The following is a 64,729-nucleotide window of genomic DNA, read 5'->3' as shown; positions in this document are numbered from 1 at the left end:
TAAAGTATATGGGCTGATTTAGTTCAAGTGTTTTGTTTTGCTTTCTATTACCAATGTCTCTCCACAGCTGTTGTTCCTTTTTCAATAGCATTTAAAAATTTAAAGTTAATAAAGCATTGTGCGATCTATCTCTAGGGGTCATTATTACCCTTTTCTGTTTATTAAGCATTTCTTGTAAAGTGCAATTAGATCTTTCTATAACTGCTTGTCCTGTAGGGTTGTGTGGTATACCTGTAATATGATTTATGTTGTAATATGCAAAAAACTGCTTTATTTTACTAGAGACATATGCTGGAGCACTGTCAGTCTTAATTTGTACAGGTTTTCCCGTGATGGCCATAACTTCTAATAGATGTGTAATTACAGAATCAGCCTTTTTCAGAACCCAAAGCAGTTGCCCATTGAAATCCTGAATATGTATTTATGGTATGATGTACATATTTTAATTTTCCAAACTCTGCAAAATGAAAACATCCATTTACCAAATTTCATTTCTTTGAGTAACCTTTGGGTTAATCCTTGCAGGTAGTAGAATTTGGTTATACAAAGAACAAGTAGGACATTTCTTAATAATTTCCTTGGCTTGTTGCCAAGTGATAAGAAATTCCTTTTTCAAATCCTTGCTATTAACATGGTGTTTCTTATGAAATTCTGAGGCTTCCAGCACATTTCCTACTAATAACTGATCAATTTCATCATTACCTCGTGCTACAAGGCCTGGTAGAAATGTATGGGACCTGATATGTGTTAGATATATATGTGATTATTCCTGACTATTTCCTGTAATTGCATAAATAATGAAGTTAATTCTGAATCATCTGGAATAAGTTCAGCAGTTTCAATATGTAAAACAACACTGTCTGCATATTGAGTGTCAGTAACTATATTAAGAGGTTCTGAAAAATCTAATAATATAATAATAGCATATAGTTCTGACTTTTGAACAGAGTCATAAGGGCTTTAAGCCACCTTACTTAAATGTTTTGATTTATAACCTGCCTTTCCTGATTTATTTGCCTCAGTATAGAATGTAGGGTCTCCAGATATTGGTGTTCCCCACACAGTGTGAGGAAGGACCCAATTGTTTCTTTTTATGAATTGAAATCTCTTGTTTTAGGGATATTTATTATTAATCTCTCCAAAAAAATTACTGCAAGCTCTTTGCCAGCATTTATTTTCTGTCTATAAAGATGAAATTTCAGCATTAGTAAAAGGTCCTACAATTTCTGTTGGGTCTATTCCTGCTAATCGAAGAAGTCTCAATTTTCCTTTCAGAATCAATTCAGAAACCTTTTCAACACAGGTCTTTAATTTTTTGTTCTGTTTGTGTGGCAAGAATGTCCATTCCAGAATGTTATCTTCTCTCTGCACAAGAATTCCAGCAGGAGAGTGGGTAGAAGGTAGAAGGACTAGGATACGATCGAGCTCTGGATCCAACTGATCCACATGGGCATCCTGCGATTTCCTCTCTACCAGAGCCAATTCTCTTTCAGCTTCAGCTGATAATTTTCTTGGACTATTTTTGTCCTTGTCACCTTGTAAGGTTTGAAATAAATTACTTAGTTCTTGAGTTGTTAATCCAATTGTGGGCCATAACCAGTTAATGTCTACCAGTAATTTTTGAAAGTCATTAAGAGTCCGCAATTGATCTCTCCTGATTTATACCTTTGGGGGTTGAATTGTCTGTAAACCTATTTTGTATCCTAAGTAATTAATAGAATCTCCTCTTTGTATTTTTTCAGGAACAATTTGTAATCTCCAGTAAGGCAATATTTTCTTTACTTCCTCAAACATTTCTTCTAAGGTATTTACATTCAGATCAGCTAGTAAGATATTGTCTATACAATGATAAATTATGGATCAATGAAATTGTTTACAAATTATTTCTAATGGTTGTTGTACAAAATATTGGCACAGGATGGAGCTGTTTAACATCCCTTGTGAGAGAACTTTCCACTGATACTTTTTAATGGGCTGTGAATTAATATAAGTAGGTACTATAAAGGCAAATTTTTCTCTATTCTGTTCTTGTAAAGGTATTGTAAAGAAACGTTCCTTTAAGTCAATCACTATAATATACCATCCTTTAGTTAATAGAGAGGGCAGGGGAATTCCAGGTTAGAAAGCCCATTAGCTGAATTACTTTATTTATGACTCTCAAATCTGTTAACATTCTCCATTTTCCAGATTTCTTTCTTTTTTTTTTTTTTTTTTTTTTTTTTTTTTTTTTTTTTTTTTTTTTTTTTTGGTTTTTCAAGACAGGGTTTCTCTGTGTAGCTTTGCGCCTTTCCTGGAACTCACTTGGTAGTCCAGGCTGGCCTCGAACTCACAGAGATCCGCCTGCCTCTGCCTCCCGAGTGCTGGGATTAAAGGCGTGCGCCACCACCGCCCGGCTCAGATTTCTTTTTAATAACAAATATAGGAGAATTCCAAGGACTGATCAATTCTTCAATATGTTGAGCATTTAGCTGCTCCTTTACCAGCTGATCTAAGGCCTGTTATTTTTCTGATGTCAAAAGCCATTGTTCCACCCAGACAGGTTTATCAGTTAGCCATTTTAAAGTTAGGGCAGTTGGTACCTTATAGGAGTCACCAGCCATTGGCTCCTGTTTATGTAACAACTTGAACAGTCTGTGTTCACTCTAGAGAATACCTTTTAACATTTCTCCCTGAAGCATTCTGTATTTTATAGCTTGTTTCTGAGATTAGAGGAATATTAATCTGAATATTACTGCTGTAATAAATCACATCCCCATAAGTTCATTGCTATTTGGCCACATATGGTTTTAACTTTCCTCTGTGTCCTTCAGGCCCTATGCATTTGACCCATCTTGTGCTTTGTTTCACCTGAGATAAAGTTCCAGTCCCTAGAAGCTGAATGTTTACCTCCTGAAGTGGCCAATTTTGATGCCAAGATTTTAGAACAATAGCTATATATGCCACTATGTCTACAAGACCCTCAACTTTGATGGCATTTATCTGTATTGTTAACCTTGGTCTTTGATCATTTATTGAACTTTGCCAAAATATTTGTTTTATGGTTTCTCCTGAAAATTTTGTTTTATCTTCTAAAGCTGCCCTGTCATCCAGAGCAGTATGGTTTTTTACAATAGGCATTAGGTCCTTTAATTGCTTTGTGGAGGAGTTCCCCCATGGTGACAGGGAATGACTGAACCAAATTTGACATGGTGTTTCCTGATGGTAGAGGGTTGCCTTGCCTATCCCTTGTTGATCTGCATTCATTGGTCCAATGTCAACCTTTGCCGCATCTTCTACATACTCCAGAAGGTTGAGGATTTCTGTTCGGGTTATCTCTATAAAAAACATTGCTTATGGGAATGCCTTGTCTATGATTCCTTTTTATATGACTTTGTTTACCACATTTAAAACATTTGACATTTTGATTTTTTTCCTTAAGCTTTTGGAAATCACCTCTCCTATCCAAGTATTGTCATGGTTATGAGATTCAATATTGACAATATTGACTGTGTGTTGGATCCATTCCTCTATGGGTGCTGATCTTATCTATAAATGCACAATTATCCTTTTGCATTGTGAATTAGCATTTTGTTTGTTTGTTTGTTTCTCAAGACAGGGTTTATCTGTGTACCTACAGTGGCTATCCTGGAACTCACTTTGTAGATCGGGCTGGCCTCGAACTCACAGAGATCCACCTGCCTTTGCCTCCCGAGGAGCTGGGATTATAGGTGTGCACCACCACCACCCAGTGTGAATTAGCATTTTCAAAAGCCAAAGATTCAATTAACATTAGTCTAACTTCTGGATCTTATATCATTCTGTTTATAGCTGAAGTCAATCCTTCTAAAAATTCAGTGAAGGCTTCTTTTGGGCTATAACTTTAGTAAATGGCTCAGGCCTCTTTCCTGATTCTTGAATCTTTCCCCAAGCATTTAAGGCTGCTGTATGGCATAGGGATAAGGTGTGTTCATCAAATGTAGCTTGACTATCCACATCAGTATAACAGCCCTCACCCAAGGATTTGATCTTGGGAAATCTGATAACCTCTAACTCCACGTTGCTGATAGAGGGCCTCAGCTTCTCTCCACCAACTGTACCACTGTAACTGAGGACCATATTCCAATACTGCTGTAACTAAATCTTTCCAGTCTTGTGAAGTAAGTTTGTTCTGAGCGGACCATGTATTCATCATCTGCCTCACATTAGATGAATGCATACCATAGGAAACTATTGCTTCCTTAAATCTCCTTAAATCTAACATTTCTCTAGGATCCCATTTAACTTCTGCATGGCCTTGGGGATTCCTATTGTCTGGTGGTTTTTCTTGAATGGCAATAGGATAAATTAAGGGTGGTTTTTTTTTAATAACCTTGGGCTTCTCCTCTCTAATTTCATAATGTAATGGTGAGGTTGGTTCTCCTCTGAATTCTTCTGTCTGTGTCTGAATGCTTTTATTATCTGTTTCAGTAAATTTTTCTAAGGCTTGTGATTATCAGTAGTGGCATTTTCTAAGGCTTGCATTTTGAATAGTAGGCTTTTCTAAGGTTTGCATATTACCAGTCACCCTTTTACTCTCTTCAGTAAATATTTCTAAATCCTTTATCTTGACAGTCAAAACTGTATTATTCTCTTTAGTAACTATTTGTGAGGCTTGCATATTATCAGTAGTAGACTTCTCTAAGGCTTGTATCCTTTGAATAGTAAGTTTTTCTAAGTTTTGGATATTATCATTAGTACCATTTTCTAAGGCTTTTGTCAGTCAATTTCTCATATTTGGCACAGTTATCAAACCATTTTTAAGGGTAAAATATAAATTACCAGATTGATAATAATTATGGCCAACATTGTATTGATCCCAGCTAAGTTTATCTCCTCAGTTAGTTTCTCTAGCATCTTGTCCACAGTAGCAGTTAGTAGGGTCCTAATTCCTTCATTGTGATATTTCCAAGCATTGACCTGGGAAAGGTTTTAAGATTGTCCTTTCCCCTTATTCTTTTACCTTTTTTAAAATCCTAGTTTACCGTTTAAAATTTTCCAATAACTTAACACAGTTCAGTCCTTTTGTAGATGTAGCAATGATGTTGGACCAGCAGGTGGAGCAGGTGAGGCACCAAGGCAGCTCAAGCTCAGCATGCTTGAACCATACCAGACTCTACTCCAGCACTTGTTCCCACTTAGTAAAATTGGTTCTAGAGAGCAGCTATATACCACACTAGATTCTGCTCTAGTGCTTGCCTGCCCTGGGCTTGGGAGGGTAGCAGCACACAGTGTAATGCACAAGGTGATGGAACCAAAACTCGTACCAGCTCTTGTGTGCACGTGGAGCAGAATGGATCTGGGAGGGCAGCAGTGGGCCGAGTCTGAGCCCCGGAAGGCAGGAATGCAGCAAAGCAGGGGTGTCCATCCTTGAGAAGGCAGCAGCCTCCACTGGACCACAGAGTGGCCATCACATGGTCTAGCAAGGCCCCACGTTGGGCGCCAGATGAAAATGGAAGTCAAAAGATTACTTAACCATTTATTATCAGTAAAATTTGTGTACAAATATCACAAGACAGAATGGAGAATCTGAACCAAGTCGCTAACTGCTGCTGCCTCACCGCTGGTTCCTTGTTCCAAAAGACCATGTATCTCTCAGTCCTGCCTTTTCTTTCAGTCATGTCCATTCCCAATGAAAACCCTGCCTCTTGGACCAAAACACTCCTTTCACTTGGCTGGTGGGCCAGTGACAGAATTCCTGTAACAATGCTCCACACACGAAAATGGGGAAAATATATAACAGAGATAAACAGAGTAGAGAACTGGGTTCTTTGCAAAGATGAGTAAATTTGATAAACCTTTAGTTAGATCAGCAAAGAAAAATAAAGGACCCAAGTCACTCAAACTTGAAAGTGAGTGCATTGCTACCAATTTTGCAACAATCAAAAGGAGTACTCGACATACTCGAACGCCGGCAGCAGGTGGGGGTGGGGTGGGGTTGCTCAGCTGGGAGCGGGCCTGGAGAATATGGACAGGCCTCCATAGTGCATTGTCTGTCCTACTTAGAAGAAGCATTTGGAACAGGCAGATGCTCAAATGACAGGTCACAGGGGCTAGGGAAGGAGAGTAGAGAGCCAGTGTTCAGTGGATCCAGAGTTTCTGTCTGGGGGGCATGAAAAAGTTCTAAAAAGAGGTAGCAGTAATGGTGGTACAACAGTGTAATTCTCCTGCAGATAGCTCAATTAGCCTAAGACATGTTTTGTTTTGTTTTGGTTTGTTTTTTTGAGACAGGGTTTCTCTGTGTAGTTTTAGTGCCTTTCCTGGAACTCATTCTGTAGACCAGGCTGGCCTTGAACTCACAAAGATCTGCCTGGCTCTGCCTCCTGAGTGCTGGGATTAAAGGCATGCGCCACCACCGCCCGGCCAAAGACATGTATTTTTTTAAAAATAATTTTTTATTTTATGTACATTGGTGTGTTACCTGCATGTGTGTCTCTGTGAGGATGCTATATCCTCTGGATATATATGCTTGTAGTTATAGACAGTTGTGAGCTGCCATGTGTTTGCTGGGAATTGAACCCAGGTCCTCTGGAAGAGCAGCCAGTGTTCTTAACACCTGAGTTATCTCTCCAGCCCCTAAGACATATATTTTACCACAAGAAGCATGTTTCATTGTGTGGGAGATGAGCACACTGGAGGTGAGGACAACTTGATGGAGTCAGTCTCTCTCCCTCCGCCTTCATGTGGAGTCAGCCTCTCACAGCAAGTACTCTCACCTGCTTAGCCCTTTTGCTGACTTGTTTATCACAATTTTAAGAATTTTAGGGGCTGGAGAAATGGCTCAGGAGTTAAGAGCACTGACGGCTCTTCTAGAGGACCCAGGTTCAATTCCTAGCACCCACATGGCAGCTTACAACTGTCTGTAACTCCAGTACCAGGGGCTCCAACACCCTCAGATACACATGTAGGCAAAACACCAATGTACATAAAATATAATTTTTTTTTTTTTTTCAAGACAGGGTTTCTCTGTGTAGCTTTGCGCCTTTCCTGGAACTCACTTGGTAGCCCAGGCTGGCCTTGAACTCACAGAGATCCGCCTGGCTCTGTATAAATAATTTTTAAAAAAGAATTTTATGCTTGCAGGCTAAACACAATGTTTCACCCCTATGATTCCAGCACTTGGGAGGCTGAGGCAGGAAGATGATGAGTTGGAGGCCAACCTGAGATAGCAAAACTCTGACTCAAAATATAATTACTTCATTTAATATAAATAGTTGTTATAAGCTCTAGCTCATAATTCTTGGAATGCTGATGCAGGAGGAGCATTTGAGCCCAGCTTCAAGACCAGCCTGGGTAATACAGTAAGACCTAGATTCCAAACAAAAGCCTCTTGCAAGGATGGTTTCCTAACCAAAAGAAAGCCTTCCCACAGCTGCGGAGAAAGGGGAACACTGGAAACTTGTCTGCATGTTTCTTTGACCACGGTTTAGGGACATGTGGACTTCAAAGTCATTTGTAAGTCAGAGGAGGAGAGGAAGAAGGAGGGGTGAAGGAGGAGGATTACCCACAGACAGGCAGGATCCTGGCCAACCCCTTTCCTATGGAGACACTCCTGACACCCTTGGCCCAGCCTCAGGGTTCCATCCCCTGGTGGCACCATGCCTGGGAAAGTCAGGGTGCAGTGCTTACGGCTGTAGTGTGTGTCTGCCCATTAGTATTCCTGCAGCCTGGGAGCCAGGTTCCAGCTCCCTATACTGCCTGTGCCCCGATGGCCCTGCCTCCCTGCCACACATGCTGGCCGGGGCTGGAGGATGACCCTGACGAGTGATCTTCCAGGATCCCAGGGTGCTGCTTCCTGCCTGCAAGAGACCCCCCCATCCCCACCCCCACCCCATGTTCAACATCTCTGGTGCTGTGTGTTTGCTCTTAAGCTAAAGCTAGTCCTTTGACTTCCGCAGCTTGAGGATTGGCAGGGACAGACCAAGTGCCTGTCACCATTGACTGAGGGTCCTTCCTTCCTCCAGGCTGTTTTAGGAACAAAGACCAATACCAGGTGGGCAAAGCTGAGGCTTTATTAAGAAAGAGCTAAGAAGAGGACCCTGAGGCCAAGGCTTACAAGACATTAGAAGCCAATGGCGACAGGCACCTGAGCCTCCACAGAGTCATCTGTGGGTGGAACAGGAGCAGCCTGGGAATTATCTACAGGGGGCACAGGGGTAGCTTCTGAGTCATCCACAGGGGGCACAGGGACAGCCTCTGAGTCATTTTCAGAGGGAGGGAGGGTGTCCTCGCCATCAGTCACTGTGGGCAGCACCTCGTATGTCACAGCCCAGTATTTCAGGAAGTTGGCCCTTAGGTGCTCCTTCATGGAAGTGCTAGTTATCTCATTAGTGATGTCCAGGTACTTGCCATTCTCCGTGGTATAAGGGTACCAGTGTGTGGGCACGGGTGAGTTGCCCATGTTGGGATCCCTGCAGAGTGAGAAGAGACTGAATAAGTATCGAAGACTACAAAGAGACTGAATGTTGTGGAATATTACTTTGACTATGTAAAGATGTGTTATATTTGTTTATTTTGTTGCATATTTAGCTATGTAAAAGTGTGTTGCATTTGTTTGTACGGTATTTGTTTAACTGTGGAAAGATGTGTTACTTTTGTTTGTTTAACTATGTAAGGATGTGTTGCCATTTCACCTTGCCTGCCTAAGGCACCTGATTGGTCTAATAAAAGCTGAGCAGCCAATAGCTAGGCAGTAGAGGGATAGGAAGGGCTGGCGGGCAGAGAGAATAAGTAGGAGGAGAAATCTAGGCTTGAGAGAAATTGAAGTAGACAAAGAAGGAGATGCCTGGGGCCAGCCATCTGCCAGACAGACAGACACAGAGGAAGCAGGAAAGGTAGGACATACAGAATGAAAGAAAGGTAAAAGCCCTGAGGCATGAAGAGAAACAGGTTAAATTAAGTTAAAAGAGCTAGTGGGACAAGCATAAGATAAGGGCAAGCATTCATAATTAACTCTCCGTGTCATGATTTGGAGGCTGGCGGTCCAAAAAAGCCTGCTACAGCTGGAGACCTGTGCTCCCAGACAGCTCTGCACATAGACAGGTTGGCCATCCCAGCCATTTTGATACTTAGTCATGATGAGCATGTGCTTGGCCTTGGGGCTGGGTCAGCAGCTCTTCTGCCCATGTGCAAACTGGCTACCAATACTTAAGGATAAGAAGTTTGTCTAAGTGAGGAGACAGGGCTAGAACCCAGGCCCACAAGGCCACAGTGACAAAGGAGTCCTCAAGTCTGCTGCCCTTGATCCTGGCCCAACCCCACATCTTACCCACTCCTGGCAAAGTTGGTCCAGTAGGCAATCATAGCCTTGGAGAGAGTCCTGTCTCGGGCCCGGTAGCCCAATGGGGTGGCGAAGGGTTTTCCGAAGACGTACTGGAGGTCATCGGCATGGTCAGCCCCCATCCATTTAGGGTAGACAGGCATCCGTGAAGGGTAGGAAAACAGGTAAGAATAGGTATTGCCACTCCTGAGGGAACAGAAACAGCTGGGTTGGAAGGGGGCTCCACTGGGAGGTAAGGCCTGGTAGAGAGGCCAGGAAGAGCAGGGTAGGGAACCCCAAGACTCACAAAGAAACTCTTTTGTAGCCTTGACTGGCCTGGAACTTACTATGTAGATCAACTGGCCTTGAACTCCCAGAGATTGCCTCCTGAGTACTGGGATTAAAAGTGTGTACTACCACGCCCAGCTCTGAACTGGAGTTCTTGATACCCAGGGAAAGAAAGGCTGCCGCCCACAGCCATGGGTCTTCAATGTTCATGTCTCCACTCTACAAAATATTCGGAGGCCTCCTCTTCCCATAGTGCAGGGTCAAGGATTCATTTCTCTCCATCTGAATTCATATTTCTCACATGATTGGACAAGGTATATGTGCCTCTATTACTCTTTTAACCTTGACTGACGGGAAGCCCAGAGCTAAATTCATGGTTTAGTTAGCCAAGAGGCCTTGGTCAAAAGCTGCAGCAGTCCCCTCAGGAGCCTCACACACACACACACACACACACACACACACACACACACACACACACACACACACCCCTTCCCAGAACCTCACTTGGCATGGGCTCTGTGCTGGGCCAGAGCCATCTCTGTGGGTATCAGGAAGAGGATGTCAGTCTCAAAGGCCACCACTGTCTTCTTCTTGTTCTCCTGGGACGGGTCCTGGGCCCAGGACTCAGTGTAGAGGTCGTAAGTGGTTTGGGCACCCTTAAGGCCCTTGTTGAGAGTGTTTCCACTGACGAGCCTGTAGAAATCCTCCCTACATGGGGATGGGTGAGACAGACACCAGACCTGCCGTTGGTGTTGACAGGAGCATGTCTGCACTCACCCCAACACGGCACCTACCTCCTCACTCTCGCCCTGCACCCCACCCCCTGCCTCTGAGTCAGCCCCCCAAGCAAGGCCTATTCTTTCCCAGTCCATGCTGCCCTGGGCCCTGGGCCCCCTGCTCACTCTGTGACATCCTGGTTGGTCTTGTCGATGGCTGGTACATCAACAGTAGCAAAAAGGTGGCCATCCATGTTGTTAATGCCAGCTAAGTAGTCAATGTCGGCGGCATTGGCGTACAGATTGATGGGGTCATCAGGGATGAAGTCTCCATCAACAACAGGGGTGAAGCCCAGGTAGTGCCATATGGGGTCTGAGTGGGAGAGCCAACAGGTTCTCGTACCTTCAGATGCCTGCCTGGTCCTCCCCTTGACCTTATGTATTAGACTTAACCTCTTTCTTCCCTTTTCTGACCAGACCAGGGTTCCTCGACCCTAGCCCCAGGGACTCTGGGGCCACAATCAGCTTGTGATGGGGATGACTGTCCATGTGTGCACTGCCGAACTTGTCCCTAGCCTAACCTGCTAGATGTCAGTGGTCCCCTTCTCTGGTTGTGACGGGCAAGAGCATTCCCAGACTTTGTCTCATGACCATGTGGAGGGTCCACTGCTCCACAGGCCAGGGCAGGGCTGCCTGTTCTCCCGCTTCAGTGCCCCGTTCCCTCCCTCTTTCCTTGTTGAACCTACACCAGGGATGAGGTTTCAATCGGCTGTCCACCGTGCATGAGGTCGGCCTGCCCTCCAGGCTTGCCAATTGGCCTATGCACGGCTCAGCTGGTGGAGACCCCTGGGCCCAGTATAGCCAGGCCTTCTGAAGTGGTACCCCAAACAAAATAGTTGGTTTGAATAGCAGAGGTGCTTAGAGGTAGAGCATTTGCCTGTCATGCATAAGCTCTGGGTTTGATCTATAATATAAAAAGACAGAAGAGATGCAGGGCACCAACGCTGACTGCTAGACTTTGCTTTAGAGGAGTAAGCAAAGAAAAAATTCCATTTCCTAAGCTGGCAGGCTGTTTTTTCATGTCTGCTGGAAGCAGCTCCAGCCAGAAGGTCCAAACACCACAGGAGGTATTTGGAAATTTGCAAATGATTGCCACATTAACAAGGGAGGTAAAGAGTAGCCATCTGGCATAGAGGCCCTGGGTCTGGGTCCACATATCTTCCTGAAACTATGTATGGATTTCTGCTATTTGGGACTCATGTTTTGCCTGCCTTCCTTCCTTCCTTCCTTCCTTCTTCTTTTTTTTTTTTTTTTTTTTTAGTGCCCAGCATCCACATGGTGGCTCACAACCATCAATAATGAGATCTGGTGCCCTCTTCTGGCCTACACGCATACACGCAGGCAGAACATTGTATACATAATAAATAAATAAATCTTAAAAAAAAAAAAAGACAGGAGATCTCACTATGTGGCTCTGGCTGGCCTCTCACTGTGTAGATCAGGCTGGATTTGAACCCACAGAGATCTGCTTGCTTCTGTCTCCAGAGTGCTGGGATTAAAGGTGTGTGCCACTACACCTGGCCATGTTTGGCTTCTTAAAAGTCTCTCTGGAGGAAGGGAAGAAAGATCAGTATACACCCCCCTTTACCACTGCAGCTTGCTAGGGGGTAGTGGCAGGAAGTTAGGGGCAGGCCCAGTCGGCCATCTTTCTATCCTAGAGCTCAGCTTTGCCCCACAAGGGCCCCCTTTTTACTTCTAACCTACATGTCTCCCACCCAGCAGCAGCCACTCACACTCCTGGCTTTTCAAGGGCAGCTTGTAGGCCAATGTCAAGGCCCGGGGGTCTGTGATCTTCAGACACCTAGCCATCTTGCCAGTGTCGTCTGTGGGGCATCCCACTTTCTCAGCAATCTAGGGCAAGGCAGAGGCAGGAGGTTAGAGGAGGCAGTGGTCAGGCTCGGAATGGCTGGGGCAAACAGAAGATCCAGGACAGCATGGGAATGAGAAAGGTCCCCACCTGGCTACCCCTGCCCTGTTGCCCGTCCCCACCCTGGCTACTCCTGCCCTGTTGCCCTTACCTTTTTGGCCCAGAAAAGTGGGTTCTTCTGGATGGCCCAGGGGCTCAGTGCCACACCACTCTGACTGATGGCTCGCCGGATGAGGCCCTTGTTGTATGGGGAGAGGGTCTGCAACATCCAGAAGTCCTGTCAACAGGCTGCACCCTGCTCTGACCATTATCCTAGGCCCCACTGGCCCCCTCCCTTAATCTTGGGGTCAGACTCCACAGCAGAGGGCCCCAGACCTGCAGAGAGACACTGGCACCTCCGGCAGACTCCCCAAAGATGGTGATGTTATCAGGGTCCCCCCCAAAGGCTGCAATGTTCCTCTTCACCCAGGCGATAGCCATGTGCTGATCTCGAAGGCCAAAGTTACCTGAGGGTAAGAGGAGTAGCCTTCATCAGGAGGGGCCCTCAACTAGAGTTGGAGGAGGCTAGAGATGAGTGACCTCGGGCTTACACAGAGGGTGGCAAGTCATGTGGGCAGGAGGGAACCAGTCCTGACTGCATCGACACCCTGGGAGAGCCCAGGATGGCAAACTGGATCTCCAGGAGGCTGAGCGGAAGAGGAGTTGCAGGGCTGGGCGGCACAGTAAAGCCGGCTGGTGGCTCTGCTTAACTCCTACATGTGTTGCCTCCTACCGTCCGTCTGTCCTTTGGCTTCCATGTCCACTCGACTCTCCCTCTTGCTCTCCAGGACTCAACTTGTGAGTCTGTCATTCTTTTGTTTGTTTGTTTGTTTTTCGAGACAGGGTTTCTCTGTGTAGCTTTGGAGCCTGTCCTGGAACTCGCTCTGTAGACCAGGCTGGCCTTGGACTCACAGAGATCCGCCTGGCTCTGCCTCCCGAGTGTTGGGACTAAAGGCGTGCACCACCACCGCCCGGCTGTGTCTCTGTCATTCTATCGGTCCCTTGGTCTCTCTAATTTCCTGATGGCTGCCTAGAGCTCCCAGGTCTCATAATTCAGCTCCAGTCCTCCCCGACTCTGAAGAAGGTTCTGGGTCTTCCCGTAGCTGTCAGGGTAGAGGGTTCTGGAGTGCATATATCTGCTGGGTTCAGAGTTCACAGGGTTCAGCATGTTCACTGTTCCAATATACCTGGAAGGTTGGCATCCCCGGTGCTAAGGAAACCCAAGGGTCCAACACGGTAGTTAAAGGTGACCACGATGACATTGCCCCGAGTGGCGATCTCTTCCCCGTCATACAGGTAGTTTTTGAGGACATTGGCCCCCTGGCCAGACCCCATAAGGAAGGCACCTCCATAGATCCAGATCATTACAGGCAGGTTCTGGGACACTGAAAGGGGGAGACAGGGACTTCAGACACTAGCAGGCCCTCTCCCTAGCCAGCTCATTAACCGTGTTAGAGCAGGTGCTCAGCCCAGGCTGTAAGGATCAGCAGTGGGCACCCCCTCCTCGCCTCAGCCCTGATTTCAGGTATATTTGGCTTTGCAGCACCAAATGCACCCCAGGGCAGGCTTTGAAGCTCTGGGGTGGGGTTGGGATCCTCTGGGAAACTGTGATCCAGACCTTGTTTCCTGCCCTGGGGGACCCAGATATTGAGGTAGAGGCAGTCTTCTTGCCCATAGGTGTTGTCCTGGGTGATGGTGGCCTGTAGGCATCGTTTCTTGAAGTTGTTGGCCTTCAGGGTTCCTACAGTGAGAGAAGGGGCAGATGTGAAGAGTACCAGCTAGGACCAGCCTAGTTAGGGCCAGCCAGCACCCAGTACCCACCTTGCCAGCCAGGGTGACGCTGGGGATTCTCCAGGGTCTTGGCGGTGGCAAAGGGGATGCCCTTGAAGATGTCAACCGAGTCACCACCCAAGAGACTGAGCTTCTTGTTGTCGCCCTCCACGAAACCTCCTTCTGTGTACACAGCACCCAGCTGCAGGTGACACATAGCAAGGTCAGATGGGCTTGGGCATGGTTAGCCTGAATCCAGAGTGGCTGGCTGAGCCGTTTCCAGGGTGCTAGCAGGTCCCCTGCCAAGTGCCAGAGAGGCTGGTTCACCCCCACCCAGTGCTGGCACATCCTCCTACAGCTGTCCGAAGCTCCTCCAGCCCATATTCTGCTCAGCTGGAGTGACGTCTTGATCTTGGCTGAGACCTGGTATGTAAGATGGGTCACAGTAATTTCCCCCCAAGGCTGGCTATCAGAGGGAAGGCCTGTCAAATGCCGACCGTGGTGGATGCTCAGTGCTGCCAGAATGTTTCTGAAACCTGACTCTCCTTCCCTCACCTTTCCCACTGCCTAGCTAGCTGGGCATGGATCTGGTGGCCCCATGTCCAAGCCCTCACAAGGCCAATCAATACTGCCACTTGGTGTCTAGTCTTTGTTTTTTTGTTTGTTTTTCGAGACAGGGTTTCTCTGTAACAGCCCTGACTATCCTGGAACTCGCTTTGCAGACCAGGCTGGCCTCGAACTCAGAGATCCACCTGCCTTTGCCTCCTGAGTGCTGAGATTAAAGGTGTGCTCCATCACTGCTCTGCTGGTGTGTAGTCTTACCCAGTGGCCTAGAGGCAGGTGCTCATCTGCCCACTGTCCCTGCAAACTGAGGTGCGGGGCTTTCCCACTCAAAGTCATTCTGCTGAGACAAGGCTGTCCAACCTCTGGGCCAGTGCATGTCCCCTCCCATCCTTCTTGCATCCGTCCAGGACACATGCAGGAGCAGCTCTGCTTCCCTGGCAGCAGTGATAGTGTGGCCTCCTGCTTTTCCCCTGTGCAAGGTTTCAGGTAGGGGGAAGTAGGCAGCCTGAGGCTGCAGGCCCAAGCTAGGATCCCAGCAACCCTGGGAATCTGAAGTCCAGGCCCATGAGCTCCCTACTATCCTGGGTGAGGAAACTGGACAGAGGAGTTGGGCAGACTACACAGACAATTGGGGCATCCGAGGTTCCTTGTTTCAGCCTCCAGGCCACTGGGAGGAGTCTAAAAGCCAGTTTAGGGGGGATTAAGTGGGTGGGGGAATGTCACCTCTCAGTGTGTCTGTATGGTAGTGGTTGACCCGAGTGTCTCAGGTGGGGACTCAAGGATGTAGAGATGCTGGCCAGTGTCAGGACGGGTGTGTTGGCTGGCAGCAGAGAAGTGGTGAGAAAGTTCAGGTCCTTCTAACATCCTAAAAGGACTCTCTCAAGAAAGATAATTACTTCTTTCCCATGGTGGGAGCTCAGCACCAGCACCTCAACTTCCAGGCTCCGGGGGAGGGAGGGTGGTCTCCGGGGCCCAAGACAGCACGACAAGGGTTGGAGCATGAGTGGGTTGGAAAGCAGCGTGGTGAGGAGCTGGGGCCTGAGCTGGGGCCATGCAGGGCCCCATGTTGTTCTGTGACTTGTCCACACACCATGGAGAATGATGGTTCAAGGGCAGACTTCAGAGGCGCTCCAGAAGAGCTGGTGCAGCCTCCTCAGGGCCCTTGGAGGGGAGCTTTGCATACAGCAGGTAGGGTTCACCCCTCTCAGGAAGAGCAGGAAATGGAGGTTACTTGGGAGTCAGGCCCCTGATGTGGAACAGACATTTCAGATTCCTGTTCAAGAACAGGATGGGGTTGCTGTGTAATGTCAGGCAAGCTGCTTCTCTCTCTAGCGGGGGTGGGGGTGGAGGGCTTAAGAAGAGGAAAAGCCAGAGGTTGTAGGTAGGCTCGTCAGACTTAGGCCCACCTGAAACCACAGAGCAATAGTGGGCTTTTTTGTATAAATGCTCCAAATAGTGCACAGGATGTCCTTACACGCAGAACTGCTCCTGGTGTGAGATTTCAGTACAATTCTGCATGCTGTGCTAGGCTTCCCATGAACAAGACAAGCTGGGTGTGGCCCAGGCAGGACCAGAGCTTGGAGGGCTGCTGGGCTTGCGGGCCTTTTACTCCCTCCCTTTCTGTGACCTCTCTGTCTTCCATACTCTAGACACTGTCCCCAGTTTCCAGATCTTAATGAAAGAGGGCCACAGTCCCCTCTGGCTTACCTTTGCAGCATAAGCTGCTGCCAAGCAGCAGGTGAGGCCAAGAACCAGAACCTCCAGGCGCCCCATGGTGAGTGTCTGCCTCTAGGCAGTCCTTCTCGCCACTTCCCCAGTATTTATGGAGCTGGAGCCAAGGTCGTGTGCGCGCATACCGTGTACTCACAGACGCACAGGTGTGGGGTGGTCTGTTTTTCCCAGGTCCCGAGTGGTGCCCACAGGGCACCTGTGTGGGTTACTGCCTACCTGGGAGCAGAGGCAGGTGGCATGGCCAGTGAGGGGAGGGCCTCCCAGGGCCAACCCTGGCTGGGTACTGGGTGTCTTGCATTCTGTCGTATTAATTCCGTCAGTTTGGGGTTTAGTGTCACCTTCAGAAAAATGGCGTGCTTCATCTCAAGGTGCTGAATGCCCCCTACCTTAGTGGGAAGTCCATGAGGGACTCCCAAGCCAGAGGTGGCTGTGTGCTACTAGGCACTGGTGTGGCTGACCCTTGGTAACTCCAAGAGCTTGCACTAAGAGATGTGGGACAGTGCAGGCTGAGCTGAGGGCTGGAGGCAGAGTCTCCTGGGAGGGGTGGACAAGAAACTCCAGGCGGACATGGTGGCACAGATGGAGCAGGGCTACCAGAGTGAAACCTAGTGTGGCCCCAGGTCTTGGGGGCACCTCCAGATAAAAGTCTATTTCACCTCTGTGCCTTGCTGGAGGTTGGGGTGGGATTCCCCACAGAACACAAGCAAGGGTTCTGGGGCACACCCAGGCAGAAAGAGACAAAGCCTGGGAGTAGAGGTGCAGAAGGAGGGAGGGAGGGAAGGAGGGAGGGAGGAGGAAAGTACTGGGCTTGGAGGCGAAGGCCAGTATGAGAATGGCCACCATCCTAGGGATGTGTACTTTGGCTACCAGGAAAAGATTATCAGTGACAGACACAACTTTAAGGGGTGCAGTTACCTTGGACACCTGGGAGGCATGGCAGCTGGCCAGGCATAGCCAGAGTCTTCCCAGGCCGGTGGCCCTCACATCCAGGAGCTCAAGCCCCCAGCTCAGAGCACAGGAGAACAGACCCACATGCACCAGTGCATCCATGTGTTGTGCCCAAGCCAACATGCAGATCTCCATGGTGCACAGTAGGTGTGCAGATCTGAGAGGACAGGAAGCTGGGACACAGCAGAGGTGGGGTAGCAGGAAACACACAGGTTGTGTCTTGTGCCAACTACTGATCCTGAGAACCAGTGCTAAAGAAAGCAATTCTGTACTGGGTTGAACAATGCAGGGTAGCTAGGAGAACAGGACGGGGAAGCAGGGGACAGAGGAAAGGGCCTCTTTGTATCTAGCGTTTAGAATACTTTTAGGTTCACAGCAACACTGAGCAGGAAGGAGAGTCCTCATGTCCACTTCCCCAACCCTGGAGTGGCCTGTGTCTACAGTGACAGACCCAAAAGGACACATCTCTGTCACACACAGTCAGTAGTGCCAGCTGCTGCTGACACTGGATGTATTCTTTTATGGCATGTGGAGTTCTTTATGGGGAGATTCTAGGTTCACAACTGGATGCACACCGTCCACAAGCTCCCCGAGGCTGGGCTGAAAGCATCAAGGTCAAGTGATAGGACCACACAGAACATTAACCCCACTGACATAAACTATTCAGGATTTAGGCAGGTGTTTTAAGGATGGTTGATTTTTTTGTGGGGGAGAGAAAATTTTTCCTCAAAAGCAAAATCCACCAACACTGGTCCCACAAAAAGCAGAACTACAACCACAACTCAGGCCAGGGCTGCTGCTGCCACTACCCAGCTGTGTGGCCTGAGCCTGTTTCTCCAGAGAAGCTCTGACAAGGAGCTCTTGGCACAGCAAGTTGCAGGGTCTGCAATTCCCTTTCTTGTTTACAGGTGCCCTGGAAGAGGTGCTTAAACTTTGTTCTTAGGCAGGAGACAGGCATAAGGATGCAGTGAGGCCAGGTGAGTCAGTTAGTGGGTCTAACCTGTGTGAGCGCAGTTCCCTTCAGGCACTGGCCTGCAGGACTCAGCTCAAGCACAAAGAGAAGAGAGGCTTAAATGACCCCAAGCAGCCTTCCAAGTTGATCATGTTACTTTGTCTAATTATTAACTGTTAAACGTACGTACTTCAATGATTTGTTATTTTAAATTATGTGTATGTACCTGTATGGAGTGTGCACACATGTGTGCGGGTGCCCCCAGAGGCCAAAGGGCTGCTGGAAAGAACTAGAAATTACTGGAAATTGTGTTAAGTGCAGTGATCAACATCAGGTATTAACTTGACTAACACAGTACCCAGATATTTGGTCATTGTGGGCATGGTGGTACACACCTTCAATCCTAGCACTCAGGAAGTGGAGGCAGGATTGCTGTGAGTTCAACATTAGCTTGGTCTACACAGTGAGTTCCAGGACAACCAGGGACCAGAAAGAGCTTGTCTCAAAACAAACAAACAAACAAACAAGCCACCCAACAACAAACCTAAAACATCTGGTCAAACATTCTGATGTTTCCGTGAGGCTGTTTTTTGGATGAAAAGCTGTTTAAATCAATGGGTGTTGACACGACAGCTTAGCCTCCATGTGAGTGGGTTTCATGCAGTCTACTGCAGGCCTGAGAAGGGGGCGGGGCAGCCAGCTTGCTGCCTTTGACTGCAGCCTTTCACTGACTCTCCGGACGACACAATGCCCCGAAGACTGTGGACCTGTACCTCAGCTGTGAGCCAACTGCCTACAATTAATCCTACCAGTTCTGCAGAATCTCGGCTAGCAAGTTCCAAACAGCACTGCAGTTCTGTTAGAGACGAGTGTGGTCTTTTCTCAAACACACTCAGCAAAACACAAATAGAGAACAAGACAGGGGTGAAATATGCACCAAGACTCAGCAACCGTGAAGTCAGATGATGGGTCGTCAGCTGCGTGAAACATCAGCGCTTCTGAGGGAGTTTTACATTTGTTATACTAAAAGCACTTTTATTTACATGGAATTCAGGAGAAGAATCACCATACTTTGCAAAATGTAGCTAGACCTCAGGAAGTCCTTCTTGTCTGGCCAACCTAAGGCAAGACTACCTTTGCCCTGGGCCCTGTGTGGGCAAGGCCTTCAGAGGGCATGGGGTTCCTCGCTCAGTGCCTTCCTCAGATCTGCAGTCAAGGCATTCCTGGGTAGATGGGACAGAACCTAGATCTCCTCCCCAAAGACCAGGCTGGGCAGCAGCTCAGAAGTGGGAGTACTCCCAGCTGAGGTGTCTTGGCAGCTGCTGTGACAGAAGTCTTGTGGGGGACAGGCAAGGGTGGCCAGCCTCTAGAGAAGAACTACTTCCTGCCTCTGGGCTGAGCATTCTTCGAAGCAGCAGGAAGCAGGGTCAGCAGGGGACACAGGGCTGTCCAGCTGCTTCCCATTCCCAGGGATGCCCACTTGGGCCAAATGAAACACTGGGTGAGGACAATCTTGTCAGGAGGATGGACTGGCTCGAGGCATTTGGCTTTGGAATTGCTGTGACTTGACCGTGTATGCCAAGCTGTTCAAGGGACAGAAGCCACACAGAGAAACAAGGCAATGGTGCATCTCCGGCTCAGCACCCTTCAGGAAATGGTGCTGCTGCCCTGGGGCTCGGAAGGCCATGCATGGAGGAGCCTTCCAGAGAGGCCAGCTTGGCAGGGACGTGACCGTCTCTGGTTTCACAACAGGAAGCTGTGAGACAACGGGATGTTTCCAGGGAACTGAAGAGCCGGCCCATTTGGTGAAGTCAGGCTGCCAGCCTGAGGCTGCCCAGTGCCCTCATCTCAGCAGCCTGGGTGGGTGGGGCACAGGCCTGCCCCAACTGTCCCATCGTGGTATATCAGCATGTCCTGAATGAATGAAGGAACAAATGAGGTGCTAAAGAGCCTCGGGCAAGAGAAACAGTCCCACCTCTAATCCCCCATGCTGAGACACCCAGACGCCTAGGGAATTCATTAACAGGACAGTTATGGCTGGGCCTGGCTTTTACCAACACTACCCCAGACAGATGGTGTCCAACCAGGGGTAGTCTGTCTGTCTGTGATGACAGACCAGGCTCCTCAGGCCATCTGTCACTACATTCACAAGACTCTGCCAGAATGGGTGCCCCCAGCTTTACCACGCCCACCTCTGGCTTTTGCTGGTCTTTGCCTTGGGTCATCTGCATGGCATTGGGTGGTCTTCAAACACCCAGGGCAGAGGGCAGTACTAAGCAGTGGGTCACAACCAGAGCCAGGGTGCTATGGGATAAGGCTCTTATACACTGTAAAGATTTGAAACTCGAATTGGTTTAGTAAAATGCTGATTGGCTAGTAGCCAAGCAGGAAGTATAGGCAGGGCAAGCAGACTAGGAGAATTCTGGGAAGAGGAAGGGTATTCAGGAGTTGCCAGCCAGAGGCAGAGGAAGCAAGATGAGAATGCTGAACTGAAAAAAGGTATCAAGCTACGTGGCTAAACAGATAAGAATTATGGGTTAATTTAAGCATAAGAGCTAGTTAGTAGTAAGCCTAAGCTACTGGCTGAACAGTTATAATTAATATAAGCTTCTGTGTGGTAATTTGGGAAGTGGCTGCTGGGTATTTGGAAATTGTTGGTGCAACAGAAACGTCTGCCTACACCAAGGCCTGCTTGTTAGGACCCCAGCTTTCTTCAGGTGTGTGCCTCTAGGGCCATACTCACTATCGTGACCTTGCTCTGGCTTCTTTAAGGACAGTCGCTAATCTTACCTGGTTGCCTGGGACCAGCACTATGTCACACATAATCCAGAATCTCTGTCTCCATCTCATTTTCACTCCCATCTGAGGGCTTGAAATCCTCCTCTTCCTCCTCCTCCTCCTCTTCCTCCTCGCCTTCCTCTCCAGACTCGAACATCAGCTGTCCTTTTCCACGATCAGCCTTACCTGGGTCGGAGAAGAGAGCTGTGCAAGAAGGAGAGAAGGCTGTGTCTCCCGATGCTGGCCCCCAGGGTCCTAGTGCACATTCACTGTGACAGGTGGTGGTCCTGAAGAAGCTACTATGGAAAGAATGAGTGGAGACCCAGGAAGGTGAAGCCTCACAAGGCATTTTTGAAGGCATTTTCTGGAGAGAGCCATGAGCAGCCTGGGACCCTATGTAGCTTCAGAGGGCATACACCATTATTCCCAGAAAAGGTTCACAGCCTTTACTGGACGCCCAGAGATTGCACCCATGTCCCCAACAAGCCAGGAAGCCCTGCTCTACTCCAGTGCCCACTGTCTACCCTGGAAGGAGTCCCTTGCAGACCCCCTGCCCAGCGAGTGCCTCACTTTCCACAGCACCAGGGGCTAGCCCTGGTTTGGTTTGAAGAAGGAGCTAGGGGATGCAGTGCGGGGCCATGGGCCCCACAGGAGGAGATGATGGGCAGCATGAGGGCCTCCGCTGTTGTCAGCAATAGGTCTGAGGTTTCCCTGCACATGTGGCTCTCACCAGGCCTCTCAGAGCGGATGGTCTGCAGAATCATGAGTGACATGGTGTCCCTCAGGTGGTCGGTGGTCTTGGGGAGACACCAGCCGTCTCTCTCTGTGCACACACTCTCTGTCCCATCATTGCGGTGAACAATTTTCTGCAACCTATGGGCAGAGGAGGCTGTGTGGGCAGAGTCCGGGGACAAGGCTCTACGGTGAGAAACTTTACAGAGCCCCACAGTGTGGCTCCATGTGTGGTGGCTCATGGGACAGAGTTCCAGCACAGCTCTATGGGCATGGGTTTGTGGGAACAGGATGCCAATGGGGAGGCTCCTACACAGGCTCTGTGTGACAAACAGTGCTTAGAGGGAAGTCTCAGAGGTGGTGGGTAACGAAGAGCTTGCAGGGATGAATGGTTCCAGCTGGGTTCCTTAATATTTTGCTGTCTCTGAATAGCACCATACCCCACCCAAAAAAACCCCAAAGCCAAACCAAGAACTAAAAACTGTAGAGAGCTGGGTGTACCCCAGACCCACTTCTCTGCTGACAGCCATGCTCCCCCTAGACCCCACATGCTGCTGTTCCTTTCCAAGCTGTGCCCACTCTTGTCTTCTAAACAGGTGTCCAGATCAGGAGCCGTGTCAATCAAGGACATGCCCAGGGAAAGACTCTAGCAAAAGCAATTGCTACTAGCAAGCAGGGCTGCTTTCTCCAGGGCACAGTGCAGCCACAGTTGTTGGTTCCTGCCTTCTAGCCCACTTGGCAGGACCAAGGCCAGCACCCAACTCCCGGTGCCATAGTCTCCCTTAGAGCTCACTGCAGGGAGAGCTGCAGAGAACACTGGTCTTGTTCTACTGAGTTCTAGCCCAGAGTTCCACGGGCCATCCGTGGCACAGGACCCCCCATACATACTCCTCCACGTTCAAATCACACAGCTGGTAGAACATCTGTCGATAGGGTGGCAGAGCCCCTTCCCGGAAGATGTAGACTGAATCCTGAGGAAAGGAGGGGAGAGAACAGGATGGCTATGCAGTCCCCTAGGGTCTAACAGTGCTGAGGACAGCCATGCTGTGGCTTTCACGGGAGTCTATGGAGTTGGCTTGTCCTCAGGACCAGGGTGGCCAGCAGATGTGGAGAAAGGAGGCTCTCACTCCCCAGGAGGTTCTGGAGGGTGGAGGCAGTCAGGCCCTCCTCAGACCCCTGGGAAGCCTGCCGGTTTACAGCATGGGGCTGCCACCAGCCTGGACTGGGCTCTGCCTTCTGTACCTTCCAAAAGGATCTGGTCTACTCCTCACCAGCTGTTTCTAATTAGTCACTCTGTGTGCCCCTGCATGCTCCCTGGACTGCTTTTTGAGGAGGAAGGCAGGGTTTAATGAGTATCATTTTCTGTTTTTTCCACTTGGAACATAGCCTTGAAGTCAAGGATTAGGTCCCAAGACGTTGACAGCCAAGGCATGAGGGCACTAGAGGGATCAGCTGTCTCCCTCATGTCGCCTGTCTCTGCTGAACTTAAATTTTCAGTCACAGCCACTCAAGCAGGGACTCCAGGGTAGAGAACACACGAGCTTGGCCTCTCCAGGGACTGTAGAGGGATCAGGAGAAGCGTGGGAGTGTGCTAACCACTGTGGGGTGATACTGATGAAAATGTGAGCCTTGGAGGTCTGGGTCCATCCCATCACACATGTCAACCCACAGCTGAGCCCCAGATGTTCTGGTCTGGCCTGTGCTCATGTCTACGCCCGAGTCCTGTCATCTTGGCAGCAGCTACAGGCCTTAGGGAGCCAGGCTCACCAGGGGCCACCACACATCTGCTGGTGTCAGATGTCCTCTCCAGGACCTGTCACCACCTCTTTGCCCAGACGGCCCAAGTTCCTCATGGCCTTGGGTAGATGGCACTCCAAATTCTCATTTTGTTTCTGGAGGGGTCTGAGGTAGGAGTAATGCAAAGGCACTTGGTAGGCAGAGAGTTGGGTCAAAGATCCTTCCCAGGGTCACAAGTGCCCAACCCTGAAAAGATGCTTTATCCCCACACCTGACGTTCCACTAGAGCCTGAGGGCACTTACCTTGAGCTTGTACTTATTGTAGGTCAGTTTCCGTGGGCCGTCTGTTCCTGATGGGCCCAGGCCCTGCTTCAAGTCATGCATGGTGACAAGCTGGTTGGCTACATGGGAGCAGGGAAGTGCTTTGGTTTGGAGGGAGTGGGGACCACCCTGCCTGGCCTTTTGCACCTGTAAGGAACGGCCAGCAGACCTCTCCCACCTCCCTTGGCCATGTCCTGATGCAGGCAATCCAGTCACTTACATGTCTTCTTGACAGTGATGGGGAGGCTGTAGTTGTACGTGCTGCGCTTTGCTTTGACAGGCATGTCCCTGGAGCCAAAACCTACAGGCAAGGGCCATGTGTCAGAGAGAAGTAGGTGCCAACCCATCAGGGCAACTGTCAGGGGTTTAAAGTGGCCAACTCCATCTGCCACCTACAGAAGGAATGGACACCAGCACATCTAGCAATTCTCACACGCTGATAACCTTATGTGGTTTCCTTGACATCCTAGGCTTAAAATTTTAAGTAGGACCTGTGCATAGGTCCTTGTTTATAAACTAGAAAGCCACAACACAGCCAGCAAAGAGGTGGCACTTTCATATCCAAGATCCTTTATATTGTTCCACAGATTCTCAGAGGGGGAGGGCTTAAGGAGGGAGGGTGGGATACAGAAATGTTTCTAGTCACTCCATAGGAATAGACTCTTTTTTTTTTTTTTTTTTTTTTGAGACAGGATCTCACTGTGTAGCCTTGATTGCCCTAGAATTCACTATACAGACTATACTGGCTTCAAATTCACAGAGATCTACCTGTTTCTGCCTTGTGAATGTTGGGACTAAGGTATGTGCTACCTTTAATCTCACACGCTGAGATTAAAGACACATGTGTCTGCTAGGAATGTGTGTGTAATTTTAAAATTTTAATTTTATAAAATATATATATATATACATATACACACACATATACATACACACACACATTTAATTTTAAAATTATGTGTGTGTGTGTGTTGGTATGTGCATGTAAGTGCAGATGCCTATGGATGCATGGATGCTCTGGCACTGGAGTTGCAGGCAGTTGTGAGTCGTCTGACATGGTAATGGGAATTAAGTAGGATCCTCCGCAAGCATATGTGCTGCTGTAACTGCTGAGCCATGCTATTCGGCCCCAGAATAGAAGAGAGGGCTGGAGACGTGGCTGGAGAGGTGGCTGTGCAGACATGAGGATTCAAGTGGGGACCCAGCGTCTGCACAGCAAGCTGGACGTCCCGCAGGCATCCTGGGACCCAAGTTCCAGGTTTGCCAGTGTGTCTATGTACCAGAGACAAGGTCGCTGAGGCTTGCGGGCTTCCAGCCGGCTGAGAAAATGTGAGTCCCAGGTTCATGAAGAGATTCTGTCTCAAAGAACTAGGTGGAAAGTGACAAAGGACACCTGATCCTCTTTTCTGGCCTCCAAGTGTGTGCATAGGAATGCTCACGTGCACACACACGTGCTTATACTCAAATACACGCATACATAGATTTTTTTTTTTTTTTTTTTTTTTTTAGGAGAGTGCTATAAATGGAGGACACAAAGAGACAAAGACAGAAAATAAACTTATTTTTACCATATTTCATTCCACAACGGATTCGAAAGTCAAGGACTTGATAAATTTTGGCATCTGGGTGTTTTCGAGGGTCATAGCCAAATCGAATCCACAAGCTTCTCCATGGACCTGTTATCTAGAGACCAAAAAGTACTGAGTGTGAAGTAGGGCCAAGGGTCCTCTGGTACCTGGGTGGGGACCAAGCCCCAGTGAGGAGGAGGACCTCCCTGAGCTCTGAGAACATGGCCTTAGAGCCCTACTTCTGACAAGGTCCTATGAGGATAAAGTGACATCAGGAGTTTCCACCACTGCTCGTGGTACTCAAGGTACAACGTGACAACTGTCCTAGCGTGTGGACTCCTGTCCTTGAACAGCTAGAAGTAATGTTCAGGGAGGGAAGGCAGCTTTCCCTGCCCATCATCCACCTTTAAGGGCATGTTTTATGCTGGCTCCCCTCGGCAGGTAGGACGCCTTTCCTTCCAAACTTTTAGGAACCTCTGTACCACAACCCCCATCTCCATCCTCTCCTGGGAGGAATCAAGGGTGGACTTCTTCCACTAAGGCCCACTCTGTATGGGTAGCTGAGGTGAGAGGTGCTGTCACTCAGGGGCTGGACTCTGGGCTGCAGGCAGCTCTGCCACTCCTTGGCTACAGAACCAAACATGGCATGTCAACTCTCTGGGCAGCTTCTCCTCAGAGATAAAAACGGACTCTTACCGTCGCCTCCAGGAGAAATAGAGGCAGTGACATGTAGCCTCACCCAGCACCAGGCCCTTAGGAATTTCTCACTACAAGGTCACTATGTACAGAATGCTTACCTATGACTTAGATAATGCTTCTTCATCTCAAGTCATCAACACACAGCAAGAAACATTATTAGAAGGTTGAGGTGGACCACCGAGCTTTGAAATTTTTCTAGCTGTTTCTTTTTTGTTTGGATACACACACACAGGTTATGCATGTCTGTGAGTATGTATGGGTGTATGTGTGTGTGCACATGTGTAGGTATGCATGTGTGTGTGTGTGTGTGTGTGTGTGTGTGTGTATACCAAACACCAGAGGGTGTTGCTGGTTGTTTTTATCACTCTCCACCCTAATTTTTAAGATGTGGTTCCCCAGGATCTGTCCAACTCTACGACTCAGCGCTGGGGTTACAGGCACATGCCCCCAGGGCCAGGTGCTACCACGCCCAACTTTCATGCGAGTGCCGGGGCTCCTCTAGCCTGTGCAGCAAGTGCTTTGCCCGCTGAGGCACCTCCCCGGGAGGCTCTCCAACTGGTTTTAACAAGTTGTGTCAGGGCGCCAGGTGGCAGGGATGCTAGGAGGGATGTCTACCTTCTGTTGCCATGGCTCTAATATGTCACATCAGGGATCAAGGACCACACTGGTGGGAATCAAGGGGTGTGTAGACTAGCTGCCACTTACCATGTAATAAGCCATGTAGGGAAGTAAGATCTTGAGCTTGTCAGGGTGGACACTGACGTTAGACTTGACAGCATTCCGTGACCAGATGGGACGAATGTCAAAGAGCTAGGGAAAGTCACGAGCACAGTCTGAGAGGAACACCAACGGCTACTGGCCTTCTCACACCAGCCGCCCTGTGTGTCTGGGCCCCAGTGGCGAGGGCAGGGACTCAACAAGCCTCCAGAACCCACCACTTACCAGCCCCTCATAAACCCCTTCCTCCCTACTCCTAATCCCTTCAAGGCACGGATGATACATCCTGCACGTGAAAGTGGGGTCCTGAAGTGAGCAAACGGTCCCCGTCCTTATGTGGTTTACAGTGCAATGGAGCAACGTGGCTGAGCAAGCACATGCTACAACCCTGACCTTCCTAACCTGGAAGCAAAGGCTGGAGATGGGGCTTCAGGAAGGTCAAGGGAGGGCCTGGTCGTGAGGAGGGCTGGACAAGGCCACTGTGACCAGAATGGAGGCCAGAGCAGATGAGCCACAGAGAAAGCCTCGGTGACCACTGAGATTCAGTCAGAGCTGCGGTTTCTGAGGGACCCCGTCCTTGAACAGGGTGTAGCTTCAGTTTCAACAAGGAAAGCCTCCCTGGGAGCCTGCTGTTTAGGCCTGGGGACTCAGCAGAAACCCAGTCTCCTGCACACAGCACCTGAAGCCCCGAAGAGACTACAGAGCCCTATGACATGTCTCCAGTTCACCCCAGGAGGAAGGCACCACCGTCTGCACATGGCCACATTCCATGGGTTTGTTACAAGTAATAATAGCTCTGCACAGGTTGCTAGACATCGGCTCCACATTCAAGTCTCAGCCCAGCAATGACCCGTTCTCTGGCACCCCAAAGAGACCCAGCACAGTGTCTCCCAGCCCTCTTTTTACTTTCTGAAGCAGTCTAGTTGCCAAGGCTAGCCCTGAACTCACTCTGCTGACTAGATGCACTACTCCTACTCCTGGGGTTATAGCCTGTGCCACCAAGCCCAGCTTCTGACACAGCTTTCAGATGTAACAGCTGGAGGTAAAAATACCCCCCCCCACCCCCCACTAACCAGCCAGTGCTAGAAAAGCCTAGCCACCTACGGCGGTGCAGTACGAGTGGCCCAGCAGGCCGGGTGGGGCAGGAGACTCACCTTCCTCAGCTCTTCCTCCACCTTCTGGTCTATGGGGTTGGTGCAGGCCTTCTTCCATGTCTGTACTGCAGCCTCCAAAGGCTGCAGAGGTACCTCAGGGTCCTCAAAGTTGACAAAGATGGCATTATGGGGGCGCCGGGCTCTACTCAATCCAATCAGGTTCTCGCCTGAGATGGAGGGATTGTGGTAGCCTTCCCTGTGGACAGAGAGAGAAGCTTAGATTACCATCCCAGGCACAGGCCTGGCCAGGCAGGCAGGGACTCCAGCAGGCATGGCTCACCAGTAGACCATACCCATGTGATTTTCTCTGGATTCAGGAGGGAGGACCTCAGCACTGCCTGCTGGAGAAGCATGTGCCGGGAGGCTGCCATCAAGGGACAGAAGGGCTGTAACTGCCTGCGGGGGCGCAGGAAACTCTGGGGCCAGTGGCCTTGAAGGAAGGCAAGGCCCCGAAGTCCCAGAGACTGGGGCATGGGAAAGGGCACCGTTGCAAGGCTGGTGGCCTCCCAACTGCAACTGTATCGATCCCCACACAGCAAAATCCAGCCAGTGCAAAGCTGTGTACAAACCAAATGCCCATCAGCCACATATGTGGACAGTGACGTGAACTCTGCCTACTTACTTGACTCACTCAACTCAAAATGATCCTCCAAGGAAGGAGTTTCTGAGGGAAGTAACTGAGGCCACCTAGATTAGGAAATGTGCCCAAACAGCCTCTGCTACAGGAGCTCGGCCTTGGCCCCAAGAGGCCTGGCTGCAGCCATCCCGTAGCCAACCGTCCCTCCACCTAGCAGAGTGTGACTTGGCTCAGAAGCATCTGGACAACATGGGTCAATGAAAAGGATGCAGCCAGGTGGTATTACTAGAGCCCAGAGGTTAAGCCAGGGGTCTACCTGTCCACACCCATAGTGTCCAAGAGCAAGAGGGACCCATGTGAACTGTACCCTGTGGGGTGATGTGGTCTGACCTCTCTGCCCTGGAACAAACAGACCACTTTGTGTGTGTGTGCACACGGGAAGGGGTGAGAAGTGGGTGAGATGTGTTTCTCATACACAGGGGTACATAAATCTCTATACCTTCCTCAGTTTGTTATGAACCTTAAAAAACTGTTTGTTTGTTTATTCTGGTTTTTCGAGACAGGGTTTCTCCGTGTAGTTTTGGTGCCTGTCCTGGATTTTGCTCTGTAGACCAGGCTGGCCTAGAACTCACTGAGATCCACCTGGCTCTGCCTCCTGAGTGCTGGGATTAAAGGCATGTGCCATTACGACCCGGCAAAAAATAGTTTTAAAACACACGCACACACATACTCTGCACATGTATCAGCACAGAACATGCCTAGGAGGGTGGTTCCTGAAGCCAGCAGTCACCAGAAAGAGCAGACACAGAGACATTAGTATCTGAACCCCATGTGTACATCCTCAGCTTCAACAATTACTGCCAAACAAGGGCCCCTGCTTCCTCCACACTCACCCACCCCACAGCACTTCACAGTGCATTTTACTCTATGTCCTGGATGTCACAAGCCCATCACAGCCATCACCTTTTCATTTGTTCCCATACCCTTAAAATACATTTCTTTTCATTTATGTGTATGTGTCTGTATGTTTATGCAACGTGGGTGACGGTTTTGTGGAGGCCAGAAGTTGTGAGCCACGTAATGTGGGTGCTGGGAACGAAACTCTGGTCCTCTGGGAGAGCAGCAAGTGCTCCTAACCACTGAGCCACCTCTCCAGCCCCTTCTTTTAAAAAACAATCTCCAGCTATGTAACCCAGGCTGGTCTAGAATTCCTAGGCTCAAGCAATCCTCCTCAACCTCACTCAGTTTACACTTTATCCTACTTTTCTACATGAGTACATACCATCTGCAAACTTAAAAAAAAACAAAAAAACACAAGTGGTTTTCACATTGGCAAACAAAATATGAAGTGCGGGGTCAAGTCTGTGCTTTTTTTCAAACGTGCCTGTCAGGAACCATCCCGGGTAGGTACAACACTATCCTGCTTTAAAGTCCTTCTCCCCGAGCCCCCAACACCCTCAAGAAGGAAAGTAAGTGGCTGGCCTTCACGTCAGAGAGGAGTATAATGGGGTGTGTGTGTGTGTGTGTGTGTGTGTGTGTGTGTGTGTGTGTGTGTGTGTGTGTGTGTGTGTGTGTGTGTGTGTCTGCCTCTGCTGCCCATCCACTGCCTCTGGCTAGCTCTATTGACTACAATGACTCTAAGTCTGTGCAGAAGTGCTGGTAGGAGCAGAAGGGGCTCAACACCCTGCCAGCCTCCCCTCTGCAAACCCAGGCTGTAGGACACTCAACCCCGAGGTAGACAGCCAGGCCTTCCTCCCCAAGGAAGGTCAGCCACGCACAAAAATCAACAGTGCCTGGGAAGAAAGGCAGGTTCTTTCCATGTGCGGAAACCTGCTCAATCACAAGAGGACGAAAAGGGGTCATGCCCAAGGGCCCCAGGTCAGCTGGCTGACCCACGACCCACTTCAGAGGCTTGGACCAGCTGCCTACCAGCCTCTGTGTGCGGAGTGTGGCCCAGGTGTCCTACTTCTGTGTACTGCTCTTCCTACTCCAGGTGTACACTGCTTTGTGAGGGGATGAAAACACATCAGAAACATGCAACTTTGAAAAAGCAATGAAGCAGCTGCCCACAATGGCATGCGCCTTTAATCTCAGAACTGGGGAGGCCGAGGCAGGCGGATCTGTGTTGAGTTCGAGGCCAGCCTGGTCTACAGAGCAAATTCTAAGACAGCCAAGGTTACACAGAGAAACCCTGTCTCGAAAAAACAAACAACCCCCCCAACACACACACATACACACACACACACACACACACACACACACACACACACACACGAAAAGGAAAGGAAAGAAAAGAAAAGAAAGAAAAGAAAAAGCGAAGCAAGGTAGCTCAGTGGATAAAGGTGTTAGCTGTCAAGCCTGATGACCTGAGTTCAAACCCCAGGACACACACACAGTGGAAGGAGAGAACTGACTCCTACAAGCTGTCCTCTGACTTCCAAACATGCACTGTGGCACAGGCATGCCCACAAGCATGTGAACACACTCTTGAGTACATGCTAGCATGCACATGCACGCACACACACACATACCCCGGACTCATTAAATAGGTAAATAAATGTAATAGAAAAAGAAGGAAACAGTAAGCCCACTCAGTACTGGTTTACACTCTCATGCCAGGCACGCTGCACACTCGCAAGGGGCTTTGGCAGGGAGGCAATGGCACTTGTTCTTTTTGGTTGTATCTTTTCATAGTATTTTTTCCTTTTTTTTTTTTTTTTTTTTTTTTTGCTTTTTCAAGACAGGGTTTCTCTGTGTAGCCCTGGCTGTCCTGGAACTCACTCTGTAGCCCAGGCTGGCCTTGAACTCAGAGATCTGCCTGACTCTGTCTCCCGAGTGCTGGGATTAAAGGCGTGCGCCAACACACCTGGCACTTGTTTTTTCTTAACAAGCACAACTCACTCTCGGAATCAAAAAAACAGTAGGAGAGGGGACAGGAAAGTGACAGACTGAATGAACAGCTCTGGAAGCACCTAAGCCTCTTTCTTTTTTTATTTTATTTGTATTTGTTTATTCGTTTGTTCATTCATCCATTCATTCATTCATTCATCCATTCATTCATTCATTCATCCATTCATTCATTCATTTTTTAAGACAGGGTTTCTCTGTGTATCCCTGACTGTCCTGGAAATCACTCTGTAGATCATGCTGGCCTCATCACCTGGATTTTTTTTTTTAAATGTCAGCTCAGGGTGACCTTAAACTTGTGACCCTCAACTTTGTGAGTGCCGGAATTATCAGTATGTAAACTATAATCCCAGAAGCTTTATCTATTTATTTATTATTTGTTTGTTTATTTAATTGAGACAAACTCTTTTTTTTTTTTTTGGTCCAGGCTGGCCTCTGCTTTAGCTTCCTGGGTAATTGGAGTATGGATATACACTACTGCACCTCCCATTCACAGAAGTTGTTTGAGTTATCTGAGACAGGTTTCTTCTCTGTGTAAGTCTTGGCTGTCCTGGAACTCAGAGATCCGCCTGCCTCTACCTCCTAGTGCTGGGATTAAAGATGTGTGTCACCACTGCCCGGCCCTACAGTAGTTTTTAAAGCAGAGAACAATACACTTTTTGTGATGGGACCTAAGCCTGCTGGCATAGCCTAGAGATCTTTTTTTTTTTTTCTTTTTCCCGAGACAGGGTTTCTCTGTGTAGCTTTGTGCCTTTCCTGGAACTCACTCTGTAGACCAGGCTGGCCTCAAACTCCTAGAGATCTACCAGGCTCTGCCTCCAAAGTGCTGGGATTAAAGGTGTGCACCACCACTGCCCGGCTCAGCCTCGAGATCTTAACCCTAACCCTGGCTCTGGGGTGGGGGCTGCCCATGCTTCTTCTGTACGGGCCTCAGCTTTGCTCTAGAATGCTTTCTCTGAACCCTTTCTTGTCACTCATTTTTACAGCCAGCTCCCAATGGCGTCTCGAGTCCCTCAGCCTACCCATACAATGTCTTCAATGCACCCATCCATTTGCTCACATTCTGTCCCGCTTCACAGGCTCCAGCCCAGAGCGGAGCCTCCCTGCCATGTGGTCTGCTGACACAGAGCTCCAAGCCTGGGCCACCAGAGGATTCTATCAGGACTTGACAAGAGTTTCTGCCCTACCTCCTGCCAAAATGGCCACCCTGGGCACATCTTCTGGAACGTCCCAGGCTTCTGCTCTCCCTCACACTACCGTTTGGTTTTGTGCTACAGTAGCTGTTCTGGCACCTGCCCTTTTCACAGGGCACAGAAGCCACCATGCGCCACGTCAGCACTCAGAGCTCAATTTTCTGAAGGCTGCACACAGCCAGGCAGCGTCTCTTTCAGAACACCAAAGACCAACCACAGGCCGGCTCTCAAGCTGTGTCCACCCTCTGGCTTATCTGACATGTTGACCTTGCTTCCCAAGGCTTCTTTCACTGGGTCCCAGCTATCAGCAGCACTCTGCTCAGGCAGAGAACAAAGCCAGCCAAACCACTGCTTCTGGGAAGCACACAACAAAATGAGAAATGCTGTCTTTGTGTATACAGTTTTGAAAAGGTACTAGGCATGGTGACTCAAGCCTATGATCCCAGCACTTGGGAGGCTCAGGCCAGAGACAGTGCAGGTCTGAAGCCAGCCTGGATGATGCAATAAGCTCTGGGTCAGCCTGGACTACAGAGACAGACCTTTTCTCTAAACATCACAAGCATACAAGTAAGAACAGTGTGAGATTAAGGACCAAGCAAGGCCCAGGGATTGGGCAAGGCCAGGCTCAGAGCTTCCCATGTGGCCTGGAGACCCCAAGTCTCATCTACCTCCTTTGTAAAATTGGGATGACAGGGAACTGGCAAATTACCGAGAGGCTGACACCAAATGCAGGCTCAGCATTTCCCCACAGCTGGCAACTGTTATTAATCTCATATTGGGAATGCTCCAATTTATTTCTTCCACATTAGTCAGTCTTGGCTCTCATACAAAAGGATTCTTCTTCCTTGTGACAATGTGCAGCTGCCTCCAGAGAACACCCACGTTTGACAATGCCACAGGGTCCTCACTCTGTCCAGATTGTGGGAATGAAAGCACTCATCTCACCAGTGCATGTGGTCTTATTTGGGACTTTTACAACCGTCAGTGCAGGAGACGCTCACCACTGATTCGGAGACGCTCAGCACCCATTCTCAGATAGAACACGGAGCCCAGCCTCATACTCAGTGAGCAAGACTCAGGGAGGGAGGGTCAGTCAGCCTGAAGGGAGGCCGCAGCAAGCAGGGACGGGCTGCACAGCCTTGGCAGCAACTCCAGCCACGTAGGCAGATAGGGAGGTGGCAAGTGGGTCAAACGGGCTGAGGTTCTTCAGGGAGATGGCTTCTAGAAGGCTGGGCTACAGAGCAAGCTATGAACTCTGCTGAGACAGGAACCAGGAGGCCATGAGGTGGACAGAGGAGACAGAAAAGGGCTGGGTCAGAGTGGGATGTTTACACATGGCATTTCACAGGTAATGCCAATATTGACGACTGCAAGGTCCAAAGAGACCATTTCCTATCAGGAGCCCTCAAGTCCTATAGTTCACTGCCTACTGAGAATGATGCCAGTCTGTGACCACCAGGCCACTGCTTAGGACACCTGCCTTCTGAATCTGCAGTGGGACAGGGGTGAGGGGTGGGGGGCTGCCTACCGGTGTTGTGTCTCAGGGCGATAGAAATAGTCCACGGGTGTGTCCAGCCGGGAGAAGATGGGTGGGGGAATGTAGAGTGGCAGCTCCTGGTGGAAGAACTCCTCCTTCTCAGGCTTGCGCATGAGCACTCTGTCATACATGGACACGTGCTCGCCCCCCGCTTCCGTGTGCACTGCCAAGTACTGGAAGTCAGACATTCCTGGAAAGACAAGAGAACAGATGGCAGGCCCTCACTCGGGCTCTGGCACTGCTGTGCTGACACTCACGTCATCTCAGGAAGGGCTGCACGAGCTGTGCAGCGCCCTTCTGATTGGTGTGCAAAGTAGTGCAGGGAGAATGGCTTGGGGGAGCCAGAAGAGCCACGGAACGGCGGTAAAGTCCAGGGAGCTAATCCACAGAACACGGTGTGCCCCTGCTTACAATACAGTATTTCCACCAAGCTCCAGGGGCTGCTGGTCCAGGGCCACACTGAGCAACAGTGTGCTGGCTCAACTTGAAAAAAATACAACTGTGATACATTAGGAGCCACTTCCCCCTGGAAGGACAATCCTCATGGTGGACAGGCATCTACCAGGATGACTTGTATCAATGCCCAGCCCAAGGGACCCTAGGTCTAGGTCCTATTCTGTTTTCCTTTTTGTTTTATGTTAGAGACATGACCTTACTGTAACCCAGGCTGGCCTCAAACTCTCTCCCTCTCCTTTTTTCTCTTTGGATTTCCCTTTTTTCTTCTCAACCTTTTAGTCTCTTTAGATTCTTTCTTGGGGCAGCAGCTGTAACCAGCTGTGTCTAAGGCATGTTGATCATTTGCCAAGCACCTGCCATGTGGCTCTTTAACAGACACCGTCTCTGTGAATCTTGTCCAGGGCCTAATGAACTCCTGGCTCTGTAGCCCCAGTACACAGACAAGGAGACAGAGGCAAAGGGAAGCTAAGGCACCTGGTGAGTGGTGGACAGTGGAAAGCGGGGGATGAATAAGAACAAATATAATGATGAGATGTAGGAAAATGTTACAGTGAAACTCACTACTTTATATGCTAACTTAAATATTTGATGACAGACAGACAAACTGTTAGGGCTCATCAGGTATAATTCCAAAGTGAATGCTCTTTGGCTCTGCCTTTCCAGTTCCTGCCTTCCTGCCTCCTCCCTGGAGTTCCCTGGAAGAAGCAATTCTGAATGAGGATCCTACACTAGGCATCCAGTTCAAGGAAGCATGAAGTGCCATGGGACCCAAGTCAGCTAGGGAAGCTTCAGAGGATGAACCCAGCAGCCAGGGGAGCCAGGCAGTATCACAGTCCTATAATCTCAACAGTTTGGGGGGCTGGCACAGAGGTTTGGTGAGCTTAGAGTTTAAGGCTAGCTTGAGAGAAGGTTCCAAAACACGAGGTGTCAGACTGGAGCTCTGATCACCAGTCTGATCTGGCCCCACACAATGGTTTATCTTAAATTGTGTTTTCATAGAACTCTAGATTCCCAGCTTCTCTTAAGGGTCTAAAAGGTTGAAGAGATGGTTCAGTGGTTAAGAACACTTCCTGATTTTCCAAGGACCCAAGTTCCGTTCCTACATCAGATGACTCACAGTTTTCTGTATTCCAGCTCCAGGGGATTGGACACTGTCTTCAGAAATCTATAGGTACTTATATACATGTGGCATGTATACACATAAAATAGAAAAAAAAAAAAAAAAAAAAAACCTCTTAAAGAGGGAGAGAAAGCGAGGTGTGGTGGCACATGCCTTTAATCCAGCACTTGGGAGGCAGAGGCAGGTGGATCTCTGTGAGTTCCAGGTCAGCCTGGTCTACAGAGTTAGTTCCAGGACAGCCAAGTCTATGCAGAAAGACCCGGTGGGCTGGCTACTTTTATGTCAACATGGCATAAGCTAGCATCATCTGAGAGGAAGGAGCCTCAATTGAGAAAATTCCTCCATAAGATCAGTCTGTAAGCAGATAAACCTATAAAGCATTTTCTCAGTTAGTGATTGGTATAGGAGGGCCCAGTCCATGATGGGCTGGTGGTCCTGGGTTCTATAAGAAAGCAGGTCGAGCAAGAGATGAGGAGTAAGTAAGCAGCACTCCTCCATGACCTCTGCATCAGCACCTGCCTCCAGGTTCCTGACTCACTGCTTCTGATGATGAATTGTTATAAGGAACTGTGAGTGAAATAAACCCTTTCCTCCTCAAGTTGCTTTTGGTCATGAAGCTTCATCATAGCAACAGAAACCCTAACTAAGACACTGTCTGAAAGAGAGAGAGAGAGAGAGAGAGAGAGAGAGAGAGAGAGAGAGAGAGAATGAATAAAAGGTCAGAAGGCAGTGTACCCACACTCTGTAAGGGACTGTTACCGGAGAGGCTGCATCCACAATGGGTAATGGCTCTGCCTCAGGCATGGGTATACCCTACCCCACTTTTCATGTGGCTCCACATCAGGCCCCGAAACCACCCGATACCACGGTAGATGTCAGTTACCCTGGAATTTGTAAATTGTGGAGATGATGCCAAGGATTTCCAAGTCATATGTGACCAGGGGGTCGGTCTCAGCCCCTAGGGCACCTCTCCGCCGTCTTGTTCTTTTCTTGATCCGGAGCAGCATGCTGCTGGTACTGAAGCGGTTAGCGCACACAGGGTGGCAGTATGGGTCCTTGGGCCGGAAGTAGAGCTCAAGCCTCTTGGTAGGGTCAGTATAGATCTGCAGCAGGGCCAAGGGAGACAGGGGAGTGGTAAGCAGCGAGGCACTCAGCAGAGCACTGCTTCTCTTCCCACGGAGCCGAGCTGATGGTGACCCAGGAAGGGCCAGGAGGCTCATGTTCTACTTCTACCTCTTCGTTCCCATACAACTCATTTCCAAACCCCAGTTTCTCAGTGTGTAGACAGTAGAGAAAAGGAAGTCAAAGAGCCTCCTTCTAATAGGTCGTAAAGTGAGAGATAACTGCTAATTAAGTGAAAGCTATCATTTATCAAGTGCAAGGCACAAAAAGGACTCTCCTAGCACCACATCACAGGCAGGCTTACCATCCTTCCTGTTTATTTCTGAGTTGACAGAAGTAAACTTTCAGAACTGACTAGGCTAGAGTTACCTATGCCAAAACTACTGGCCTGCTGCAGGGTTCAATCAGTAGTCAGTCTCACAAGCAAGTGTTTCTAGATCCACGAGAGACTACATCAGCAGTAATGACCATTCTGAGAGTCATCGCTTATTACTTACAGCCTTCAAGGCCCCAGTTTTTCTTCTTATAAAAACAAAACAAACAGCGGTGGCCCACACCTTTAATCCCAGCACTCGGGAGGCAGAGCCAGGTGGATCTCTGTGAGTTCGAGGCCAGCCTGGTCTACAGAGAGAGATCCAGGACAGGCACCAAAGCTACACAGAGAAACCCTGTCTCGAAAAACCAACCCTCCTCCACCCCCCCAAGAAGAGTGTCCACCTCATGATACCATTGCAAGGATTAAATTAAAATAGTAGTGCCTGACTCATGGTAAGCACTCAGCACTCGCTGCCTCCATGTGAACAAATGCTTGCCCCACATCTGGTAAGAGGAATGCAAAGTGTCAGCTGTGCCTGTTTGAACCAACAATGTACACTGGCTTGAGGTCACCCACAAGTCCAACTCCTAACTCCCAATACTCAGGAATGGGGCCTTCAGGAAGTGCTCAGGAGCATCCTAGGTAAAAGATGAAAGTTAAAAGCCTGGGGGCTGGGAAGATGACTTAGAGGGTAAGAGCCCTTTTTTCTGTTACAGAGAACTGTTCCCAACACCCAAACACTGGGTAGTGCACAACCACCTGTAATCAAAGCTCTAAGGGATCCAGCACCCTCTTCTGGCTTTAAGAGTCACCTGTGGGGCTAGAGAGATGGCTCAGTGGTTAAGAGCACCGCCTGCTCTTCCAGAGGACCTGGGTTCAATTCCCAGCACCCACATGGCAGCTCACAACTGTCTGTAATGCACATAAAATAAAGTTTTGGGTTTTTTTTTTTTTTTTAAAAAAGAGTCACCTGTATACACAACTAAAAGTTAGGTTTAACTCTTAAAAAACAAACAAACAAAAACCAGCCTCATTCCTCAGGCACCCCCTTCTCACAAAGTATACGCACTGACCTAATGGAATAGGGATGAGCCTAGACAAGGCCTAGCACATCAGTACTCCAGAAACCCAAGCAGAATGTATGAATGATGGCAGATCATCCCTATCAGGCATCCCTGTGGTAAGGGAGAATAAGGATTCTGTCAAGGTCATAATGTTAATAATGGAAACTCTACTGGCACAATCAGCTCTTTTCCACTCATGAAAAATGGAGGAGCAGCTCAAACGCTAGTCAGGCAGGAATTCAAGTCCCTGTTGGACCTGTAGCGACTGGCTGGCCTAACCTTTTCCTGTCCCCTTATCTGGAAAATGGAAATAAAAATAGCATCTAGGAAGCCGGGCGGTGGTGGCGCACGCCTTTAATCCCAGCACTCGGGAGGCAGAGCTAGGCGGATCTCTGTGAGTTCGAGGCCAGCCTGGTCTCCAAAGCGAGTTCCAGGAAAGGCGCAAAGCTATACAGAGAAACCCTGTCTCGAAAAACCAAAAAAAAAAAAAAAAAAAAAAAAAAAAAAAAAAAAAAAAAAATAGTATCTAGGGTTGGGGATTTAGCTCAGTGGTAGCTAGCAAGTGCAGGGCCCTGGGTTCGGTCCTCAGCTCTGAAAAAATAAAAAATATAAAAATAGTATCTAGTTCATTAGGCTGTCGTCAGGACTCATACTTGATAAATAGTCGTGACATACTTGATAAATTTTTATAAAATGGGGGACTTGTACAGATATTAGTGCAGAAGTGAACAAGAGAGGTCCCTGCTCTGAGTTTAGAGCCTCAGTGCCGAGTAATAAATAAACTGGTAATAAATGTATCAAAATGAAATCTCAGATTGGAATTAACAATGGAAGGAGCCAGATATTAAATGAGTCTAAGGTGTTCAGGGAAAACATTTCTAAAGAAATATCCCAAGATCTAGCACACAGAGCATCACTCAACCCCACCCCCACCCCCGCCCCACCGCCTCAACTTGCGGTGTGGCCTTAAACTGTTCACTTGTAAAATACAGGCCTTGTAGTTCCTACTCTAGGGATTCCAAGGACTGCGGCATGTAAATAAAGCACTTGGCACTTGCCTAATACAGAATACAAGGTCAGCGAATTGCACCACTTTTACCTACAGGTGGGGCAAAAGTTCTTGTCCTGGAACTCACTCTGTAGCCCAGGCTGACCTCGAACTCACAGAGATCCGCCTGCCTCTGCCTCCCGAGTGCTGGGATTAAAGGCGTGAGCCACCACTGGGGCAAAAGTTCTTAATCCCTTTCCTCCAGTACCTCGGTTTTCTACCGAGAGAAATAAGGTCAGAGAAGCTTACTACACTCAGCGCGGCCGCAGACGAACTGTGTTCCTGGGACAGATGTTAAGCATGCTACTCATATTTGGGGACAGAAAGAAAACAAAGCCTAACTCAAAGAAGGGCCCAGAACCTGCCTAAACTCTCCGTTGCCAAGGAAACCGCTCTCCCTCCCGGTAGTCCCGCCCATTCGATAGACGTGGTTCTTTTCCCGCGGTCCCGGCGTTTCCCAGCTCCTTACTCGAGAGACGCCTTCCTCGCCGCCCAGAGTCTGTAGCATCTTGACCTCATTACGCACCACGCCCGGGTACTCCACGCATACCAGTCGCCGTTCCCGCCGTAGGTCCACAGGGATGGCGGCCTTTGGCTCCGCGTCCGGCTCCACCGCCGCCATGCCTACCAGTCCCGGCCCGGCGCCCGGTGGCCCGTTCCTCAAATGGCTCCCCGAGGCCTCACCTCAATGGTTCCGCTAATAAATGGTTCCGGTCTTCCTTACTGTTCACCTCTCTCTAAACCACCGAAACTCGAAGGCCTTCGGGAACCAGCGCGCCACGGCGTCTGTTTATTTTGCCACACCACAGAGGTCCGGAGGGTTTTTGTTTGTTTGTTAAAAATGAAGAGGGGTGGACAGAGTGGCGAGACGAGGGCGTATCCCACCAGCTAGCCAAACCAGACGAAGCCCGGACCCGGCCGGGTCCTTCCGGATATCCCGTCCAATGAGAGCTTGAAGGCGTCGCCAAGGCGCCTTCTGGCCCGCCTCCTATCAGTGAGCTGGTTTTCGGATGTCAAACAAAAAACAGCCCACTGAATACGAATCGCCTTGCTTCTGTGTATATGAGTTTAGGGCTGACCACTTGAGATTGGATATCATGGGGGCAACAATGGAGAACGGTAATTTTCAGCAGCCACTGATTGATTGCCTGTAGCTCTTTATCTAGGGGTGGAGCTTTGTGAGGTTCCCCCATCCACGTGGGTATGCACATGGTATTGTTTAGAAGATCATATTGCTCTCTCTTTCTTTCCTCCTCCTTTTCCTCCTCCTCCCTCTTTTTCTCTCGTTAATTTTCTTTTCTTTTTTTCCTTTCTTTATTTTTTTATTTTTGAGACAGGGTCTTTTTATGTAGCCCCAACTGACCTGGAACTCGCTATATGGACCAGGCTGCCCTCGAACTCACAGAGATCTGCCTGCCTCTGCCTCCCGAATGCTGGGATTAAAGGCATGTGCCACCATGCCCCATTGCAGGACCAGAGTTCTGACAGCCCTTAGAAGGAATTCGGGGTGAAATGGTGGGCTTGAGGCATTGGCACCCAGTGCTCTCGTAACACCACACTCAAAGGCTTCAGCTCAGGCAGGATTCAGGCATCCTTCTTCATCCAGTAGTATTAGGCAGATACTAAAGACCTCTGTTGTGTGGAGGAATGGATCTGGAAGGCTAAAGTGGGTTCAGATGAGACACTGAGAGGCAGACTAGTCCAGGCAGGAGATGCATCCTGAGGCCAGGAAGTGACTATGAGAATGAAGTTTTGGAACTGCATTTGAGGCTATAAGAAGACCAACTGTGTATGGGCACCCCAAGTTTCTGAAGTGATTTCTCAGTTAAAGAACTCCATTGGAAAGGCAGAATAGGGGCTAGAGATAGCTCAGTGATTAAGAGTACTTGCTCCTCTTGAAGAGGACCCAGGACAGGTTTCCAGCAGCCACATAGAGGCTCACAGCCGCCTGTGACTCCAGTTGCAGGGAATCTGACACCTACATCTGGCAATGCATACAGTGCACATACAGGCAAAACACTCATATACTTAAAAATTTTAAATCTTTTAAAAATTTTTAAAGAAGGCAGAATAAATCACTGAAAAGTTGAGACAATTCCACATATTTTAAAAAGGAAAAGCATGAGCTGACATGAAGTATTTATGATTATTTTGCAATTGGAAGATCCACCCAGGAGCCCAAACCTATTTATTATTTTTTTTTTAGCATGTGTGTGTGTGTCTGTGAAAAGACTAAAAGAGTGTGTCTGATCTTCAGTAGCTGGAGTCATGGGTGGCTGTAAGCCACCCGATGTGGGTGCTAGGAACTGAACTTGGGTCCTCTGAAAGAGCAGCAAGCACTCTACTGCTGACCTATCTCTCTAGCCCCTATGAGTACAATGAGCTACCAGCTAACAGCAGATACTGGGGAGCTGAAAAGGAACTGAATTAAGGAGTTGTAGTTCTTGGCCCGCCCTCTCCAGTTAGGACTTACATTCTGCCATAAAAGATATTGTGAATAGTGAAGCCAGGATACCTCTTCAGAATTTTTCACACACTGAGAAAAACTTGCAATGTATATTTTTGTTGCCCCTTGTTCTCCAAACACCATCTGATGGTATGTTTTTCCAGAAAGGAGAATCTAAATAATATATGCATTTACTGCTGCTCACAATGGTAAATTAACAAAGTGATGCTCTCACATCACCACACCTCTGTGAGTCAGATACACAAGAGTCAGTTTCAAAGCCTTCGTCGTCATCTTGCAAGGATGACGGTAAGATATTAGATGCACATTAAATTTGATATGTGGGATGTACTTACAGTGCCTGGTTAGCAAATTTTGCAACGTAGATTAATCATTTGCTGGTCATGTGAGAGTCTGATGAGGTACATATGTTTTTGTTTTCTGAGCATGGTGTCCCTACCTCTGAATGAGGAGTTGGGTTTCTGAACCTGCAAAGCTGCTTCTAAACTACATGGAGCCTCAGTAAACCATCATCCACTGTAGTGCCCCTCTAGTAGTGCCCTGTAATCTCTCTCTGCAACTTAGTGGTATAAAAGCGATCTTAGGAAGGGATCTCACACTGTTGCTGTTCTCAGTGGCTCCCTACCCTTCTTCTCTCCACTGCCTAGCTACTGGCTCCTCATCATGTCGGTTTATCTGTAGGCTTTCCTTTCCCTGGGAATTCTCCATGATAATTTAAGCCTAGTTTGGTGTATGTCCTTGGCGCCCATGACACTCAAACTCACACACCAGGGAGCCTGTAGCAAGTCTTTTTTATTTACTACCAGCCTTGCTCTACTGTATCGGCAGCCTCCTAAGGGTTCGGAATCACAGCTGACTGATTGACTGCAGTCCTCTCAGACCTGGACACGGGTAGAACTGCTCAGGAAAGATGTAGTGAACCAGTGAATGAATGAGATCACATTCTTGGCCCCATTCAAGCTGTCAATTCAATCCAGTCTCAGGTCATGGTCACAAAACACTGAATCAGTCTCATCCCATAGAGGAATGTCCTTAAGTGCACAGGAACCAAGGAGAGGGGCAGGAGGGGAGGAAGAAGAAGACAGGGACCAACCTGAGGGCATCAGACCAAGCTTCTGAAAGACAAAAACGTGGTCCCACCTGGGATCTGAGCCAGGGAAGGCAGGCCGGGAGCTGAGGAGAGCCAAAGGGATCAGGCAGCCCATGAAAAGAGCAGTGTCCACACAGGAATGCTTTTTAGCAAATGCTGTCTCCCGCATGCCTGGGTGTTTGTGAGGCATAGATGATGAAGCAGAAAGCCTGCCCTCCTATAGCTTGCACTGAGTAGCAAGAGCAACCAGCAAAGGAACTGGGCTGGGATGCAGCTCAGTGATGGAGTGTGTGCTTACATGTTCAAGATGCTAGTTCTCTAGCTCTCCTCCTATGTATCATTATTCCTGGTAAAGATTACAGCGAGGAAAAACCAAGCCCAAGACATTTTACCTGTTTTTCTGCACCCAGCCTTGCCAGGTACAGTTTCCCAACAGGCCCTGGGGCTTGCCTCTAGGAAGTCACAGAGGGGGTTTCCAGCAGGCCTGCACAGGCTCAGAACCTGCCCAAGCAGCTGGGGCACACTAGTGTGGGGCCAAGTGTGGTGACCAGCACCCTTGACGTCTCTCCATCCACTGCTCTAGGACAAAGGACGTGCTGCGCCCAGCCCTTAGCTATCCTGATTGGAGAAGGACAGCTGTCCTATCCTCTGAGGTGACCCCGGGCAATGGAAAGGGGATGCTGGCTGCCTAACAGAGCCAAATTCCAAAGGACAGCACTGTCAGGGAAGCAGCCTAACGCTCCTCATACCCAGTGCTTTGCTGAATACTGAATAGTGTCACCACTGTCCCTTCTGTGGGGAAATCAGGAATGGAGGGAGTATTGACCTTTTATCAGATAGTGAAGTAGAAGGCTTTGGAAAATATTTCTTCTGAGCTTCAATAGAGATTGAGTGTAATTCAGTGTATGCACAAGTCAGTCTACAGCTCACATAGCAGGTGCTTTCTTTAATGCTCCCTTGCTGGGCCTGAGTTTCCTTGAACAGACTGAGTAGTGTAATGTTTACTTTTGACCATTAGATGGCGACAGAGCACCCACATAGGCAATCACTCCACCTGCTGGCCGCAGGTGCTCATGACATGCTGGAAGATGGAGAAGTTGCCATGAGGAGAAACCCCAGCCTAAGCCTGGAGTCTCCAGAGTTTGGCAGGCTTGTAAAGGCTTATGCTAGTCCCAGGGCCAGTATCTTTATCTGATCCAGCTATGCACACTTACAAACATGTTCAGGTCTCATCCTTGGGTGACAAGTGACTGACCAGGGCTTGGGATCCGCACAGATGTTTCACAGTTTTCTCTTCCAAATGAAACAAACGACCCCACTGGGCATTCTCCTTCCTGGTCAGCTTGCCATTCCAAAGCAAAATGAAACCAAATACAAGACTGGATTTCAAAGTTTGTTTATAGGTTGAATTTATGTTGCCAAGTTAAGTATTTTCAAAACAGTACTTAGCCAAGACACATTCACAGTAAAGAGAATGAAATTTACTACAATTTAAACATTGTAGCCCCTCAATTGCATGTAGACTTTATGAAGGCCTTGGGAGGTCCTGGATCATTATGCTCGCATGGAAGCATGTTTTTATAAAAACAGGGGAGAAATGTATAACTGCATTTGGTTAAGACAACTGTCCCTTTCCAGCCACCTTGTCCTCTGTAACACTTTGCTGGAAGTCGTGGAGACAGTTTCAGGAGTGTGGGGGGATTTGACTAAGGGGAAGTGAGCTGGGATGCAGTAAGATTGAATAGAATGCATGGGTGTGGCTTCCAGTCTCTTCTGTGTGCAGTTAAATGATTGCTGGTCATTTTCTGTAGGGGCGGCTTCCAAGAATACACACCCCATCTAACTCTGACAATTTACTGACGTTGTGACATGAAAGTACAGGGCCAAAGGGGATGACGTGCCCAGAGCCATAATCCATGATGAGGGAAGTTCCATCAGGGAGCAGATGTGGGGAGACGGCCCAGTGGGCAAAGTGTGCGGGCTGTACAGCCCTGAGTTTGGATCCCCAGCATGCATGGAAAAGCTGGTCATGGTAGAGCTCATCCGTTACTTTAGCACTGGGTGTGAGCAGAGACAGGTAGATTCCAGGGGCTTGCTGACCAGCAAGTGTACCCTGAACACCAAACGAGGTACAGCAACTGAGATGGCTCAGTGGGCAAAGGCGCGTGACGCAGGACTCGCCGGCCTAAATTCCATCGCACTTGATGCAGGACTCGCCGGCCTAAATTCCATCGCGCTTGATGCAGGACTCGCAGGCCTAAATTCCATCCTGAGACCCACGTGGTGGAAGAAGAGAACCAACTGTTACAGGATGTCTTCTGCCCCTCACCCACACACCCCTTGCTCACCAAAGAAACCGATAAATAAGGGGCTGGAGAGGTGGCTCAGGAGTTAAGAGTACTTGTTGCTCTCGCAGACACGGTTCAGTTCCCATCGTCCATCTGGTGGCGCACAACCATCTCTAACCCCAGTTTTAGAGAATCTAATGTTTTCCTCTTAGTTCCAAGGACACCAGGCACATATATAACACACAGACACATGCAGGCAAAACACTCATACACGTAAAACAATAAATCTAATAAATAAAATGTAATTTAAAAACAAACTAGGGGTAGGAGCTGGTGGTGTGTGCCTTTAATGCCAGCACTCGGGAGGCAGAGGCAGGTGAATCTCTGAGTTCCAGGCCACCCTGGTCTACAGAGTGAGTTCCAGGACAACCAAGGTTTCACAGGGAAACCTGTCTTGAAAACAGCAACAACAACAAAACCCAAAAAACCAAAAACCAAAACAAAAGCCAGGTGTGGTGGTGCTCATCTGTAATACCAGCACTGGGGAGGTAGAGGCAAGAGAATCACAAGATCAAGGTCACTCTTGGCTTTATAATTTGAGGCCAGCCTGGGATACTTCAGAATCCATCTCCCACCTACCTAAAAAAAAAAAAAAAAAAAAAAAAAAAAAAAAAAAAAAAAAAGGAAGGAAGGAAGGAAGGAAGCAACGGTTGAGACTTTAATAAAATAGGACTTATCAGTGTCCGTCAGCAGCACCAGCAGCGAGGACAGCCAGGCACGGAACACGGTCGCATGTTCTCTGCTCCTCACCTGCTGCGGTCTGAATCTGGAAAAAAAATCCTCAAGGCCACGTGTTTTTGTTTGTTTGTTTGTTTGTTTGTTTGTTTGTTTTGGTTTCAAGACAAGATTTTTCTGTGTAGCCCTGGCTGTCCTGGAACTCACTCTGTAGACCAGGCTGGCCTCAAACTCTCAGAGATCTGCCTGTCTCTGCCTCCTGAGTGCTGGGATTAAAGGCCTGTGCCACCATGGCCCGGCTTAGGTTTTTTTTTTTTTTTTTTTTTTTTAAAGATTTATTTATTTATTATGTATACAGAGGAGGGCGCCAGATCTCATTACAGATGGTTGTAAGCCACCATGTGGTTGCTGGGAATTGAACTCAGGACCTCTGGAAGAGCAGTCGGTGCTCTTAACCTCTGAGCCATCTCTCCAGCCCGGTTTTAGCTTTTATATGGCTAAAATATGTAGCATTTAATATTATGTTTGACTAAAATGTAACTTTTTTTCCTTTTGTGGCTGTAGTTCATTTCATGGTGCCCTAAGAAATCTTTTATGTCTAAATTCATGAAGATCTTGTATAGATTCTTCTATTTACTGTTTAAGTCCATCCCAAGTGTGATCAAAAGAACAGTTGCCTTTCAAATCTATTTTCTCTCCCTTCCTCATTTGCAAATGTATTCTAACATCCTCTGTGATTTTTTTCTTTAATATGTAAGTTCCTTTAGAAGACTATCATTCAATAGCCCAGAATTGGCTTTGGGTTTTTGTTTTGTTTTGTTTTGTTTTTTTTGGTTTTTCGAGACAAGGTTTCTCTGTGTAGCTTTGCACCTTTCCTGGGACTCACTTGGTAGCCCAGGCTGGCCTCGAACTCACAAAGATCCGCCTGGCTCTGCCTCCCGAGTGCTGGGATTAAAGGCGTGCGCCACCACCGCCCGGCTAGAATTGGGTATTTTAAGACGATGTTTATAAACTTTTAACCTGATTCCATTGAGTTCAGACAATGCACCCCTTTGACTGTGTGTTCTTTGCAGTTTGTCTGGACTTATTTGGTGTCCAGCATAGGGTCTATCTGCAGAATGTTCTGGGAAGTGTGGGAAAGAATACTTGTTCTCGTACTGATGAGACAGCTCACCAGTAAAGGCACTTGCTGACAAGTTTGAAGACCAGAGTTCAATCCCCAAGACCCACATGGTGGAAGATGAGAACCAGCTCCTGAAAGTTGTCCTCTGACCTCCACATGTGTGCCACAGTACAACTGTGTGAGTACACACACACACACACACACACACACACACACACACACACCAAGTAAATAAATAAAGTAATAAAAAAGAAAAAAACATTAAAAAAAGAATATATATTCCCTAGGCAACAGGTGTAGGATCACATGTTTTTCCTGATTTGTCTTTATTTGCACTCAGTTTTGAGTCTGCTTGTGCTATGACAAGTAGTTGAATTTTCTCACTATGACTGCAAAATTATTCATTTCTTCTTTTAACGTGTCAATTTTATTCCAGGTGTATTTTGGAACACGTTACATTCATATAAAATTTAAAGTGTTATAGGTTCCTGGTATGAAGCCCTGAGACAACATGAAATCCCTCTTTATATCAAGCTCAGTGTTTTGTTGAGATGAGGCCTTACTATGTAGCCCAGGCTGGCCTGGTGCTTCTATATGAGCTTAGGCTGGGCTGATGTCAAACTCACATACTCTTCCTCAGCCTTCCTGAGTACAGGGATTACAAGCATGTACCTCCTGACTCAACTTCCTAGTAAAGTTTGAGTTTATGATTTAGCCAAACGAGATTTGCTTTAGTAAAGTGGTTTCATGTATATATCTTCTCCCATCTCCCCATTTTCAAGCTCTCTTTGTCCTTATACTTGAAGTCTGTCTCTTATGAGCAGTGGTGTTCCCCCCTCCCCACCCGGATAGCCTTTGTCTTTTAGCTGGAATATTTAATACGTTTACATCTAATGTAATCTCGATATATTTAAGTTCAACTCTTTCATTTTATGTTTTTTCCTGTCTGTCCTGTCCTTTCTTCCTCCTTTCCTCCCTTCTTTATACTAATTATATATATTTAGATTTATTTTTATTATTTTAAATTATACATGTGTGTAGGTGTGGGTGTGATGTGCATGTGAGTGAAGGTGCCCAGGAGGTCCAAGGTGTCAGATCACCCTGGAACAGGAGTTACCTACAGGTGGTTGTGAGCTGCCATGTGGCTTCTTGGAGCCAAACCCAGGTCACCTGCAAGAGCAACAAGTGTTCTGAACAGTGGAGCCATCTCTCCAGCGCCCTATACTATTTATATTTTATGTTCTATATTTCCTCTAATAAATAGTTGTATACATTTTTAGTGGCTACTTTACAAGTCATAATATGAATCCTTTGTCCATTAAAGTCAAATACTGTACAAATGAGAACTTTTGTCATTTATCACTATTGTAATGTATCAACTCTGAGATACAATGCATAAGCAATTAATTATGCCCAGTTTAAGTGTATAGTACAGTGAGTTTACAAAGAAATAAATGTAGTTGGCATGTTGATCGTGATATGGAATATTTCATTTATTTATTTATTTATTTTTATTTGACATATATGTTTTTTGATTTTGCTCTTTTGGGGGCCCACCACCCAGCTCCCAAATAAAGCACACACAGAGGCTTATTCTTAATTATGAATGCCCAGCCTTAACTTGGCTTGTTTCTTCCCAGCTTTCTTTAACTTAAATTATCCCCGGCTACCTTTAGCCTCGGGCCTTTTTCCATTCTCTTACTTCTGTAACTCTTACTTCACGACTTTCTGTGTAGCTGGGTGGCTGGCCCTTGGAGTCCTCCTCCTTCTCTGGCTACTTCTTCCTTTTCTCCTCCCAGATTTCTCCCTCTATATATTCTCTCTGCCTACCAGCCCCACCTAGCCTTTTTCCTGCCTCACTATTGACCATTCTGTTCTTTTTTTTTTTTTTTTTTTTTTTTTTTGGTTTTTCGAGGACCATTCTGTTCTTTATTAGACCATCAGGTGTTTTAGACAGGCAAAGTAACACAGCTTCACAGAGTTAAACAAATGCAACATAAACAAAAGTAACACAACTTGAAATAATATTCTACTACGTGTGTGTGTGTGTGTGTGTATGTGTGTGTGTGTGTGTGTGTGTGTGTGTGTGTGTGTGTTTTGCCTGCATGTGTGTCTGTGCACTATGTGCATGCAGCAGAGGTCAGAAGAGGGTATTAAATCCCCTGGAACTGAAGTTACAGACAGTTTGTGAGCTACCAGGTGGGTGTTGGGAATTGAATCTGGTTTCTTTGTAAGAGCAGCCAGTGCTCTTAACCACTGAACCATCTCTCCAGCCCTGATATAGAGTATTTCAATTAGCTTAAAAGAATTCCCTGATTTGTGTAGGGGAAATGGCTTAGTCTGTAAAGTGCTTGTCTGTGTTCAATCCCCAAAACCCATGTATACAAAAGCCAGGCAGGTGGTGGTACTTATAATCTCAGTACTGGGGAGGTAGAGATAGGTGGATCCCTGGGTGTCAATGGCCCACCAGATCCATGGAGAGTTCCAGGTCAATGAGAGATAAGTGCTGTTCAAACTGATGACAGAAGTCAAGTGATCCTCAAGCAAAAGCCAATGCCTGTGTTCCCAGCCCCACCCCCCAGCCTCCTTTCATAGGCTTCTCTACCAGGAATGGTAGCCCCAGAGCCCTGGCCCCCATCCCAGACTCCCCATTCCTCTCCCTATGGCCTCATCAGCCCACTCCACCCCCCAAACCCTGGATCCTTCCTTTCCCATGTCTCCCATCACCCTCTCTGGCTTCAGATTGCTTTTCAGCTCTGCCTAGTGCAGCGCCTCCTACATCCATTCACACTAGGTGACTTCTTGCTCCTCATTCAAAACCCAGTGGATGCAGAAACCCAGTGCTCAGTGCAAAGCCTCCCTAAAGACCGCTCCTTCAGACACCAAGGTAGTTCATCTGTGTGTGAGTGTGTGTGTGTGTGTGTGTGTGTGTGTGCGCGCGCGCGCGCACTGTGATATACATATGGAGGTCAAAGGACAACTTTTAGGAGTTGGTTTTCTCCTACCACATGGGTGCTGAGGATCAAATCCAGGTCATCAGTCTTAGTGGCAAGAGCATTTACCCACTGACACATCTTGCCAAACCTCCACCTAGTGTATTTATTTATCTCTTTTCCCTTATTTTATGTGTATAGGTGTTTTGCCTGCACGAATGGCTGTGCACCACAGAGGCCAGAAGAGGGTGTTGGATCCCCTGGGAATGGAGTTGCTGGTGGTTGTGAGCTATGACTTGGATGCCAGGAATCCATCCTGGGTCCCTAGGAAGAGCACCCAGCCCTCTTAACTATCTCTCCAGCCCCTTAGTTCTTTTTGAAACAGGAGCCCCTCTTGCTGAACCTGGAGCTCCTGGATTAGGCTGCACTGTATGGCCAGCAAGCTTTAGGCGTCCTCCTATCTCCGTCTCCCCAGTGCTGAGGTTCAGGTGTGTGCGTAGTGCTTGGTTTTTGCATGGGTGCTAAGATTTAAACTCAGGTCCTTGTGCTTACACTCGTAGGTGACACATGTAGGGGACTAATGTGGTCAGTTTCGTGTTCCTATCTTTGGAGAAAACCTGGATATCTAAAACCAAAATAGTATATGCATTCCACAGTCCACAAAAAGAGAAGTTAACCCACAAGCTGGCTCTATTACTCTTTCTTTCGGTAATGAATGGCTGCTTTTACTGACTTCCCTAGGGGCTCTGGTATGACTCGTTGGCCTCTAAGTTCATCTATCCCTCGGTTGACCACAATGGTCTCTTACTGGACACTCCCTCCATCCCTTCCTTTTTTTACTTAGCAACGCATCATGGAATCAATCACTCCCGAATCAATTCACAGAACACTTCCTCATTTCTTACAACAGGCACACACTGTTCCCCATATGCTGGGCCATGATTTATTCAGCCAGCCCTCTAGGATGGGCACTTCGGTTGTTTCCAGCCTTTCCCAACACAAACACTGCTGCAGTGAATCACTGTGGTGTGGTTTCACGGTTGGGCTAGGAATCTGGGAGACACTGGGTGGAAGGGTATGTGCGCCTGTGATTTGTCAAGCTTTCTTAATTTCCTCATTGGGTACATAGCAATCTGTGTCTCTCCGTTCCTGAGACCAGACCTGTGTGAGGACACAGGGGTCTCAGCGGCATGAGGTAGTGCCTCATTCCTGAGAGGTTCACCTTGAGAGGTTTTTCAGGGTTAGGGACAAACCCCACTCTCTTCAGGTTTTAAAATATACGTTTTTATTTTGTGTGTGTGTGTGTGTGTGTGTGTGTGTGTGTGTGTGTGTGTGTTCACCTGCATATATGTGTGTTCACCACGTGTGTACCTGGTGCCTTGTAGGGGGTGTCGGATCAGATGGTTGTGAGCTGCCATGTGTGTGCTGGGAGTCCAGCCCAGGTCCTCTTCAGTAGCAGCCTTAAACCCTAAGTCATCTACCAATCTCCACTCCCCTCAGTTTGGGAACTCCATTCTCCTTTGCAGGAACTCATGATTGCTGCAGCTTCCCACTCCAAGCCCCTGGCCCTTCTTTTCCTAAAGCGCATGTCTGATTCCTCTCTAGCCTTCCTAAGACCTACGGATGACATCCATTCGTCCCCTACTGCAAAGTTCCCAACTGTGGCTCCAGGTCCTCCTTAGGACCTCGGTGTCTTTGCTGTGGCCCCCTCCTTTTCTAGCTCAGGGTAACCCTTGAGAAGGCTTGTCGCCCTTGCCTCTCTGAGGCCCCGCCTGTGGGGAGCTCATGGCGTCCCACCAGGTCTCTCTGGACTTCATTTTCCTAGAACTTGGTGCAAACCAGACTTGGAATCCGCGTCCCTGGTGGAGCAGCTAATGCGTCCATCTAAGAGACTGGAGTGGAGACCTGTGGGGTGTTCACGCCCTGCAGCCTCCTCGGCAGTACGGCCACCAGGAGGCGCCGTGCTCCTTCTGTGACTCCAAGAGCGTAGACTAGGAGCGGTGGGCGGTGCAGTGGGGATCCGGTTCTTCTGCCAGAGGCTGCCCCGAAAACCTCGCAAAATCTATGGCATCAAATAACTGAGGAATTTCCTCAGGTCGTTGGCCACCTGCTGTCAGGATAAAGAGAAAAGGAAAGAAAGAAGTGGGGAGATGGGATCTGTCTTTCCTTGGGTCTGGGAGGAGAATGGGCCACCCAGCGAACACCAGCCCTTAGTTTCCCTCGGGTGTTCGGTCTTCCGTTTAAAAAGCCTTTGGCAGTTCAAAGTTAGAGAATCCGCCTTCAGTGCAGCACTCGGAAGCATAGGCAGGTAGATCACACAGGCACAGGCACTCCTACCTAACCACCAGCCTCAAGTCTGCTTGGGGTGAGGAGGCGCATGGGTCAGCTTTCCACGGCCCCCAAACCCCAACCCCCATTGAAAAGAACTTTGCTGGAGGCTGGGAATGTAGGAGGGGCCTCCCAAGAATGTGTTTCCATGGCGGCACACATAGCTCTTTAATTTTTTCTAGACTTTATTTTTAAATTGTGTGTGTATATGGGTCTGTGCACATGAGTGCATGTGCCCAGCGAGGCCAAAGGTGTCAGAGCCCCTGGAACTGGAGCTGCAAATTAGTTGTGAGCCGCTTGTCTACGATGCTGGGAGTCAAACTCAGGTTATCTGCAAGAGCAGTCTGAGCCCTCTCTCCAGCTGCCCTGTACCACCCCTTTCTTAGAAAGGGTCTCATGTATCCTAGGCTGACTTCAAGCTTGCTATGTAACCAAGATGACTTTGAATCTCTAATCTTCTTTCATCCACCTCCTGAGAGCTGGCATGACAGGCGTATGCCACTGTCATGTGTGGCACTAGGACGGTCTTTGTACTTGCTAGACAAGCTCTCTACCAACTGAGCTGCAGTCCAACCCCAATGCCCTTTAAAAACAAGCTAACAAACCAAAAAACCCAACTGTGGGGGCTGGAGAGATGGCTCAGTAGTTAAGAGCACTGTTATTCCAGAGGACCTGAGTTCAATTACCGGCACCCACATGGCAGCTCACAGCTCTCTCTGTGACTTCAGTTCCAAAGCAAAACACCAATGCAAGCCGGGCGGTGGTGGCGCACGCCTTTAATCCCAGCACTCGGGAGGCAGAGGCAGGCGAATCTCTGTGAGTTCGAGGCCAGCCTGGGCTACCAAGTGAGTTCCAGGAAAGGCGCAAAGCTACACAGAGAAACCCTGTCTCGAAAAACCAAAAAAAAAAAAAAAAAAAAAAAAAAAACACCAATGCACATAAAATAGAAAACAAAAACAAAAACCCAACTGTGTCTCACAGGACCAGGCTGACTCGATCTCAGCCTCCCATGTGCTGAGATTACGATGACAGTTGTGACCAGCCCCAGAGGGACAGTGTCTGTAGACTGTGACTGTCCATAACTGAGAAGTTTCTCTGTGGGAAGGGTCTGGAATGCAGAAGGGGCAGAATGGAGGAAACTGCTTCCAGGCACAGGGACCATCATTCCCAGCTCAGAGGCAAGCAAAGGCAGCCCGAGAGAAAGACTCTGGGGTTCTGGTGTTTAAAGTCACTCCTAGAAGAGGAGTCTCTCCACCCACAGCCTGTGGGTGCCTTACAGCTTCTACCCGGAACAGGGATGTGGGCCCTTCATCCATCCAGTAGGATCTGCCCTGTTTTCTACCTGGATATGAGCTGTAGGGAGCTAGGCTGGTTCTTAAGATTTTTCTTTTCTCTTTTCTTTTTCTTGTTTTTTTTCTGTGTAGCTTTGGGGCTTGTCCTGGAACTCACTCAGTAGACCAGGTTGGCCTCAGACTCACAGAGATCCTCCTGCCTCTGCCTTCCAAGTGCTGGGATTAAAGGCCTGTGCTACCATTGTCAGGTAAAAGTTTATGTGTATGGGTGTTGACTTGCATGTATGCCTGTCCACCATGTGCATGCAGTGCTTGCAGAGGCCAGAAGAGGGCGTCAGATCCTCCAGGATAGGAGCTACAGATGATTAAAAATTTCCATGTGGGTGCTGGGAATCAATCCTGGGTCCTCTGCAAGAGCAAGAAGTGCTCTTGAATGCTTACACACCTCTCCAGCCCAGCATTTTGTGTTTTGCAGTTACACACTGAAGATCTAGAGACCTTGTCTTGACCAGCTCTTTCCCTTCTACAGGTCCAGAAGATGCAAACCCAGAAGTAGAAGCCATGGCAGAGATTTGGGGAGCTCAGGTCTGTAGGATCTGACATATGCCTGGAAATCGAGCCAAGCCTGGTGGGTGATCTGCCATCTTCCGTGTACTGGAATACGACCTGGGCAACCTTCCCCAGACAGAGCAGCAGAGTCCTGAGGCTTAGGACACTGGACAAGTGGGTCTTGTACCCTGTACACAAGCCTTGTGCTGGGCTTCATCCCCGAGCAACCTTCATTCCAGCAGTCACTGAACCCAAAAGCCCAGGAAACAGAGGCCAGAGCCCGGGGTCACGGCTTGTTGCTGTGGGCACCTTAGCTCCCAGGACACATCCCTCTTTTTGAAATGAGCCTTAGGGTGACAGAGCCCAGCATAGAGTCCAACTTCCAGTCTGTCATTCCCAGCTCTCCCACTGGTAGAGGACAGCTGGAAGTCTGTCTCTGCCCAGCCTCCTCTCAGGATCAGAGGGTCTCCTGAGTCTTGCTCACTCTAGCTTGGAAAGCCAGAAATCCCCCAGAGGTCTCCAGGGCTTCCACAGCTGAACTCGGAGCCACCTTCAGCCTCACCTCATCCTCCAAAGACCCCCTCCCCAACGTCTCCAGGCTGGGAACGGCTCTCTCAGCCTGCAGCCTCCCCGCCTGGCTCCTGAGGCCAGGCCCTCACTTCTTCAACACAGCAGCCGCTAAGCTGCCCTGGGAGGGAGTGATGCATGTCCTGCAGAAAGAAGTTTGCAGGCTGAGCTGGTACTGGACACCCACACCCTATCTGTGGAGGGCATTTGTGGGGTACCCTCCTTACGAACTTTCTAAAAAGGCCCCCGCCCTTCTCTTTCTTGCTCTGTGGAAGAGGGTGGATGGCAACACCGGAGCTGGCTGCCCGGCTTCCTCTTTGCCCAGCTAGCTGGGCAATGACAGCGTCTTGGACTCTTTCAGCTGCTGGCAGGGTCACCAAGGGCCACCCCACTGCTCTGCCTCCACTCCCAGATGTCTCAGCTTGTACCTGCAGCAGCCCAGGGGTGCTGGGAGAGGGCTTATCTGCACTGGGGTTTGGGGGCCTGGGGCAGACCCTTATCTCTCAGCCAGGGGCCTGTCGTACAGTTGGGGCTTTGTAATCTGACATTGTGATTTTTCATCCTTGTTTTCTCCCCACGGAGGGAAGATTTGCTGAGTCATGCTGGGGAGGTGGTTGCAGGGGGTTGGGGGTCTAGGCAGCTGGAGGGCTCTGATAAGTCTGAGGCTGGGCTAAGGGGTGCTGGGGAGTCAGCGGGAGGAAACCCAGAACTGACAGTTTCCAGCTAAGATTGACGTCTTCTGTAGAGCTGCCCTGAGGAGGCTGAGCCCAGAATCCTGAACCTTCCCTTCCGAGGAACCTAGGGCAGGGCCCAGGCCTCAGGGGGGCCATGGATGCCAGCTAAGCTTCTGTGAATCCTGTGGTTGTCTGGACAGTGACAGTGGACATCGTGGGATACACTCGGTCACTTTTGGTATTATACACATGGACTGCAGGAAGCCCAGGCAGGGTAGTGCTCCCCAGCCAGGCCTCTCAGCAGGTGGGAACAGCCTGTGCAGACAGAAGGGCCTGATCTCTGCAGCCAGCCTCTGCATCTGTCTTCTCTACTGAAGGCCATCCTCTTTATTTTAACATCAAATTCCTCTGTGCGTCCTCCAGAAACAAGTCCCTGACTCTTGGGGCTGGTCTTAGTATCCCTCGGTCCCTCAGAGCCCCCCAAATATCTTTCACCCCCAGGTCGTGCCTCACAGAGAGCAACCCAGAGCAGACACTGAGTCTTAAGGTCTCTCCTTCAACTCTTAGGGGAACTGTTCTCTAAAGGTCTGGGACCTGCCTGATGCCAGCAAATGCTCGAAGGGGACAGCAGGCTGCTGGGTCTCCTGTCTGCAGCAGAGTAGAGCCGGTGGCTGAGAAAGGTGTACCCTGCCTGTGTCCCATCCTCCTCTACTTTTCCCCCTGTCCACTTTCTGCAGAGTGATATGACCTGGCTTCTAATGCCCAGTCCTCCAACCACTCCAGAAACTGGCGGTTGAGTGGACCACACACAGATTTAGAGGCTGTGCTGGGCACAGGGAAAGGGCAGACAGAAGAGTCCAGAGGGGTAGCAGCGGGGGCTTCCCCAGGACACTCTCTACCTAGTTTATTTCTGATTCCCTGAAGGCCAGGGTGCAACCACTGCCCTGAGGAAGGGGGGTGACTGACACCCCCAAGTCTGTGGCCACATCCCCTGCTGCTCCCAAAAGGGACTTTGGGGACAGGAAGAGCCTGCCCACAGTGGTCGCTTAGGTCCCTTCCTGCTGCCCAACTGAGCTCAGAGATAAGTCCTTGTGTGGCCCAGAGAGGCCAGGGGCCCAGGCCTTCCCCAGAAATCATGTCAGAATCCCCCACGCAGAGGAAGGGGTCTGAGGGCCATGATAACCCCTCTATTTTTAAGAGATCCGGGAGGAAGTTCTAAGTCACCCTTGGCAGAAATAGCTCCAAGCTTCTGCCTGGCGTCTGTGGCTGCAGCTGGTGGCAGGGTTGGGTGAGGAGAGTGTCACAGCTGGAATCATCACACAGTGGCAGGGTGCCACCTATGCCCCAGCCTGGCATGGATGGTTGAGCCTGTGTCCCCAAACCAGAGTTGTCCCTAAGGATAATACTGACAACCACATGTTCTGTGCCCTACTGCCTCGGGGAGGGGGGGGCGGTGCTGAAATCATGGTACAAATGGCAGAAGGGAGGGCGCTGCTGGGGAAGCATGGCGTCTGAGCTGTTGTAGGGTGGTTAGGAGAGAGAAATATGATGGGATGGGAAGGGCCACTGGGGTAGAGGGGACAGAAAGAGCAGAGGCCGAGCACCAGGGGAATTGGTAAGAGCTGGCTATGGTATATGTTCTACCACCCCACCAGGGAGTGGTTCAATCTCTCTGGCCTGAGTTTGGGAAATGGGAGTAATAACAGCATCCTTCAAAATTGTTAAATACATTTCTTGTTCCATTGTCTGGTGCTGTGTGAGTTCCCGAGGACTATTTGACATTAGCTTGTTATCAGCGATGCCAGGCAGGAGTTGAGCAGCAGACACATATCAAATGTCACTTTTCTATTGTCCCAGTCTTCAAACTGTGTCTCCGTGGCATGGTTTCTTCCCCACTATTGGCACCCCCACCCTTCATTCCCTTGTTCAAGAATTGAGAGAAGGGTCTGGGCATGGTGGTGCTCAGCCATCACCCCAGCACTCAGTAGGCTGAGGCAGGACGGTCAAGAGTTTGAAGCCAGCCTAGATGGCATAGCAGGACCATGCTTTCAAAAAAGGACGAAGAAAATGACAAAAGGCAATCTATGGGTTGCTGGGGAGGCAGGTGGAAGGTTCAGAATTCTAGAAATGGCAAAGGTGAGGAAACTTCTGACCAAGCCACCCCAGCCACTGCAGCAGCCAGCAAGCCTTAGCCCCCATAGCACACCCATGTCCAGGGAGCTGTTGGTGAGGCCTCCTCAGGCCACCCCTTGACTTGGGGACTCCCCCCTGGCCATCACCATCCTCACCTCACACTGCACCTCTTCTATCAGCTTGGTTTATTCTGTGCCCACTGGGGAGAAGCTGAGATTGTTGGCTGGCACCCCAAGAACCTGGCCTTTCTCCCTAGAAGGCTGTCTGGTGAATGACAGATCTGTGGCAGATCTGAGTGAATGGCATTCGACTCAGTGGGACTATCATTATGCTTTTGCAAGGGTCCTGGATGCAGCTCTCACATACGACCCTACTGGACACATTGCTTGCTCTGCAGTTACCCTGGGCACCTGCTTAGGCCTCAATTAGGCAGAAGGGGAGACCTGCAGATACAGACCGGTCCTGGCTTGGAAGGCCCAGCCCACCACCCCTATTCCCAACAGGCAGGGAAACACAGCAGGAGCCTTCTCTGTCTCCCCCTCTTTCTATCTTTCCTTTTATTGCCTCCTCCCCCTTCCCTTCTTTACTGTTTAGTATTTATTTAAGACAGGGTCTCATGCAGCCCAGGTGCTCACACTCACTATGTAGTCGAGGATGACGTTGAATTCCTGATCCTCCTGCTCTGCCTCCCAAGCACTGGGAGCACCACCATGCTGGGATCAAACTTAGGGCTTTGTGCATGCTGAGCAAACACAGTACCAAATGAGCTACACCCTTCGACCCCATCTCTCTCATTTAAAACAAAAGAATGCATCATCTCTGTTCCCTGGATACCTCTCGACACCTGCTGTTGCAGACACCATGGAAACCCCTGAAGAAAGTAGAGGAAAGGACATAAAAAATATATACACTCAAAGCTAACCCTGTGGCAACTGACATGTGTGACTCTCTCCATGGATGGCTCGCATTGGCAGGGAATCAGGCGGAGTGTGGCTGTGCTGAGCTCTAAGAGTGATGTCACCCCAAATGTCTTTTTCCTGTAGGTCCCAAAGCACTGGAGGTCCTGGGACATCTCCCAGGACCCTGCTTCCCCGTCCTCTGCCTCCTGATCTCTGGGGCCCTTGTCTTCCTCCTCACTCATCTCCTCTCACTCTGAAGCTCAGTGTCTTGATTCCTGGGCAGTGATGAGCACGTCGGCAAGGTTGTGCCCTCCTGGACTGGGACAAGCAATGGACTGGACAGTCTAGTGGCCTTGCTAACTGTAAAGTGAGTCCAACTGTTACCTCAGACCTTGGGGCAGAGAGAGAGGGTGGCATGGGAAAGAAAATGGAGAAGTGGCCTCACTGTTCTGTGCTCCCCACATGCTTTTCCTCACGTGTTCTGGGCCATTGGAACTTTCTAGAGAATAGAATTTTTTGCTCTAGAAACTGTACAAGAACACAGCAGACCTGTTCCCCCGCTGGATGCCTGGGACAAGGTCCTCAGCCTGTGCCTGTCTGGAACTGATTCTCAGCTGTGTCTGCTGGTGTTGCAGTAGTCAGGGCCCCAGGAACCTCAGAGGCCCCTTTTTCCCTCCCAGCGATTGTCTTTGGGTCAAGTGGTTAGAAGTCTGTCTTTCTCTCTGTCCCCCCTTTTCCCGCGCTCTGGGCCACCATGCCCCTGATAACACTTGGAAGGCGCTATCGACCCAGGGGTGTCCTCCCACCCAGCCCGCTGCAGGCTCCGTGCTGACAGTTGGCAGCCGGCACAAGCTGATAAACTTATCAGGCCAAACCTGAGCATGGCTGGGTCAGAACATGTCCTGCCTCAGATTTCCCTCCAGTTACCTTTCTGCAGTCACAGGTCCCAAGAACCCAGGCCCTGCCTGGCTCCTGGCAGGGCCCAACCCCAGCTAGACCTATGGAAGCCATTGGAGTGGCACCCTTCCAGAACTAACGCTGTGTGTCCTGGGAAGAGTCAAGAGTCCACCGTCCAGCTCTCAGTTCCTAAGTCAGGGCCCTGCTTTACCTTGTAAGTCCCGGCCCAATTGTCAAAGATCCAGGGGCTCCTGTGGACCCAAATTTACCAGGGACAACAAGGCATTGGCCCCAAATGATGGGGGCTAGCATTTGCTATAAAGTTACTCCTGGGACTGGGGCTGAGGCTGGGGCTGAGGCTGGGGTAAGCTGGCCCACATTGCTAAGGCAAAAAGAAACCTGTCCCCAAGGAGCTGTCTACCCATGTAACAGGAGCCTGGAGAGGCTGGCAGTTTGGAGGGAAGGGGCAGAAAGGCAAACCTCAAATTAATATAACCTTAAATATAAAGCTCAAGATATATTTGAGCTGCAGGACTCTTTTTTTAATGCCAATGATAATGTTATCATTCATGCCTGTTGCAGAAAAACAGCATGCTTGGGCACACACACACACACACACACACACACACACACACACACACACACACGCATCACACACACAGAGAAAAAAACAAAAGTACGCACACCCTTTCCCCTCAGCAGGGCCCCTGTGGACACCCCTGCATCCTTCCTCCTCCTACGTATGCATAGAGTGAACAGAATAGTATCATAAGGCATGTGCTTATTTTTTTTTTATGAGTTTCAAAAAATTCATTTATCTATTTTATGGGTGTGGGTGCTTTGTCTGTCTATGTGTCTGTGCACTACGTGTGTGCCTAGTGCTTTTGGAGGCTCTGGAACTCCAGTTATAGATGGTTGTGAGCCTCCATGTAGGCACTGAGAATTAGACCTGGCTCTTCTGGAATAGCGAGCAGACAGTGTTCTTAACCATTGAACCATCTTCCCAGTCCTGTATATTGATTTTTTTTTTAAATGTATATGTGTGTTTTGGAGAGTGTCAGAGAGAGTACATGCAGGTGCCTTGCAGAGGTCAGAGGCATCAGATTCCCTGGAGCTGGAGTGATGGGATTGTGAGCCGCTTAACATGGGAGCTGGCAATCAAACTTAGGCCCACTTCAAAAGCAGTACTTGCTTTGAACTGCTGGCCAACTTTCCAGCCCATGTGTACTGATTTTTAAACCACCTTTTCACTTGAAATAACTTCCTTTGGGAAGGTGTTAATTCCGCAAGTTTATTTTCTCTTCCATTTCTTAGGCATACACATACCCTAAGTCCAAGGTTCTCTGACAAACAGCAGAAGAATGAGGTCACCCCTCTTTGCCAGCCCCCAGAAACCTGAACTAACAATACCTTATGGACCTTCTTCAAGGCTTGCCTTTGTAAAATATTCAATGGGCCCTGAGTATCAGCGGAGAATTGGTTTTGGAGTCACCATGGATACTCATCTCATATAAAATGACCCAGTATTTATTTGTGGCTTTATTTTGTTGTTTGTTCTTTTGAGATTAAGATCTTTCATACTGGGGGCTGACTTTGAACCCTCTGTGTAGCTTGTACTTCTGACCCTCTGACCTCTGTCTCCTGAGAGCTGGGATTACAGGTACGTGCTATGGTCTGGTATTTGCAAATAGCCCCCACACACCTTCACGTATACTCTAGGTTTTTTTTTCCAACTTTCAGACTTTAAGCCATTGCTTCATGACTTTATAACCTCTAACACAGTGCAAGTGCTATGTAAGTAAGTGACTGTTACATTGTATTGTTCAGGAGTAATGAGAAATAATGGGAAAGAGGGATGGGAGAGGCGGCCCAGCAATTAAAAGCACTTGCTGTTCCTGCAGAGGGCCCAGGTTCAAGTCCCAGCACCCACATGGTGAGCTCATAACCATCTGTAGTTCCGGTTCCAGGGGCTCCAATGTCCTCTCTGGCCTCTGCAGGCACCTGCACACATGTGGTGCACATAAAGTCACGCAGGCACATACACGTAAAATAAGAGTAAATAAATCTTTTTTTAAAAAAGAGTGAGAAAATGCTTGGGTATGGTTAGTTCGGGCTCTTTATCCCCCATAAATTTCCTGTCCTTGGTTGGCAGGCTCAGAGGCTGCGAGCATGAGGGCTACCAGACAAACAGCCATGCTGCTCTGGTGTTCTCCTGCGTCCGAGCAGCCGTATAGATGCCCCGTCAGACCAAATCTTGCACAGCACACTCACCCTTTTCAGACCGTGTACAGATGTGCCACCAGCCATGTGGCCAACTGGTCCTCATGGGCACTGGGGATGCGCTTTCCTTCTTTACGGACAGGATGTACTCATGCTCTGTGTCCAATCATCTCTTGATTACCTCCCTAGGAGTGGAATAAGGGTCAAGGGATAATCAGAGTTTGAAAACTTTTTTCTGGGGTCCCTGAGCTTGGACATAAAGCCGAGTGGACTTATGAGAGGAGTGTGCTCCCACGGAGGGAGGGCCATGCATGTGATGTAGAAGACCTGCTGTTCTTCTGGAGTGCTCAGGGCCCAGCAGAGCCTGGTTTTCACTTTGTAGGGACTCACCAGCACCACTCTGGTACATTTTCCCCCCTCCCTCCCTACCCTACCCTCCACAGAGGAGTTAGGGCTGGCAATCCCACCCCCAACCCCTATATCCACCTACCACAGCCTACAAGTCCTGAGCCCACACTGTACCATGTTCTATATAAATGGGGCTCCCAAAGCTGGGAGGCGGAGCTGTAGGATTTGGCTTGGCAAGCTGGATTCTGACATGGCTGCTAACTGTCTGTGCTACCTCGAGTGAGAGCCGCCATCTCTGGGTCTGTGGCAAATGGAAGTGACAGGTGATTTTTACAGGGCTGGGTGGCGTCTCTCGGTTCATGCAGTGACACAAGTGGTGGGAGTGTCTAGTCAGATAGGAAGCTAAGAGGCACCGACAGAAGTAGAGAACAAGGGTCTTGCACTTCCCTCAAATTCCAGCAAATGGGCGGTGCCCCACCGCACCCACGGAATCAGCCTCCCTCAGCAGGAGGTGTCGTGATGGACACTGGAGACTCTGTAGCTAGTCATGCTCCCCCAGGACACGTCACAGGCCCGTCTGTCAGGTGCCTCCACGCTTCCTCAGCTCCTGGGCTGCTGCCCATGGGAAACCTGTCCTGCATAGCCCCACTCATCTCTGGGCATGGAGCCATGCCAGCCCAGCCTGGGCCATAAAGTCTTCCCAGTCTGGGCGCTGGTACCTGTGCCCACGCCCACCTTGGTCTGTGATATGAAACGGAGGGCCAGCCCACTCACTACTCTCAGGCTGTTGTGGTCTCTTCCCCTCCTGCTACGGAGGCTCTCAATGGAGGGGCAAACTGACTCCCCCACCCTCAACCTCAGCCAATCTGGAGGAAGGTGTTCACCTGCTTCCCCGTCTCTGTTCCCCCGCACCCCCCTCAACACACACACTGCAGAAGTGGCTGAACCCCTGATATTGTCTTGGTTTTGTTTAGCAAACAAGACACATGCAAAGCAGGTCTGTGTGTGTGGGGGGGAGCTGTATGCACACATGCGCATGAGTGCAAGTAGGCACAGAGTACCCATGTACCCATCCCCTGCCTTCACACTTTATCTCCTTACCTGAGAGGGGCAGGATGCCCTCCCTCCCTCCACCCCACACCAAGTGTGGCTTTGGGCCAGTTCCTTGCCTTGTCTGGGCAGGAAGAGCCTCACATTTGTTGCCAGGGGGCCAAACACCCTAAAGAAGTCAGTTTAAGGGGCCAGGCTTGGCCTGGGTTGGGAGTTCAGTCAGCACAGAGCTTGCCTTGCAAGCGCGAGGCCCTGAATGTGATCTTCCGTACTCACAAAAATAGCCAGGTGTGGAGGTGCACACCTGTAATCTCAGTGCTTGGGAGGCAGAGACAGGAGGATTGCCGGCCTGACTTGGGCCCTCCCACCTAGCTCAATCAATGAGCCCTGGGTCCCTGTGGGAAGGACAACCCTTGTGGTTTGGATGACATGTCTCCCACAGCTTCAGGCATTTGAACACTGGGTCCCCACTTGATGGCACTGTTTGGGAGATTTAGGTGTGGCCTTGTTGAAGGAAGTACGTCACTGAAGGCAGGATCTGAGTTCAAGGATTTCTGCCATTTTGAGTTCATTCTCTCTGCTTCACGCTTGCTGTTCAAGCTGTGAAGCCTCTGCTCCCGCTGCCATACCTGCTGCTGCTGCCATCCCTGCTCCCGCTGCCATCCCTGCTCCCGCTGCCATCTCTGCTGCTGCTGCCGCTGCCGCTGCTGCTGCCAGGCTTCCCGCTGGGACAGACTCTCATCTCTCTGGAACCATAAAACCCAATAAACCTTTCCTTCCACAAGTAGCTTTGGCCATACTGTGTAGCCCTGGCTCTCCTGGAACTCCCTCTATAGACCAGGTTGGCTTCAAACTCACAGAGTTACATTGTGTTTTGCAGAGGCGCTATTTATTAAAGACAATGGAATTCTTTGAGAGTTCTTTACTTTGCTTCGGTTTTTTGTTTGTTTGTTTTGTTTTTAGTGTCAGGAATTGGACCCAAAGCTTCACACATTCCACGCAAGCACCACCACTATAGCCAAGTCTCTATGGGATTTCTTTTCTGAAAACTTTATCTCCAATAGGTTGGGCTCTCTGAGCCCCTGTTGTCTCATCTGTAAGATGGGACAACGTCACATGCCTTGTGGAGCTTGTGTGGAATGGAGAAAATGTATGGAAACTCTTGAGTCTATACCTTCTACCAAGGCCAAAACTGTCTGCAGAGGAACTGTGAGCAGCTCCTGGGCCATGGGCAAGAGACACAAGTAGTTTAGTGTCAGAGGAGAGAGCCGCTGGCTGGGATGACCAAGGGAGGCTCCATGGAGAAGGTGGCATTAGTGTGGCCTTATTGGAGGGGCATGACTTTAAGTGGGAATTCAGAGGGCTTGGTAGTGCTTGTGAGTACTAGGTCCTGGGTACTGTTTTCCATGGGGAATCTCACAGACTTCTGCTAATATCCCCGCCAGGACAGGGCTGTTGTAATAACAGTGTAACTCAGTGAAGCTGAGCCCCAGAGAGGTTCATGGCCCCACCTGAAGTCACACAGCTAGTCAGGAAGCAACCCCAGGCTTAACTTAATCACTCCTGCCAAGTTCCCTTTGCCATACTCACAAGGCAACACTACAGAGTGTGGCCATCCCTTAGGGCTGCTGCAGGAGACTGCCTGCAGTAGCACTAGCCCTACCCTCCCGGGTGCCTGTCACGATGCTTCTCAGTTGGTCTGTTAGCTCCTTGTCAAGGCCCTGAAGTCCCCAGACAGTCCAGGTACCTAGTAGGCACTTTACAAACAGCCAAATCCATCTTTATTTTTATTTACATCAGTTGAGCGGAACAGGCGTCTGACACACCAATTCCTCATTTCCCAGCTTTGTGGCTCAACTGTGGAGCCTGACTCCCAGATGAATG

General features: G+C 49.1%; 3 protein-coding genes across 5 annotated transcripts in view; all 3 read right to left on the bottom strand.

Annotated features, from left to right (window-relative positions):
* Window positions 1-8,007: 8,007 nt before the first annotated feature.
* Window positions 8,008-16,388, bottom strand: Cel (carboxyl ester lipase). Its single transcript, XM_028883343.2, has 11 exons — window positions 16,286-16,388; window positions 14,066-14,216; window positions 13,863-13,985; window positions 13,432-13,629; window positions 12,581-12,711; window positions 12,357-12,464; window positions 12,072-12,189; window positions 10,465-10,651; window positions 10,067-10,270; window positions 9,284-9,481; window positions 8,008-8,426 (listed from the first exon to the last, which is right to left on the bottom strand). Exons 1-11 carry the CDS (start codon window positions 16,349-16,351, stop codon window positions 8,078-8,080), a joined length of 1,833 nt encoding a protein of 610 aa, XP_028739176.1. The 5' UTR covers window positions 16,352-16,388; the 3' UTR covers window positions 8,008-8,077.
* Window positions 16,389-19,216: 2,828 nt separating this feature from the next.
* Window positions 19,217-40,184, bottom strand: Gtf3c5 (general transcription factor IIIC subunit 5). Of its 2 annotated transcripts, none has more exons than XM_028883341.2 (12): window positions 39,722-40,184; window positions 36,586-36,805; window positions 34,118-34,316; window positions 27,913-28,108; window positions 26,747-26,851; window positions 25,343-25,457; window positions 23,998-24,078; window positions 23,760-23,857; window positions 22,608-22,690; window positions 21,718-21,860; window positions 21,000-21,191; window positions 19,217-20,123 (listed from the first exon to the last, which is right to left on the bottom strand). In XM_028883341.2, exons 1-11 carry the CDS (start codon window positions 39,872-39,874, stop codon window positions 21,025-21,027), a joined length of 1,560 nt encoding a protein of 519 aa, XP_028739174.1. In that variant the 5' UTR covers window positions 39,875-40,184; the 3' UTR covers window positions 19,217-20,123; window positions 21,000-21,024. The 2 variants fall into 2 exon arrangements, with proteins under 2 accessions (XP_028739174.1, XP_028739175.1); XM_028883342.2 differs by having other exon boundaries at window positions 21,000-21,173.
* Window positions 40,185-64,626: 24,442 nt separating this feature from the next.
* Window positions 64,627-64,729, bottom strand: part of Gfi1b (growth factor independent 1B transcriptional repressor) — a 12,265-nt gene continuing 12,162 nt past the window's right edge. For both annotated transcript variants that reach the window (XM_028883205.2, XM_037204636.1), the window contains exon 7: window positions 64,627-64,729. This exon is cut by the window's right edge and continues 662 nt beyond it. The gene's annotated coding sequence lies outside the window, so the exon portion shown is untranslated.

This window comes from Peromyscus leucopus, chromosome 4, assembly GCF_004664715.2.
Source record: "Peromyscus leucopus breed LL Stock chromosome 4, UCI_PerLeu_2.1, whole genome shotgun sequence".
NCBI lineage: Eukaryota > Metazoa > Chordata > Mammalia > Rodentia > Cricetidae > Peromyscus > Peromyscus leucopus.
Note: the sequence above shows the minus strand (reverse complement) of the source record. Positions and strands in the feature narration are given on the sequence as shown.

Excerpts from the sequence above, each read along its gene's own strand:
- Cel (XM_028883343.2), bottom strand. The coding sequence starts at position 16,351 with ATGGGGCGCCTGGAGGTTCTGGTTCTTGGCCTCACCTGCTGCTTGGCA. Across the intron at positions 14,217-16,285 it reads CAGCAGCTTATGCTGCAAAG|CTGGGTGCTGTGTACACAGA; the intron begins GTAAGCCAGAGG and ends TGTCACCTGCAG. Across the intron at positions 12,190-12,356 it reads CACTTTTCTGGGCCAAAAAG|ATTGCTGAGAAAGTGGGATG; the intron begins GTAAGGGCAACA and ends GCCTTGCCCTAG.
- Gtf3c5 (XM_028883341.2), bottom strand. The coding sequence starts at position 39,874 with ATGGCGGCGGTGGAGCCGGACGCGGAGCCAAAGGCCGCCATCCCTGTG. Across the intron at positions 36,806-39,721 it reads GCGAGGAAGGCGTCTCTCGA|ATCTATACTGACCCTACCAA; the intron begins GTAAGGAGCTGG and ends GCCCTGCTGCAG. Across the intron at positions 26,852-27,912 it reads TGGAGGAAGAGCTGAGGAAG|CTCTTTGACATTCGTCCCAT; the intron begins GTGAGTCTCCTG and ends GACTTTCCCTAG.